Here is a 71,092-nt window from a genome sequence, read left to right as displayed (position 1 = left end):
CCAGGGCTGCTGGCAGGCATCAGAAGGAGGGAGGAAGAGGGAAAAGGAAGGCTTCCTCTCTAGATCCTGCAAGTTGAGTGTGGCCCTTCCAGCGCTTTGCCGTCAGACTTGCAGCTTCCAGAGCCTAAGCACCTGTTCAAGCCACCCAGCGTGTGTGACAGTTAGTTCCGGCAGCCTTAGGAATCCATCTCACCCTCCCCACTTCAAAGGAGGCCAGTCTTGCAGAGTAGGCCGAGGGCAGGCCTAACTCAGTCAGGTTACTACCTAAAACCAGGAAGGGTTAAGGAGGGCGCACGGCCTCTGCAGGAGGCAGGTGAGCTGATGAAGCAGGCTCCTGAGAACAGCACGCTGACAGTGATCGTGGACGGCCTTGACAGGAAGAGGGAGGAGTCTGAGGAGCTATGGCAGATGAGCTCAGACAGGAAGGACATGTTCAAAGCTGATGGAAGGGCACAGAAGCAAGGGCAAGAATAAAGGAGCAAGGGAGAAAGCCAGAATAGAGCTGGTGTGGTGTGCAGCGTACCGCAGGAAGCCGAGCAGGGGCTGAGAGCAAAGCAGGATTTGGAAGGTGGGGGAGGTGGAGCTCCGAGGAGTTTTTTTTAAGTATCGCTAGAACCAGGCAGAACTGCTGAGGGTGTCATGGATTTATTTAGACCCCGCAGATGTCAGATATACACTTATTGATGTTCTATGTAGAGGCGACGGGGCAGACATTGCCTTTTTTTTTTTAATTGAAAATTTAAAAAATATTTTACGTGTATGAATGTTTTGCCTGCATGCATGTGTGTGTGCTGCATGCCTGTATGGTGCCTGCAGAAGCCAGAAGAAGGCATTGGATTGCGTGGAACTGCAGTTAGCAGATGGTTTGAGCTTTCATGCAAGTGCTTAGAATTGAACCCAGATCCTCTGCAAGATGAGCCAGTGCTCTTGATGACTGAGCCTTCTCTCCAGCCCCACCCGTTGTTTCTTCAATAAAAAGGATAGCACAGTTTTGGCAGGAAAGAATTGAGGCCCAAGATTTGGGGACAGAAGATAGATGGTGGTGAGCTTTCTGTCATAGGCAGTATTCAAACAGAGGCTGGAGTCGCCTCTCATCAGAGCTGATGTGGAAGACAGTAGCAGAGGCAGAGAGGCAGGTGGATCGTTGTGAGTGGGAGGCCAGCCTCGTCTACAGAGTGAGTTCCAGCACAGCCGGGGCTACACAGAGAAATCCTGTCTTGAAACAAACAAGCAAACAAAAAACGAACAAGGAGGAGGAGGAGGAGGAGGAGGAGGAGGAGGAGGAGGAGGAGGAGGAGGAGAAGGAGACCTGTTCTGTGACATCACAAGTGGACACAACACACTCCTTATTGCCAGAATGTCTAGCACTTAGTTCTACTCCACTGTAAGGGAGGCAAACTTGGTGCCTACTTGGAGGTATTCTTTTAGAAGACTTATTTATTTATTTTTGTTCGTTTGAGCCTGGGTGTGCATCGTTATGCTTGGCTAAGTTTTTGTTTTGTTTTCAAGACAGGGTTTCTCTGTTTTAGCTCTGGCTGTCCTAGAACTCACTTTGTAGAGCAGGCTGGCCTCCAACTCACAGAGATCCACCTGCCTCTGCCTCCCAAGTGCTGGCTTTAGAGACCTGCACCCCCCCCCCCCCAGTATTTGCGTTTAATGGATGTGTTCTCTCTTGAACACTCTCTCCCTTTGAGAGAGAGTTCATGTAGCCCAGGCTAGCCTCAAAGTTACGGTGTAGCCAATGGAAGATGATCTTGGACTCCGGATCTTCCAGGCTCTGCTTCCTAAGAGCTGGGATTACAAGTGTGCATGGCTTGTAACACTAAACTTAGGCTTCACGTGTGTGAAGCAAACACAACCAACCATGCTCTGTGTACATCCTCAGTCCATCAGCTACATATCGTTAACAGATACCAAACACACTTCTCCTAACACACATCTTCCCCTCCTCTCCTGGGTCTCCCTGACCCTAACCTTCAGCCCATCACTGTCTATTCTGGTGTCCTCAAGGCTGAAGAACCTAGAAAAAGCCAGGCAGCTCTTATGCCGCTGACAGAAGGGTTTTGTCCCAGGTTTTCCTCTCCCTCCTGGGCGTTTCTTTGTTCTCTGTGTTTGTCCCTCTACCAGCAGAGTTGACAGGATTCACCAGCTGGGATGAGCCTGGGCTGGCCCTTGCCTGTCTTGCAATCTGTCTGTTGGCATAAGAAAGACCCTTTGGCTCCAAGGCTCTAGGATAGCGATTGATTGGCTCCTCCCAGTAGCTGCCCCCCCCCACCCCCCATTTCCCCTGTGTCTGGGTCACGGCTCTGTGGTGTTGGCTGCAGGTGGGGAGGAGGGGGACAGGAAACCAAGAAGCTTACCCTTGGCTAAGGACAAGGATCTGCATGATGTCTGCTTTGACCTTGAGAATGCTCCGCCTGTCCTGCCTGGCGGGAGAGGAGTTGGAATGTTCCCCTCTGGCACTGTCTGTCCGGAGGCAGCTTCCAGACACTGCGTCTTCTTTGAATGAGTCAAATTCCCATCTGAGGCCTAGGAGACAGACAGGGTGAATGGGAGATGGAAATGAAGGTGCCTAACTTCAGGGGATGCTGAGGGAATAAGAGGAGGGTGGCTTGTTTGGGCTACATGCCTGAGTCCACGGACCCCTGACGCTGCTGTCAACCTTAATATAGGGCCTAACTTAGCCTCATCACTCCTGGCCCACCCTTACCTGGGGACAGCATTTCTCTCCTGCCTAGATTCAAGAGCGTAGGCTGCTCTGTCACTCCAATTGCTTTGTGACCATTGGGGATTTACTTTATCTCTCTGGACCTCAGCATGTGACAATGCAGGTTAATCAAATAGTTCTGCTGCTCGAGTAGCATTTAATGAAGAAAACTGAAGCTTGCTTGACTCCAGCCTCTTCCAAATCTTTCCTTTTCCTTGAAGATCAAAGGAGTGAGCTTGTGTCTTATGCTTTTTGTTGTTTGAGACAGAGTCTGGGCTGGCCTCACATTTGTTAAGCACCTGAGGATTATTTTGAACTTCTGATTCTCCAGTCTCTACCTCTGTAATCTACTAGGATTACAGGTATGGTCCTAGGGCTTGGTAGTTGAAAGGCAAGCATTCCCAACTGAACTACATTTTCTGACACACCAAGTATGTATGTATGTATGTATGTATTTATTTATGTATGTATGTATCTGGTCTACATAGGAGCTAATTCAAGGCCAGCCAGGGAGATATAGTGAGACCCTGTCTCAAACAAAACAACAATAACCAAAAAAACCCAAATCAATGACTGTGAGTGTTTCAGGGCTGGCCCCTGTCCCCTCTCTCCCTGTTCGCTCTCCTGCAGACAGTGCGGTTCGCTGATGAGCAGGCAGAGGTCTTCCTTTCAGCCGACAATGAGAGGCACAGGAGACATTCATGAGCAGTTGCTGCCCGTGCTCTGAGTGTGCCCGACCCTCTCTCCCGAGCTGCCGCCACCCATTTTCTCCCGAGAAGGAATGCTGCTTTTTCTTGCCTATGCCCCCGCATTGGCAAGAAAGGCACAGAGCATCATTGGCAAGGTTCCAGGGCCCACACCTGGTTTGGCTTTATTCTTGGAACTGGACGGCATGCCTAGCGGAGGAAGGATATTTATTACTGAGCTCTTTTTGTCTGGGGGACTCCAGGCTGTTTATGTCCACCTGCCTGTCCTTATGGAGTCTAGAAAGCTTATGGAGAAGCAGCCCCTGGTTACAGAGAAACAGTGAGGAGGCAGGGACTGGCTCTCTCCTGTGGTGCCTGGAGCTTCTTAGGGTCCTTTTTTTTTTTTTTTTTGCACCCCAAGTGCTGTGAAGAAGGAGGGGGTGGTGAGGCGGCGGCGAAGGAAGGAAGGAGAACGTGAGAAGAGAGAACCATCCTAGTTTCTATAGCAACCACACATGTGAGCCAGCTGCTGTCACCATGGAAACAAGGGGAGCCTGCTCAGAGCCTGCACTGACTGTCTCAGGGGAGACACAATTTTGAAAAAAAAAAAAAAAAAAAAGCTAACAACAACAGAAACCCAAACCTTTGATAAAAATAAAGAAAAAAGAAATAAATAATGAAAACCGCCACCCCTCTCCAGGCCTTGCTGGCACTGTTGCATGGGGTGACAAAGGAGAGGAGGGGGGAGGCTGTTTGAGGGGGAGGTGTGGGCAGGAGCAGTTGCTGCTGTAGAGGGAGATTTGTTGAGTCAGTATTTCAGAGCTGTTGGGGGGGAGCTTTGAGATCACCCCTGTTGATGGATGGGGGAGGGTGGGTGTGGGAGGGAGGCTGGAAGGGAGTCAGTGGCTCATGCCAGGCCCCAGGACAGAAATGCATGCAGGGAAACTGGTATCCCTGCTTTGGGTCAGGGAAGATCCATCAAGACCAGGTTTTCTGCATCACAGGGCCCTTTACCCCATGGCGGGGACCCACCAGACAGGTGAGCTGAGCACCACGAGGGTCACTCTGGGCATCACCCTGCCCTGTCATCTTCATGTGGTTTTTTTTTTGTTTGTTTGTTTGTTTGTTCACAAAACACTTGCCCAAGCATCATGGCAGATGTGCTTATCCCTTCTGCAAAGATGAAGATTGGGGACTGAGAGGCTGCCCCCCCGGATACTCCCAGCCTCTGTGGAAGAGCCTGAAAGTACCAGGGTGGGAATGGGGAAGCCTGCCAGGGCTATAACAGTGGTGCAGTGGAAGATCAGGGACATGCTTGGGGACCCAGCTCTGGCTGCCTCTTTGTCCCTGCGGTCTTCCATTCGCACTTGGGGTTTTGTGTGTCTTCCCCAAGAGCCCCAGAGGTGAGGGACAGCAGGGGCAGACCGATGGTTTCACTGCCCTCAGCTTGCACGAGCATTGTGCCTCCTGTCACTGACCTTCACCTCCTCATCTATCCCTAGCTTCTAAGGTGCTACCACGTGGCTGAGTTGCCATGGAAACTGTGGAGTTCCATTTGAAAGCACTGCTCAGTGTAATCTGAGATGGCCGGACAGTGTGTGTGTGTGTGTGTGTGTGTGTGTGTGTGTGACTGGCTGACTGGAGGGGTGGGGTGTCTCAGGGAGCATCCACACCTGTTAAATTCTCCCTGTTCACCTCTTTCGGACAGGAGTAACTGTCTGGGATCTCTTTGCCCTTGGGTCTTTTAGGGTACCATCTCCTGTGGTCCTGCCGAAGGGACCTTTGATGGCCAGGTGGTGTCACCTGACAGGTCTGTCCTGGCCCTTTAGAGAAGGACCTGTTACTTCCATTGCATAGCTCAAGTAGCAAAAAAAAAAAAAAAAAAAAAAATCAGAATGAAGGAGGGGTAGGAGGGTAGGAGGGGATTTGGGGATTATTTGTGCAGAAAGGATATCACACCAGAGACTCAGAGCTCCAGAGATGGGAACTTGTAAGCTATCTTCTTTCCTCCTTATCACCCCAGCAAAAATTCTGGTCATGACCGTTCTTGGCCATGAGGCCCACAGAAGACTAGAAAACTGGGCATGGCTTAAGCTGAGGAATAAGCTTGCAATGGCCTCAACTAGAGCAGCCCTCCTACCCCCAGGCTCCTGGGTGACCCTGTGCAAGTCAGGTTAGGATCCATTTTTGGTCATGCCACAGGACAGAGTGAAATCATTGGCCACCTCCTGCCCTTCTCCCTCACCTCTGGGGCTTCTTCATAAACCCCTAAGTGGAGCCCCAGGACAAAGAAACAGCTAGAGTTGAGTCCCAAGACCTGCCCTTGGTTTTCCACAGTTTCTGCCATTGCCACAGCCACACAAGCAACAGCAGAGCCACTAAGAATTTTGTTTCTTCACTTTGCTGTGTGACTTGGTGCTAATTGCCTGACCTTTCCAAGCTTCAACTGCTTCTCCCCTGAGGTAATAATAAAGGGAAAGTGCCCCCTAGAGTGCCTGGGGAATTCAAAGACAGTGTATTCAAAGTGATAAGCACACCACCTGTGTCAACCAAAAAACACATGCTCGAAGTGATTTCCGTCTCCCAAGACTCCTAACAAGCTCCAAGTCTTCCTAAAAGCCTCCCACTTTCCCAGGGAGGGGGTGTGTATGCTAGGAGCTGCCTCCCACCAGGTAGTAAAAATGTCCCATACCTTTGTTTGCTCAACCTCACCACAGCCCTCTTTTATGTCCCCATTCTACAGATGTGGATGCTGAGGAACAAGGATTATTTACGTTCAGGATCAAGACTGATTCAGGCTTAGCTGGCTGAGTTCTGTTTCTGCATGACACGTGCTTCACCCATGGTGACAATCCCTTTCCTGGCCGGTTCCCTTCAGTTCAAGGTTGTTGAGGCTAAGAATTTTTTTTTTTTAAACAACCTGTTTATTTTTATTTTGTGTGTGTTGGTGTTTTTGCCTGTATGTGTCTGTGTGAGAGTATCAGATCCCCCGGAACTGGAGTTACAGAAAGCTATAAACTGCCACGTGGGTGCTGGGAATTGAACCCAGGGCCTCTGGAGACAGCCATCTCTCTCTAGTCCCAAGGCTAAGGATTTCCTTTTTGTCCTCTTCTTGCCTTGGTTCCCTGCGCTGGGAGGAGGAGGACAGGGAGGAGGTGGCAGTTAGTTCCTTCCCTAGTGGCAGGGAGGGCTAGGGACTCAGCTGTGACCTGGCTCCTCCGGGAATTCAGATAGCAGGTGCTAGGGGCCAGGCAGGTGTCTGTGGGAGGCAGGTGACCTGGCACCGGAATCTCGGGAGGTGAGGAGGTGGGGTTCCAGGTGGCGGTCAGGGTCGGCTGACTTTCCACTACCCATTGACCTCGGTCTCTACACGGAACAAACTAGGACCAACAAGGGCTGGGTGCATGGTCTCGACCTGGTTTTGTGCATCTGGGGACTTCAGGTATCTTGTGTAGGTGAGGGGAGAGAAGAGAGACAAAAGGAGAGAGTAAAAAGGTTGGGGAGGGAAGGAGGAGGCAGCTATAAGGAGAGGGGTGGGGGTGGAGGAGGACACAGAGGAAGGGGGGGAAGGAGAGAAGGAGGGAAGGCAGCCAAGTGTGATTGTGAGCTTTGAGAAGAAAGGATGAGAAAGCAAGAAATCTGCTTGAGGGGAAGTATGGGGCGGGGCAAGTTTGACTGGAGAGTGAGAGGGAGAAGGGTGAAAGAAAGAAAGGGAGTATGGTAGAGAGGGCTAGAGAGCTGGGGACAAGAATGAGAAAAGACGGGGAGAAAGGCTGGACAGAACAGCTACACTTTCTCTTTCACCACGTGAAGTCAAAGTGTCAAGAGCCAGCGAGGTGTCCTGGCCCACCAGCAGACAAGCCCCTTCTGGTTTAGCAGTTTCTATCGGGATGGGTGTGTGGGTGTGGGTCTGTGTGTGGCTGTACCACCTTCCTGAAGCCCCCCTCCTGATGACTATCTTCCCTGCCCCTCCTCTCTGTTTTTCTTGGCTGGTACCTGCCCTTAGAGTTCTCCCTGGCCTCTGTTGGAGGAGACAGCCTTTTAAAAACCTTCCAAACAGGGAGCAGCCATCACAGAGTGGAGGAGAGGAGTGGGGGTGTGGATGTCTGTCCCCTAAGGGGTCCCCCTCTTCCCATCTCTGAGGCCTGGAGCCTTTGGGAACCAGCTACCCCTGAGTGAAGAAGAACTCCTGATGTGAGAGCCTCAAGGCAGCTCTAACATGTCAGTGGATTCCATTGAGCAGAGGGGAAAAGAGCTAAAGAGGTTTGGCTATTTGCCCAAGCTCTCCCATCTAGGGGGAGAAACCCAAGGGCTTCTGAATCCTTCCCAGGGAGAAAGGTCATGGTCATTCTGGGGTTTGGACCCAGGGCAGGGATGAGGCAGGAGAATGCGGGATTGGCTAATGATCGGTCTGTCTGCTGTGTCTCAGTTTCCCCTTCCAACATCCCTATGTCTATAGGAAAGTTCAGGATGAAGAGAAGCTGACCAAGGAAGCCCAGACATAGCTTAAGGTCCAGAGTAGACAGTGGTTCCCTTGCAAAGACAGAGGGACATTGGTTTTCCCTCCGGCACTGCACCACTGCCTGAGAAGGCTAGGTGGATGGTAATAGGGGCGTTTGAGAACAAATCCTTTCAAAATGTACCCATGCAAGCACGGACCATTCTTATCTCTAGAACCATCTTCCACAACACACACAGTATACCCGTGTTCACTTTTCAGCCTGTGCTTTTCGGCTGGTGGGAGACCGAGATCACATAGCTGGCAGTCGGGAGGGCAGGTACCGCCTGGATGCGCAGGCAGAGAGATGTCACTCCTGCCCTCAGGGCACCTTGCGGGCTCTCGGGAGGGAGAATAGCACCCCTTGGCACCACCATGTTCAGGCCGCCAGGCTCCCAGCAATACCTGGAGGTGTCTCTGCAGACCCTGCAGGTGCCGTGGCTTGCTGCAGCCCTGCCTGGGAGCCAGCCTGTGCCCCTCTCTAGCCTGCCGGTCTCCTGCCCCGCTCCCACCCCTGACCCTCCAATCAAGGTTCTGATTAGAGTATGGGAAAGGGCTTTCCTCTCCAGATGGCAGTTCCCCTTCCCTAGGGACCAGTGATGCAGCAGCTTGGTAGCCATGGTGATGGTCCTCCCTTTGGGCTTCCTCTGGTCAGGAAGGTTGGGGGAAATGTGCTGCGTGCACCCACATGTCTGTGTCCACTTCCAGATTCAGGTAAAGCGGGCTCGTGGCTTGGCATAGCACCCTCCTCCAGCGGCAGCTGCCTCCTCCCCAGTCCAGCCCAGTGCTGTCCTAGAAGCAGAGAAGACCAAAAGACAGACAGAGGGACACCGAACAGAAGCTGTCCCAGAAGAAAAATTGGAGGAGGGGGGTGGAGATGAGGCCGGTCCACACGGTCCCGGAAAAACAGAGGCAGGGGGTGCAGTAAGGAACTGGGGGAAGAAGGGAGCCAGGATTCAGGACCAGCTCAGAAGCCAAGGCCAGCGAATCCGGGCAAGAGGAAGGGAGGGCTGGGCTCCTTATTCCTGCCATCCCCAGGGGGGTCTCCTGCTGCGCTTCCCCCGGCCGAGAGAAGGCCCCTCTGCTCTTCCAACATGATCAGTAATTTCCGGCAGACATTTGAGGTCTCTGACATCTGCATAATATAGGCCAGTCTCTTAGCAACGGGGAACAGCTGTCTGGCATTTCCAAGATTAAACTGTAACTTTACACGGTCCCTGCCAAGGGGAGGGGGTGGGGGATAAACACTGCCTCCTGGCATTTCCAAACTCATTTAGCTTTTATTCATTTCCTGCCTCCAGTAAAGAGGCCAGGGATTTGGGCTGGGCCAGGCTGTTACTGGCCTTGCTGACGACAGCCTTCAGCAGGGCTGCCGAGCAGCCTATGGCTCCTCCCTTAGATCTGTTTGAGGACAGGGGGATAAGGGATATCACTAGTCCTTTGTTTTGTTTGTGTAGGTCTCGTGGACCAGCCACACCAAGGGTAGGTGGAGCCGGGGGAGAAAGGCAAGGGCTGCCGGTCCAAGTCTGCTGGATCCTGGTTTCATTTCAACTAGCACCTGGGCTTGTAGCTTTGCACTGACCTTGGGCCCCGTGCCTCCCCTGTCTGCATTTTCATCTCTCCATCTGTAAAAGAGGGCTCTGCCACTCCTGAGCATGCTGTCAAGGTGAACTTGATGCTCTCAGGCAATGATGTCATGGTGAATCTTCTGATCTGTTCCTTTGGTCACCCTCCCCTCCCATGTTAGCAACCTCAGGCTCGGCTGTGGGAGCCTGGTGACACTGGCTACCCCCATCCCCCAAGCCATCACCTTGAACGCCGGTTCCCAGTAGCCCTGGGCAATGACCCTTTGCCCTGATAGATGGAAGCAGAGCAACACCCCCCTCCCTGGGCCCTGGGCTGCTGGCAGGAGCTGTCCTCATTCCCTGGCCTGCTTGGGCCTGGCAGCTCCTGTGTCCAACCTCTCTACGCTTGCCATTTGGCTCCTGCTCCAGAGCTCGTGTTTTGGTTCTGCAGCAAGAAGGAAAAATAAAAGGGCGGGTGTGGGGTGGGACTGGAGGAGGAAGGAGAAAGAGGAGGAGGGGAAGCCCTCTGGCCGCCTGTGCTGGCCAGTTCCAGGAATGTGTTCTCGGCCACCAGTGCCAAAGCAGTGACCCAGGCTCGGCAGCCAGGCCAGGCTAGGCCTGGAGACCTTCCCGGGAGAAGGGAGAGGCCAGACCAGGGGGCTGAGTCGCTCCTCCCCCACGGGCCCTCTGCTGACTCATCCCTGCTCCAGCTGGCAGAGCCTTTTCTGGGGATGGCTGTTGCTAAGATTCCTGGGAGATGAATGATTGCTTCTCCCCGGAGCTTTGTGAAAACATGTTTGTAGACTGCACGCAAACACACACACACATGCACTCCGTGGGCTTGCGCGCCAGGCCCCAGGCCCGGCCTTCTGCACACGTGTGTCTGTACAGGGAGTGCCCAAACGCTGTTTACCGACCCCGCTGCCTTCCCGGGATTTGTTTGCTGATCTGTGAGTGTGCCCGGTGGTGTGCGGACTAGATTATCTTTACTCCGCCCCGAAAGGGCTGAAGGAGGCCAGGCCTTCCTGGCAGTGGCCTCAGCGGCTGGTGCCTGAGCCTGCTTTAATCTGAAGGCGATTGGGATTGTCTTGAGACATTCTTGGCCTCTGTCCCTTCTCCCCTCCCTCCGTTCCTCATTTCCTTCATCCTGCTGCAATGATCTAATCCCTTCTCTTGACTCCTGCCAGTTTTTTTTTTTTTAAAGTCTGGTCTGGTGTTTCAAGGCCTCCCTGGGAGTTGAGTTCTTGGGGAGCTTGCCTTGTCTGGACCTAATTTGCCAAGGGCGCTCCAGGGGAGCCCCAAAAGCTCTGTTTCCCCAGAAAAGAGGTCACTGCTTCAAGGACTCGGGTGTGGAAAGTTCTGGGCTCTGCTGCTGACACAAGTTGAGAAATGTTTGTTCCTCCTCTGTGCTGGGCTTCGGCCCTGGTTCTGGATCTGTCTGAAGCTCCTCTCTAGCGCTGTATACGCAGGCAAGCAGTGTGTGACCTTAGTCACGCTGGCCTCGATGCCTGGATTTCCTCACATATTGAACTTGGATTACCTGAGTCTTCCAAGGTTTGAATTGGACTTGGCATCTGTCTAAGCACCAAACACACATTTTTTTTTTGTTTGTTTTTTGTTTTTTTGTGCGTGTGTTGAAATCTTATTCATTTATATATTTTTTATTCATTTATTGTTTTGGGGTCACTATGTAGCTCTAGTTGTCCTGGAATTCACCATATAGACCAGGCTGGACTAGAACTGACAGCGATCAGTCTGCCTCTTCCTCTCTCTTCAGTGCTGGGATTAATAATGTATGACACTGGCCTTTAATCTCCCCGAACTCAGGAGGCAGAGGCAGGTGGGTCTCTGTTAGTAAGAGGCCTGCATGGTCTACAGAGTGAGTTCCAGGCCAGCTAAATCTACACAAAGAAACCCTGTCTCAAACAAAACCAAACGAACAAACAAAAAAAGGTGTGTGATACCATGCCTGGCTTCAGCTCTTTATAACTTTTTTTCTTTTATTAAAAGAATGGATCAGGGTGCTGGAGAAATGGCTCAGAGGATAAGAGCACTGATTGCTCTTCCCAAAAGTCCTGAGTTCAATTCCCAGCAACCACATGGTGGCTCACAACCATCTAAACATGAAATCTGGTTCCCTCTTCTGGCGTGCAGGTGTACATGCTAACACACATTGCATAAATAATAAATAAATAAATAAATCTTTTTTTTTTTTTTTTAAAAAAAAAGAATGGATCAGGAGAGAGGGCCCAGCAAGTAAAAGCACTTGCTGATGCTCTTGTGAAAAGAGCAGGTTTGGCTTTCAGCACCCCTTTGTCTCCTCATCACAATTTCTAATTCCAGTTCCAGGGAATCTGATGCCCTCTTCTGGCCTCTGGGGCACGAGGCATACATGTGGTACACACACACACACATACACACACAGGCACACACTCGAGCAAAGCAATAATACACGTAAAATAAAAATGTGTATTTTGTGGGTCCTGCCACAGGTCCCAAAAGGCGTCGAGGGATAACCTTTTGCCATTCTAGCAAGAGCATAGCCCACATTTATTCTGCCTCTTTTCTCCCACCCTCCTTTCCCCTCTCCAGATCCGCCAGGCTTGTTTGGCTTCTTTAAATGGACTCACTCCAGGGCCAGATCCCGAGGGCACCCTCTACCGTGGAGCCACAAATGTTGCTAGGGAAGGCTCCCTACCTGTCTGCCCTCGAGGGGGGAGCTGTGGCCAGCCTGGAATCAGCAGGCACCTTCAAGCCATCAGTCACAAGAGAGGATCTGTGTGGAGGGTTCTTATCCTAAGAGGAAAACAAGGCTGGCTCCACCATTTCTGCTTGTCTGAACGTGCGATGACATGGGCAGCTGGGGTGGGGGTGGGGACTTTGGAAAGTAAGAGTGAAGCAGATGAGAAAAACAGTTAAGTGTAACAAACGGGGTGCTGTTTTTGCTTGTCAACAGTCAGCACCTAATGGCTGGAGCTGTGTTATGATAGAACTACCAGTTAGGCAAGTGGCAGAGGAATATACAGTCCGGTGTCCTGAGGACACCACTGTCCCCAGTCAGGGTCATCAGCCTGCTGCCCAAAGTGCCCATTCAGCCTCTTGCCTTAGCCCTAGGACAAAGCAGGGCATGGAGCAACCTGCCTGCAGCTCTTGCTTCAGCCTGCAGGGGGCGAGAGCTGCATGTTAGCATTCTGCTGAGCTTGGGAATCTGTCAAAGTCACAGCCTAGAGCTGGAAGGCTTCAAGGAGCCAAGTGTGACTAGAGACCCAAGCACTAAGGGACCCTAGCAGGGGATGAAGTGGGTGTACTGGGGTCTGCTGGTGAGGATGCAAACAGAGAACAATCAAAACAATACATATTATAGAGAGCTTTGTGATATCCCTCTGCTCATCCTTTGGACAGGTGAGGGAGGTAGATCTGGAGAGAGTTTTCCAGATGGGGAAACTGAGGCATAGAGGCATTGGGAAGCATACAGCAAATACTAGGTCCTGGATTCCAATTGGAGAAGGTGTTTGGGAGGCAGTGGCAGTGGCGGTGGAGGCTGCCCACGCCTTTAATCCCAGCACTCAGGAGGCAGAGGCAGGGGTATCTCTGTGAGTTCAGGGCCAGCCTGCTCTCCAGCTCTAGTGAGTTCCATCACAGCCAGCGCTACACAGAAAACAGAGAAACCTTTCTGTCTAAAGAAAACAAAACAAACACAAAAAAACAATTGGCAAAGGTAGGAGCCAGCTCCTGGACCTCAAGCATGTCCCCCATGACCTCTGCTGGTCACCCACAGGAGAAGTCACCCCTTACCCACAGCTACCACAGGAGAGGAAAAATCCCTGATCTCTGTCTGCTTCTTTCCTTTTCCTTCCTCTCCTTCTGTGGGTAACCTCTCTGTCTGTCTAGACAGGATCAATGTAGTCTGGGTTGGCCTTGAACCTCCCGAGAGCTGGGATTGCAGGCATGAGTCACCTTGGCTGGCTGATAGATATTGCAGTGCCTTCAGTGTTCTGCCCCTGACGTTTGGACGCCTCACCTACCAGCTGAGGCAAGCCTCGTAACCAATTTCACTAAGTTGTTTGCTCACCAGATGCTTACAGGGTCAATTCCTTGAACCCTATCTCCTCCCCTTCTGCAGAACAGGCCTCACAAGCCCTCAGTCCCTCCCTTGGCTGTTCTGACATGCAGCAATTCTGAAATATTGCTTCCTTCCCAGTCTTTCAAGCACAACGTTACAGATGTTATGGATGAGCCTGGTCATGCACACGCATGCATACACGCATACACACACGCACACATACACGCACGCACGGCCCAAAATCTTGAAGAGTCACGAAGCTATATACCGGTAACTTGGGCAGGACTTTTGGAAGTCTTGGTTTTTAGTTGTGTGCGGGTATGTGTGTGCTTCCTGTGGGCTAGAGCAAAACCTTAGGCGTCATTGTCAGTGGCTGTCTACACTGCCTTTTTTTGAGATAGGACCTCTCACTGGTGTAGCGTTCTCCAAGTAGGCTACGTTGGCCGGCCAGCAAGCCCCAGGGATGCACAGGTCTCCCTCTGCCTCCCCGCCTCTGGATTACAAGTGTCAGCTGCCACGCAAGGCCTTTTTGCTCCTCATGGGTTCGAGAGACCGAGAGACCGAACTGAGGTCCTTCAGCGTTCAGCAAGTCTGCTGTTTCCCCAGCCTGACTCCGATACGTCTGTTGCCATCTTTCACGGTAGAGAGTATTTACAATCTGGACCCGTGCCCTTGGCCTTCTCGCCCTCCCTCCCTGTAACTACGAGGGGCACACCCGGTATTCCTTTTCTCATGTCGCTGTCTCACCGCACAGGAGGGAAGGGAGAGAGACTTGGGGCCTACTGCCTTCTGGGTGACAGGCCCTCACAAGCCAGCAATGGCGTGTGACTGAGCCTCAGCCTTGCCTGGCGTTGAGCCTGCCTTGCTTGGGGGTTAGGGCCGGGCTTTCCTGACTGTGGCTGATGATTAGGCCACACAGCCCTCTCACAGATTTGTGGGGTAGGTTGCGGGGGAACGCCTAGACAGGGCCCCAGAACCTTTCCTGAGCTACCAGAGAGAGAGGGAAGGAGCCTCCAGTCCCACCAGGGTGCTTTCTGAGCTGAGAAGGTGTACTTCCATTGTCTTCAGGCCGGTAGACGATAGTATGCCTTTTCTCAGTGTGCATCTGCTGGCCTTGAAGCCAGGGGACAGGACCACTGCTCTGCACAACCAAGTCTCCTGCCTCATGGTCCTGTCCTGAGAATGGATGTGGGGGGGGGGAGAATACACACACACACACACACACACACACACACACACACACACACACACAAATCACCTTCCTCTTGCCATCCCATACCGCCACCCAGTGGAAAGTATATGTTATAACAAGAAGGCTTCCAAAGCCGGTATCTAGGGGAGCCATTGGCTGGGTCTCTCCCAGAGCCCTGGTGGCTGTAGCTCAGTCTGCTCCCCTGGGGCCTAAAATCTATCATTTCCCTCTGAGCCAAGAGTCCCCGTCTCTGAAAATACTGAAGCAAGATGAGTCTGGCAAAGATTCAAGGCTTTGTTAGACAAGGATTTCTTCAGTGGGGGGTGATGGGAGATGGCTGTTCAGGCCCTGAAGGCACAGTCCTTGGCCACTGGGGTTGGTTGAGGTCGCTAGAATGTCTGACAGGGCCTGGGCTTGGTAGTGAGCCTCACTTTCAGCACTCGGAGATGTGTGAAAACAAAGCAGTTTCTGCTGCCCTCCTCAGTCAGGGTCACACGAGAATCCCTGCACCCCTAGCCTTGATTCACACCCTTCCCTAGGGATGAGTCAGTTGACTTCTGGGGAGCGGTGCCAGCAAGTTTTCAGAGCACAAAGCCAACTGGAAGCATTCGAGCAGCCTGTCACCCACCTTCTGTTTTTCACGACACGGATGAGACAAGTCCTCACAGTTACCAAATATATGCATCACCTCTCCAGAGAGGACATGGAGACATGGTGACAGTCTGGGCTAATCTAGGAGCACTGGCATGCTAAGTCTAAGCTGGGCCCATCCCTTCTGGTGTTCAGGTGAGGGTAGGCAGTCTCTCTGATGTCTTTGTCTGCTTTCTTACTCCTGCAGGGACTGTGTGACTTTGCTTCCTTAGCAGGTCTGTGCCTCGTTTTCCCACCTGTAGAAAGGTTATGTCAAAGGGTTGTATGGAACGATTCAATGTGCCGAGACAAGGAAAGCGCTCAAACAATGCCTTTTCCCGGTCACAGCTGATCTGTATTGGCTGAAAATTGCTCCCCCACCCTCACAGAGAGGAGCGCCTGGAGGGGATCCTTTCATCAGCGCATATGTGTCAACTTGGGCGGCCATGACAGAAATATTTTAAACTGGGTTGTTGAAAGGAGGCACTTAATTTTTGGAGGCTGGGAGTCTGAGATCCAGGACGGCATCCTTCCTGACTCACAGAAGGCCATTTCCTTCCTTCCTTTATTTTTTTTTTTTGGTTTCTCTGTGTAGCCCTGGCTGTCCCGTAGACCAGGGTGACCTTGAATTCACAGAGATCCACCTGCCTCTGCCTCCCTTAGTGCTGGGACTTATGGGTGTGCGCCTCTGTGCCCAGTTTAGATGGCCTTTTTCTACTGTGTGCCTGTATGGCTTTTCTTCCTGCGTGCATGTGCAGGGGCTGGAGAGGGGCTGATGCCATCTCTTCTTTCTTTGGATGCCATTGCTTTTCTTGTGTTAGGGAGGTCCCTGTCTTAGGACTTCATCCAACCTTAATTCCCTCTCAGAGGCCTTGCCTTCAAGTACAACCACATTGTGGGTTGGTTTAGGGCTTCAACACAGGAATCCTGGGCTGGGGGGGCCTCTAGGTCAGACGGTAGGATGTTTGCTGAGCGTGCAGGAAGCCTTGGGTTTGATGTGCACCATCACAAAATCTATCACCACCTAAAGCAGGCACGGTGGTGCACACCTGCAACCCCAGTGCTGGAGGTAAAAGGATCAGAAACTCAAGGTCGTCCTCAGTTAGATAAGGAGCTGGAGGCCAGCCTGAGATACAGGAGACTATCTTAAAAACAAAACAAGGGCCAGCAAGATAGTGCCAGGGGCAAGAGCATTGGCAGTCGAGCCAGACAACCTGAATTCTGCATCCTTGGAGCCCACGTGGTGGAGGAGAACCAACTTCTGCAGGTTGTCATCACACATATGCGTGCGCGCGCGCGTGCGCGTGTGCGCACAGACACTCACACACAGAGTCCCTGGCTGTCCTGGACACTCTTTGTAGAGCAGGCTGGCCTTGAACTCACAGAGATCCGCCTGCCTCTGCCTTCCCGAGTGCTGGGATTACAGGCGTGTGCCACCTCGACCGGCTTGGTGTGGAGAATTTTAAGTGTCTACCAAAGGTATATGATCCTTCTATTCACTGGAGATGTGACTTTGAAAAGGATACTGGGATCCAGGATCCTTCCTCTCCGTTTTTTTTTTTTTTTTGTCTTGGCCACGAGGACCTCCATGATGGGATGCCATAGGCCCAAAAGCAACCAGTCATGAGCTAAAATCATTTTTTAAAAAGATTACATTTGTTTTTATGTTCTGTGGATGTGTGTTTGCCTGCATGTATGTTAGTGTACCATGTATGTATGTGCTCAAAAGAACCCAGCAGGGATCCTCAGCAACAGGGGTTACAGACAGTTGTGAACCCCTGCGTGGTTCTCTGCAAGAGTTAAGTGCTCTTAACTGCTGAGCCATCTCTCCAGCCCAGACTGAATCTTTTATCTAAAGTTGATTCCCTGAGGCCTTTTGGTACAACAACGGGAAGCTGACTAAGAGGCCAAGGGAAGACTTTACTGTTAATTGTCTCCATTCAAAACTATGTCCCTTAATGAATCACTTAACAGAAGGAGGTCCTCTGGGAGGGTGGGGGGTGGGAAGGGTGGGTAGCCTGGGCCACCTTCACTTTTGGGAAGGGGGAGGGATACCGTGACTGACTGGAGAAAGGGCACGGGCAGGCTGCTGGGCAGCCACACTCTTCTCCTAGAAGCTTGCCTGGAAGATCCCGTCTGGAAGTCAGAACTTGAAGCAGGAACCCAGTCCATCCCACTGGATTGACAAAAACAAGAGGACTGAGGCCAAGGCCACACTAGGAGTCATCCTCCATCCTCCTGCAGAGGCATGACATCATTCCTGGCTCCGTCTCTAATTATTCTAATCAAGAGCCAAGTGCAGTGAGTGGTCAAAGGGTTGTCTGAGAACTCCCTTCCCCAGAGCAGCTCAGCAGCCAGCCGCGGAGGCCGGGAGGGGATTGCAGCGCGCTCCCTCTTGTCTGCGTTAGGAGCCACCCCCACCCGATCCTCCTCGGCCCACTGAGGCCAAGGAGACTGCAAAATGGCTGGCAGGCTCTGGAGATCAGCAAGCAGATGGTGGGTCTCTAGGTGAGGTCTGTGTGAGCCTGCAAGGGTCTGAGAGGCTTACTCATGTCCTGGGGCTTGCAGAGGGTTTTCAGAGCCTGCTGGGTTTGACGCGCACGGACGCCTCAACCCAGACCTTCCTAGGAAGGGCGTAGCATCCTGCCTGCCTGCTCAGCACCCCCGCCCCCCGTCTCATCCTACTCCTCCCCAAAATGTGCTCCATCTTAGCACGCTTCCGGGGAACTTAACCTGACTGGGAATGGTGAGGTAATGAAGAAAAGACAGGCAAACAGAGACACGGACACACACAAAAGCGCGGATTGGGTGAACTGGGATCTCTAATGGCGAAACTGTAGCATCGCGGAAGCTCAGCATGTTTATCGTTCAGAGTTGGATGAGGAGGCGGGGTTATGCAAAGAGCTGAACAGGGAGGCGGGGTTGTGACAATAATGTGGGGGCGGGGCGTACGGTATACAGCGAAATCAGGAGATGGGTTTAGCTGTTCTAGGTAGGAGCGTTTTCTGTGGAGAGCAATCTTCAGGCTGCAAATAGCTCAGGGGAGAGGGCTACAGTGGACATTTTCTGCATACAGTTAACACTTGTACTCAGTTCCCCAGGGAGGTTTTTCCATTTCCCTCTGACCTCATCCTGGGCGGGGTTGGGGTTGGATGGTTTTGCCACTTTCCCAGGGTCTGCGATCATGGAGTCCTTGACTTGGCCACGCCCATGTCAACAACACACATTCATCCTGGACTTCACTCAAGGCCTGCTCTGCTCCTACAATACCAAGCTTGTTCTTGGGGCAAAAACACAGACTGAAAAAAAGATCTGCTTACTCCTGCTCTCGCAGAACACCCTGCGTGCTGAGACCTTCATTTACCTTTAGGAATCAGACCTGTTTTGTAGTATTCATTTTTAAGTACATAGAAAGCTCCATCTTTGTTCAACTGCTTTAGAAGGTTGTCTGTTGTCTGGCAGTGTTGTCACGCGCCTTTAATCCCAGCCCTTGGGAAGCAGAGGCACGTGGATCTCTGAGTTTGAGGTCAGCCTGGTCTACAGAGTGAGTTCCAGGACAGCCAGGGCTGCCCTAGGCGTCTACCTCGCATAAGCAGTGACCTTCAGGTCAGAGAGGCAGGAAGTACTGTCCCGCCACGGTCCCCGGGACAGGCTTGGACACTGGGGCTGGCAAGGGTTCGGCTGCCGCCTGCCTGGACACAGAGACACAGCCAGGACTCTCCAATAGTGTTTTTAACGGAGTCAAATCCACGTGGTTTGTATATTTTCCTTTAATCTTGGGCCTTTTGTTTCTCTTTCTGAGAACATAACTTGAAACACTACAGAACCAATAATCCTACAGAGTGTATCCCCAAACCTGTACAGTTTTACATACATTCATATACATTTTATACACATTCACAATGTACTTTTGCTGCCTTTGCAACACATTGCTGCACAATTGTAAATAACTTATGTATTGTAACATCACTTTCAGTTATGTGTAAATAAATAAATAAATTAATTAATTAAAATGCAAAATAAAAACCCAAAAATGTTTTTCTATAAAGAAATGTCAGCAGGGCCTGTAAATAAACTGCAGTTTATCTAGCCTGTCCACTGACATTTTTTTTTTTACCCCCCTCTTGACCTTGTTTTATCCTGTTGATAAACAGCTGTGTGATAGCACACTTTCTGAGCCCCTCTTGGCAGGGCAGTCTGGTGCCCCTACACCCTTGGTCACTGCTTTGAAGATCCTTGCACTGGTGAATGATGTAGCTCATGGCACAGTGCCTAGGCTATGTCTTCTCAGCGCGCCTCTTCAATACCTTCCCAGCATTCTTTTGCTGGCTTGGGAGTTCATCTTGGCTGCTCTGGTGGCCCCAAGCTCTCTGCGTGACCGTCATCTTTAGTACACAAGTTTTGTTTTGCTCAGTTCCCAGCAGCAGATCAGCCTTGAGAGCTGGTCTCAGATCCTGGCCAGCATCTGATGGGGACTGGACTGATGTGCAAGACAGCTTCCGTGGCTGGGTTCGGGATTTGGCTTAGTTCTCTGAGAGCAGATCCCACAGGGCAGGCTGTTGTGAATTCACTGGTAGGAGTGCCACACTACCCGCCTCTAACAAGGTCGTCTGCTCGGGTCCCCAGCACATGCTGAGCCCCGGCTTCCCCCTTGATCATCAAAGAGGTGGCTCTTCAGGATAGCAGCCGTGATCCAGGGGCCTCTTACACTGCCACACAACTTCCCAGAGGTCGGCCTGTGTGGAGATCTGAGCCTGGCTGCTGAGACCAATGAAGGGGCGCTCAGGTCACAGCCAGGCCTCCTACTCCGTCCAGCCGTTGGTGTGGCCACACAGCCCCCGCTGCCACTAGTCCCAGGCCTGTGCCCTGAGTGACTAAAGGCTGCTCTCAGCTGGGCGGCACACCCCGGGTGACTGCAAACCAAATACAGGTAGGGTCTCCAAACACCTGTGTCCATGGCCTCATGCAGCCTCCCACAATCATTTGCTCTCAAGAACCTCCATTCTCTTGAGGGAAGAAGGTGACAGAGGTCCCATCTCATGTATTTGATTGTCTACTCCATGCATAGGGTTCTGAGATGGAAAGGAATCGTCACTTCTTATCCTATAGAGACATGGCAACAGGTGAAAGGGAGACTCGGGGTTGGAGATGGGCCTCGAAGTACCGAGTATCTAGTGGGAGAAATATCCATCATCTCTTGATGCGGTTTCAGTGTGTCCCCCAAATTATATTAAATTAAATTTTAAAAAATTAGATAATGTGGTAGCTTGAAGAGGAATGGCCCCCATTGATTCATGTGTTTGAATGCTTGGCTATACAAAGGTATGGCCTTGTTGGAGGAAGTGTGTCACTGTGGGGGCGGGCTTTGAGATCTTATATGCTCAAGCTATGCCCAGTATAGCTCACAGTGTCCCCTTCTGCTTCCTTTGGGTCAAGATGTCGAAATCTCAGCTTCTTATCCAGCACCGTGTCTGCCTGGACACTGCCATATTTCCCACCATGATGATCATGGACTAAACCTCTGAAACGGTAAGTCAGCCCTATTAAATGTTTTCCTTTATAAAGAGTTGTCTTGGTCATGGCATCTCTCCACAGCAATAAAACCTTAAGTAAGACAGAGAGTCTCAAGTATGAAGCTCAGGCTAGCCTGTAAGTCACTGTCTGTCTGTCTGTCTGTCTACACACAGGGTGGCCTTGAACTTGAGATCTTTCTGCCTCAGCCTCTGGAGTACTGAGATTGCTGGTGTGAACTACCACACCTAACCTGCCTTGGGAACAGTGTGGAGAAGTGGGGCCTAAGAAGAGGTGATGATGATGAGGAGGAGGAGGAGGAGGGATCAAGGCTATGACACTTGGGACAGGTTAGTTATCAAAGCAAACTCTACCCCCTCTTGTCCCCTCCCATGTTATGCCCCTATAATCAGGCTTACTGTTTTAGACTTCCTGGCCTCCAGAACTGTTCTTTATAAACAACGTAGTTTCAGGTATTTTGTTATAGCAGTGAAGAATGTGCTGAAACTCCCTGCAAATCCAAATCCAGTGAAGACTCAAAAGCTGGAGAACTGGCCTAGTGGCTAAGAACAGTCGCTGTTCTCCGAGAGGACCAAGTTTGGTTCCTAGCACCCACGTCAGGTGGCTCATAACCCTCAAAACACTCTGGCTCCAGGGGATCTGATGCCTCTGCTGTGCGTGAGCACCTGTTCTTGTGCACATACCACACTGACATGCACACACCTACACTGATTAAAAAGTAAATCATTAAATTTAATTGATTCTGCTTACTTCTATTTTATTAGATTATGTAAATCTAATTCACTTAAAATTATTTAGGACCAAGTGCTAGACACTGTTAAAGGAAAAATTGTCTTCTGTTTTCCTGTCTTGTCCAGGGAAGTGCTATACTCCTTTGGGTGTATATTTTCCTCAAACCCTCCTTCCTTCCTTCCTTCCTTCCTTCCTCTCTTCCTTCCTTCCTCTCTTCCTTCCTTCCTCTCTTCCTTCCTTCCTTCCTTCCTTCCTTCCTTCCTTCCTTCCTTCCTTCCTTCCTTTCCTCCCTCCCTCCCTCCCTCCTTTCTTCCTTTCTTCCTTTCTTCCTTTTTTCCTTCCTCCCTTCTTTTCCATCTTAGTCTGTTAAAATTAACTGTATTAGAAGCAAACATGTGTATGGAGAGCTGGGTGTGGTCACACAACCTTTAGTCCCAGCACTCCGGAGGCAAAGGCAACTGAGTCTCTAAGTTCGAGGCCAGCCTGGTCTACACAGTGAGTGCCAGGACAGCCAGGGATACACAGTGAGAAACATTGCTTTTCTGTCTCAAAACAAAACAAAACAAAACAAAACAAAACCCCCCCAAATCGATAGAAAGCAATGGTGTTTGGAGTGCGGCAACCAGGGCTCTCATGGAAACCAGCCATGCACACAGTGACTCTGTTTCTCAGAGCTCATCTCTACCAGGTTCCACAAACATCTGTAAGAGCCTTTGTTGTGCATTCGTAGTGCTCCCAGGATCACTGTTTTAACCCTACCATTCCCTTTTCACTCTAACATCCATTTACCGTTAAATCTGTGGCTTTCCCCCAAGGATCCCCCTTTTTTCCCTGGACTCTGAGCTAGCTCCTGTCTCATTTATCTTCCCCTTTTCCCCTTTTCAGGCTCTCATATAGCCCCGGCTAGCCTCCAACTTCCTGGATAGTCTGTAGCTTGGCTATAGACTCCTAATCCTTCTGTCTTCCTTTCTGAGCACTCGGATTAGAGGAGGGTACCACCATGCCTGCCTTCCTCAGTTTCCCTCTAAGCCAGAAGGTAGGTTTGTCAGCACTGCCACTGCCTGGCCTTTCACTGAGAGAGAGGGCAGGAGAGCTGGCTGGGATGGAGGACTGTGCTGTCACATCTGGCTTAGCCACAGACTGCCTGGGTGACCTTGACTGACTCACTCACGGAACACTGAGTCATGTCACTCGTCAGTTTGCTCATTCATTGAGAAACAAAGAAGAAGGAGTCAAGGCTTCGAGTGTGCCTCGCCATCCATCTTTCATTGCCAAGGGCATACGGTGCTGAGTCCCCCTGGGAACTCCTTTCTGCCATACTCAACTCTCCCTTCAGGGCCACCCATAGTGTTGGGGTCTGCTGCTCTGTCCTTTTGGAAACAGGGTCTCACGGATTCCAGGCTGTCCTTGAACTAGTCCTGGAGCTGATGCCTCCGCCTCCTGTTCTTTCTGCTTTCACCTCCCTCCCGGGGGTGCAGGGTTGTATCACCACACCTGGCCTTCGACATGCATCTTTGACGAGCTCTCTTTCACTGTCCCCTCTTAGTCATCATGACTACGTCGTGCTTTGTTGTGCAACTGCCGTGGCGACAGTCTTTACCTGGGAAAGTGGACTCAGGACCAAGGCCATCCAGCCCTGGCAGCCGCTCCTGTGAATGGGAAGTGTGGGTGCATACTCTGCTGCCGTTGTTCCTGCTCCATGCTTTGGACCCCAAATCCCTGCATACCCCAGGGAGCCGGGCAGATGGGGAGGGACAGGAGGAAGCAGTAAGGACAAAGGAGAAGGACCTTGTTTAGCCTGTCCCTAAGTCCAGCAGCTGATATGTGAAAATTCTGGGGTCTTTCCAACAGATTTCCTGTTTTGCTCAGTCGGGCCCCGAGTTGATTTCTATCACTCACCACCGATGAAGCCCTGAAGAATTTGGAATGAGCAGGTTGGAGCCAAGAACAAAGTGTTGGCGCTTGGCATATAGTGTAAGGTGCATTCCAGAGCCAAATATGGTAAACTCTGATTGCCCAGAGGTCACCGGCGTAACCCACGCGTCCATACAGAGCACCATGGAAACCCCCAGGAGGAGAAAGGGGGCTTATCTTTGTTCCCCTCTGAAGGGAGGAGAACAGGAGGTGTAGAGATAAGTTGGAATATCAAAGACAAATGCAGAGTGAAGTATGGGGTATGGCCAGGAACCAGAACACCAGGAAGCAGAAACCAAAGAAGCTTCTGTCTCTTGTGGGGCCTGGTGGGGCACCAAAGTGCTGGGCAGAGTAAGTGGGCGAGTAGGACAAACCAGGTAGTTAATCAGATTAGTGAGTGAAAGCAAACTGCACCCTCCAGGTTCGGGAAACTGCTGCCTCTGACATCTGCACTTAGGAAGTCTTGTTCTACCTGGGCTGGCCTACCCTGGTCTTCTCTCTGGAACATGGGGGAGGTCCCTTTAAAAGCTCTCCTTCCTCACAAGTCAGTCTGTTACAGTTAGATGCATAGACGCAATACTATGTATAAAAGGGCTGGTTCAATGGCTCATCTGGTCAAGGTGCTTTAGATATGTGGGACCCGTCTAGTGGAAAGTGAGACCCGACTCCTCAAAATTGTTCTCTGGCCTCCACAGACTCAAATGCACACCCACACCCACACACAGACCCACAGACAGAGAGACAGAGACTAAATAAATAAATACATTAATTTAAAACATTTGTATACAGCTGTGACTATTTGCCCAGCGGTCTTCAGGAAAGAAGGTTGGCCTTCATGGGGAGCTGGCCAGAGCCTGCCAAGAGCAGCTTATCTGTGTTTCCCAGAGCCTTGGCATTCCTCTTCCGTGGTCAGCTTGGCTAGCTCACCCTCAGTCAAGAGCCTCTTTGCACCTTAGTGATCTGGTCTCGCCATTTTAACTCTGGCATTCAGGCTAACCACGCCATTTGTTTTAACCATTATGCTTACTACTGTCCCGGCGAAGGGTCCGGTCTGTGTGGACATCCTTCTGTAGGCCTACCACCACCGTCACTGATACCCCCAGGGCCCAGTTAAGGACACTGAGCCGTAATTAGACCAAGTCAGGATCGCCAAGTGTGTAGATTGGTACTTGTAAGTAACCTCCAGTGCCAACTTCTAAACTCTTTACTGTTGTTGTAGAACCAGTCTGTATTAGTTACTTTTCTATTGCCGTTAATAAAAACACCACGGCCAAGGCAACCTACAGGAGGAGGAGTTTATTTGGGTCTATGGTTCCCAAGGGATATGAATCCATCCTGATGGGGAAGCATGGTGGCAAGTGTCAGGAGTGGTGGCTGAGAGCTCACACCTCCAAAAAGAGGCCTGAAGCAGAGAGAGCAAACTCGAAGTCAGGAAAAGAGTCCAAAGACTCAAATCCTGCCCTCTCTGAGCTGCTTTCTCCAGAAGCCTCCCCAGACAAAGCCGCCAACTGGGGGGGACCAAGCGTCCATAAACCCGAACCTGTGGAGACACTTCTTATTTAAACTACCCCACAGTCCTAGCAAAGTTCAACTAAGCAGCCTCAAGGCCTGCAACAGAGGAGGTGGGCGTGGATGCGGATGGTTCCAGAAGAATGGCTTGAACAACATCTAGAACTGACGTGCCTCAGGAGGCTTCTCGGCCATGATGGCACTCAAGGCCACCAAGCGCTCTGTTCTAGGAACTGTCCTTGGCTCTGCAGGGCATTTGACAGCATCCCTGGCTTCCACACACTGAATGCCGGTAGCACGGCTCCCTTATGTCACTAAAACAAAAACAAAAACAAAAAAACTGTCTTCAGACATTGCCACATGTCCCACGGGGTAGTGCGTGTGTGTGTTGGGGGGTGGGGAACAGAATCACCCCAGAGAACCAGGCATAGTAGCCCAGCACTTGAGAGTGCAAGGCAGGAGAACCAGGGCTACATAATGAGGCCTTGACTCAAAACAAAACAAGACAAAAACAACAAAGGCAACAACAGTGGTCCGAAAGTGGGCTGAGGGGCAGCTGGGTTGGTGGAGTCGCTTGCCTAGCATGCATGAAGACCCACACAGCATAAACGGCATGAGATGCACACCTGTATTTCCAGGGCTTGGGAGGTAGAGGCAGGCGGATCAGAAATTCAAGGTGGGTCTCAGCTATTATTGGACGTTTGAGGCTAAGCCTGGATTGTAAGAGATTAGCTTAAAAAAATAAATAAACAAAAGAAACAAATAAAAATGAAAAGAACCAGAAATCAAGCCAGCTACGACCTCTGCACTTGCAAGTCCACAACTGTGAGTTTGAGGCTACTCTGTGAGGAAACTCCCCCTCTTCAAAAAAAAAAAAAAAATGTATAACCAGAGAGCTGCCATCTTGGAAGCTGGGAATGTCGTGGCTGGGTTGAAATGAAATCAGAAACACTGTTGAGTTTAAGTTGCAGCGGGCAGGGAGGGTCTTCAATCTTTTCCATCTGACACAGTTTTAAAGGCGGGGTCTCCCTCTGTAACCTTGAGAAGATCCTTTTGCCCTCAGCCCCCTGGGTGCTGGCTTTCCATCTGGCACAGATCTATTTTTGTTTTCTCTTGTGTTTTTGAGAGAGTCTCGTACATCTCAGGCTGACCTCATACTCACTATGAAGTCAAGGACTCCTGATCTTCCTGCTTCTACCCCCTGAGTGCTGAAACGATACAACAGGATTACCAGACTGGGCTCTGCGTCTGTGGAGATGGCACCCAGGACTCTAGAAAAGGCCAGGCTAGAACTGTAACTCAAATCGTGGGAACTTGTTCAAAGACAAGGCTTCCAGGTCCCTTTGGGCCTACATACAAGTCCAGCCTGAGACATAGGCTTGGGGGCACCCCTGGGTTACAGGAATGTAGGAGCAAGGCTGGGGTTGGAGTGGGCAAAGATGGCTGTGATGGAAGGAGGTAGGGTTCGGTGAGCCAGTCTTGGTGACCCTCCTTCGAGCCCTTGCCCTTCACCGTGAGAAAGCTGCAGCTTGTCCAAGGTCCTGTGACTGGTTAAGCACCAAAGCTGGAATCTGCCTTTTCCTGGAGACCTCATATAGATGGCTGAGGAAGTCTTGCCTGGGGGTAGGTTCCTGTTTAGCTGTTGACACCATGTAACATTTCTGGGCCTGTTTCCCCTAAATCTAGCCGGGGTGTGTCATGTCCTCCCTGACCCCTTCTAATGTCAGGCAGGCCCCAGACCTATTCCCAAGTGTGAGGACTAAGAGCTCAAGCATACCCATTTCTTCTGAGCTCTGGGAAAATTTGCGTTTGAATGGGGTGGGGAATAACAGGCCATCTTGGAGATGCCAAGGGAGGAGTCTAAGGCCAGGTTCCCAGCTTTCTGGACAGAGAAAGAGTGGGTGCTGTCTGAGGCCCTGGCTGCTGTCTGGCGGGCCCTTGCCAGGGAGGGCGGGCTTTGCTGTCCAGTTTCCCAGACCCTGCCAGGATCCAGGCTGGACTGGAGACAGGTCTGGGGGTTGTCTCCACTGTCTTCACCCCAGCACACACAGGGTGGGGTCTCCCTCCTAGGGTCCCCCTCCCCCTCTTTGGTGGAGAGAGCCTGGATCCTTCCCAGGCCTGTTCTCCTCCCACCGTCTCATCTTCCCCAGTACTGACTGACCCTGGACCAGCTGTGAATGCAGGGGACACATCTGGAAGGTAGATCCGAGGTGGCTGCCTGCCTTGGCAGCCGGCTTGAGCTAGGAGGAACAAGGCAAGCAGGCCCCAGCAGCAAGTTGGAGGAGTTTCTGAATTACCCACTGGCTGGAGACCAGAGGCCAGAGCACTCCTGGGCCGGCGCTGCTGGCTGGGACTCTAAAGAGCCTCCTGGCTCCAGGCCTCACCACCATTTCCTCTCTCCTCCCTGTGGTGTCCCCACCAGGCTCCCTGCTCTGCAGGCTCCTTCCAGAGCCACAGCCAGCTCATGGGGCTTGTTGGCTGTATACGCACTCTACCCACACAGTAGATAGAGGAGGCCTCCCAGGACCCCAGGGCAAGCTGCTGGTCCTCTGCTTTCTGCCACCTGTGAGGCCAGTCCTAGACTCCACCTCTTTTCCCTGGGAGACATGCATTCCATCCGTCAAGCTCAGGAGAGACCTGGCCACACAGCCTACCATTCCCAGAAATGCTGGATGACAGTGCATGGTTGGGACAGTGGTAAAGGAGGTTGGCTGTTACCATATTCTCCCATCAGGGCTGGGGATTTGGCTCAGTTGATAGAGTGCCTAGCATGCAAAGAAGCCCTGGGTTAGCTCTTCATCACAAAAAGTGGATGTTTCAATCCCCTTACTCTGCACTTAGGTGGTGGAGAATCACATCCGCCTGAGCTACATGAGATCGTATCTTATTTATTATGTACACAGGTCTGCCTGCTTGTATGCCTGGGGGCCAGAAGAGGGCACCAGATCTCATTTTAGATGGTCATGAACCACCATGCGGTTGCTGGGAGTTGAACTTGGGACCTCTGGAAGAACAACCAGTACTCTTAACCTTTGGGCCTTTAATCCAAGCACTCTGGGAGGCAGACGCAGGAGAATCACTGTGAGTTCGAGGCCAGCCTGTTCTACAAAGCAAGGTCAGGGCAACCAAGGCTACACAGAGAAACCCTATCTCGAAACAACAAACAAACAAACAAACAAACAAACAGGTACTACCCCAGACATGATGGATTGTATAATTTTTAAGGCCATTTGTTTTAAAATTAAAATGTTTCACAGCTGGGCATTGTTGTACAGACCTTTAATCCTAGCTCATGGGAGAGAGAGGCAGGATCTCTGAGTCTGAGTCCAGCCTGGTCTACAGAGCTAGTTCCAGGACAGCCAGGACTACACAGGGATGTTTCAAATAAAGAAAAAAAAAAGTGTTTAAGATAGTAACAACAGAGCATGAAACTCATTGTGGGGCCTTGTGGGGCCTTGTGGGGCTTGTGAACCCTTTAAAAAAGTCCCCAGACAACCCTGGCCCTCCCCTGTGCCCTCCACCTTTCCTAGATGGGCCCCAAGAGCTTGGTATAGAGCCTGGACATCCCACTGTTCTCCCTCACTTCCAGCACATCTTCAGTGGAAGGTTTTACATTCCCGTGAACACCAGGGAAACTGAGGCAAGGAAACAGGAAGCCCCCATAGGCTTTCTGATCCCTTATATTCCCCCTCATTCCAGTTGGCCAGAGGAGAAACTGACTCTGCTGGGCATGGTCTCTGGGCTCATGGGCCCTCGGCTGCTGACAGGTGCCAGTCAGGGCTCTTGGCTGGGGTCTGGTGAAGGTAAAGTCCAGGCCGGTCTACTGTTACCCAAAGAGCCATTTCCCCTGAGTGAAGCCAGGGACCCCGTTGACAATGTCAGACCGGACATCTGTACACGGCCCGGCTGGTACTTCCTTCTTGCTGCCAACTGCACAATAGCTGGCTGCTACGACCAGGTACAGTGGCTGTTTTTGGAGCTGTGTGGTCTCCTGAGCCATGGAGAAGGCAGGGACCTTCCCTGGGCTTGTGCCCTGTAGGTAGGTGGGCCAACACTTGCCTCTGACAGGCCGCTCTGGCCACAGCCAGCTCCAAGACCCGCTCTCAGGGCCCGTTCCAGTCTTGCCAGCCTGTCATTTGCACCTCTACTTTCCCATTAGGGGGTGCTTAGTCAGGGGCCCAGGAATCACCACAGTGAGATTCTGATTAACCAGCGAATGGCTTGTCCACACAGCTGCTACCTGGCTCCTGGACTGTGTCTTCTATGTAGGCCCTCATGAGGGGAATGCTTGGTGATCACTCATGTAACACACGCCTCTTTAGGTCTTTACATTTCATGTTACTGAGGAGAGTGGCCGTGTGAATTCACTCGTTATCTGTGTGCGCTACTCAAGGCTGGACCCGGTTGGCGGTACACAGGGCGCCTGGCACTCCACAAGACTTCCATATATAAGAGAAGAATCCAACATAAGCCAACTGGTGCCAAGCTCACGAACCAACCGCTATGTGGTGTTTTTCTCACCAGCACCTCAGTGTCTCCCCCATCCCCATCCTGAGAATGTTCCTTGGGTTAGATTGATTCATTGCCTCCTAAACCCTGTAACACAGGGGGTCTTGGGCAGCTGGGGAAGGATGCTGTCAGGGAAGGTGTCAAAGGTTCTACCTTTTCTGGAAGAGATTCTTGAATTCTTAGCAACCAGCCCCGCCCATGGAAGTCAAGTCCTCAGGGTGCGGGGTTGGGGATGGGCTGGGGTGTCTGCTTTTACAGTTTAATTTAAAAAAATCTTTTGTGTGTATGGGTGTGCCTAAATGAAGGCGTGTCCGCAGAGGTTAGAAAAGGAGGTTGGCTGGATCACCTGGAACCGGAGCTACAGACGGCTGTGAGCCACCGTGTGGAACAGAACCTGGCTCTTCTGGAAGAGCAGCCAGTGCCTGTAACCAGGAAGCCAGCTTTCCAGCCCTTGTTCTGACAGTTTCGTTGGAGCTTCAGCTGCTGGGTTATCCCACCTGTCATCCTGAGCAGCTGAGGGCATTCCCCTGAGGCGCGCCGGTCTGCAGCCACTCTCCGGAAAACCCACAGCGAGGTGGCAGAGAGCATAAGCGACTGGGAAGAAGGGCCAGTCCTTTGAATGTATGCATCACATTCCCCGAGTCCTGTGAGTCCTCTCGAGTGGTCCCGGGCACGGAGCTCGCTCGGGAAGCATGGCCCTAACTCAAGGTCTCCAAGTCCACTGGTGAGGATGATGTCACTAGACTGTGAACACACAGGGTGTTCATACCCAAAGAGAGCATGGTGTATGTGCGTTCTGTATTTCCTGGCATGTTTTTGGCTACAGGTAACAGAGAAGGGAACTCAAAGTAGCCCAGATATATTTATTGGCTCACTTCATAAGAAGGGCTTGGGATAGGGTTGCCTAGCAACCCAGTGGCGCCATCAAAGGCTCTGCAGAGATGGCTGTCTTTCTGCCCCACCGTCCTTAGTATGGTTGGTTGACACCACGTGAAATGGATGCTATGGCTCCATTCTCACACAACCATGGCAAGTTAGAGAGGAACGCAGGCAATCCTCCAGCACCTCTTCCTTTTATCAGAGGTCCCTGGCACACTTCCCTTTGCATCCCATCCGGTTAACTGGGTTGCGTAAGGATGGCCAGCTTCGAGTGAAATCGGGCGTTCTGGCTAATTTTTGTCAGTCGGGCAGAAGCTAGAGTCACCTGGGAAGAGAGGACCTCAGGTGAGGAATTGGGCCTTATCACACGGGCCCATGGGCATGTCTGTGTGGGGCATTTTCTCCGTCAGCGATTGATATGGGAGGGCCCAGCTCACTGTGGGTGGTGCCACCCTGGGCAGGTGGTCCTGGGTGGTGTAAGAGAGCAGCTGAACAAGCCATGGGCGGGAGAGGGAGGAGGAGGGGGCATTTTTGCACACCAACAGAGAGATAAACTAGGACCCCTGGGGACCGGGTGCCATTCTGTCTCAGTAGAGGACAGGAGGAGGGCCACTGCATGGGAAGTTACCTGCCCTGTGTCCCTTTTAGTGGTGGGTCTCAACCGTGGCACAACCAACATCGCCCCTAATTATTGTGAACATTTATTTTTAATTTTCTATGTGTGTGTGTGTTTACGGTGAGATATATTTGTTGGTTGCCACAAATAGATGGCTTTTGCTTTGACTGACTCCATTAGGCTGTGTGTTTTGGTCAGAGAACCGAGGCCATTCAATATTCAGAGTTATTTTGGAAAGCTGGGTATCGGTTCCTGCCATTTTGTTTGCAGTTGCTCACTCCTGGGCAGGACCGTTCCCTCACCTCTCTTACTTAGCAGCGGTCTAGAATGGTTTATTCTTTTGTTTGTTTGTTTTGAGAGAGGGTTTCTCTGTGTAGCCCTAGGTGTCCTGGTCTATAGACCAGGCTGGCCTTGAACTTGCAGAGATCCACCTGCCTCCCGAGTGCTGGGATTGAAGGCGTTGCGCCACCACTGTTCAGCTGGTTTATATTTTTCCGTGGGTGAGGAGTCTTCTCTGAATTTCAGACTGCATCCTGGGCCATCCTTTCCTTTAGACCCTGCCAGGTATCTTATGGTGAAGAGTAGGGAGTAAAGATCATCGCCCCCATGGATCACTTACACTGATTAAATACTATCTGAGTCATTTGGAGGAGCAAGGGAAATGATCTGTTTATTTTCTATTGCCGTAACCACATATTTGATGACAGGAATGCATCAAGAGAAGAGGGTAGCCAGGCACGGTGGTGCACACCTCTAACCCCAACACATGGAGGCTGGTCTTAGGTGCTCGGATGCTTGCACCTGGGCAGGACCCTTGCAGTTCTCCCAGCCCAAACAGAAGAGCTTCTCCCCAAGGTGGCCACAGGACTCCCTCATTGCCTCAATCCTTTGGTCAAATGCCACCTTTCACCTGCTTAATTGTAGCCCTTAGCAATCCCCACTCCCATCCCCAGCTCTGTTTTCATTCTTCTTTTCTGGTCCTATTTTTCCCTAGATCACATCTGACTTACTGTATGGTTTATTACATGATCTGTTGTCAGTTTACTCTTGTAAGAGTGCAAACTCCGTTTAAGAGAGTTTTTTTTTGTTTTGTTTTGTTTTGTTTTGTTTTTTCCTTAAGATTTATGTTAAACAAGGCATGGTGGTGCCCACCTTTAATCCCAGCACTCAGGAGGCAGGGGCAGGTGGATCTCTCTGGGTATTTGAGGGAAGCCTGGTCCACAGGAAGTTCCGGGAAAGCTATATTGCATAGTGAGTCTCTCAAGCAAACACACACAAGCAAAAATAAATAAATAAATAAATAAATAAATAAATAAATATCTTTGTGTGTGTGTGTGTGTGTGTGTGTGTGTGTGTATGCATGTTTGTGAGTGCTGGCAGAGGCCAGAAGAGGTTGTTGGACCAGGCACTTTGGGCTGTCCAGTGTCGGGACCTGTGCCCTTGGCCTCTTGGCCTCTGACCCAATGACCTTTATCCCCAGTCTTCCTATTAGCACCTCCTAGGTGCTGGGATTGCTACTGTGTATCCCCATGCACAGTGTGTGTGGTGCTCAGGATCAAACCCAGTACCCTGGGCAAGCAAGCCAGGCATCTTCCAGCTGAGTTCTACCCCAGCCTCCTCCTCTGCTTAAAAAAAAAAAAAAAAAAAAAAAAAAAAATATATATATATATATATATATATGTATATGTATGAAAGTTTTACCTGCATATATGTGCATGCACCATATGTCTGCCTGCTGCCTGCAGAGGCTTTTCAGTCCCCTGGAACTGGAGTTATAGACAGTGTAAGCCAGTAGGTGGGCACTGGAAGCCAAAGCTGGGCCCTCTTCAAGAGCAGCCAGTGCTCTTAACTGCTGAGCCGTCTCTTCTGCTCCTTCTTCCTCTTTTGAAGAATTTACGTTCTAAAATTTCCCCCAATAATCTGAAAAAGGGGTTACTGCTGTCTCACAGCGTATTTGGGGAAGACATTTTGAGGCTATTATCCTAAGCCTGAAATGACAGGTAAGTGTGGGGCAGGAAGTGGGGATGGAGAAGCCCTTGGACCCATTCAAAAGACGGGTCAGTCTGGCAACCTCCCTGTGTGTCAGAGGAAGGGACAACGTGTCACGCTTGCTTGTGGAGTGCCTCCAACGGGCTGCTCCACAGACAATGAAAGAGATGGCTGTTGCCAATATGTTCCGTCTCTAGAGAGAAACCCTGGAGCCCTTCCGGCTCCTGACTGGGCACTCACTGCGTGCTCTTAAGGCAGACTGGCTTTGCCCCATACTCCCTTTCCTGCAGCTGGACACTCGTTGCTGGGATTGGGGACCCTCACCATAGCAGGGTGTGTGTGTGTGTCTCCCAAAGAAGCCCCTACCAAGGCTCCAGGAACTGTCAGCTTTCGCAATTTCTCAGTGGTTACAATCTCCCCTCCCCAACTCTCAGTAAACATTTAGTCTATCCCCTGACGTTGTCTGTATTTTCAAAATGCAGTGGTGCACGCCTGTAATCCCAGCACTTGGGAAGGCAGAGGCAGCAGGATCTCTGTGAGTTCAAGGCCAGCCTGGTCTACAAGTCCAGGACAGCCAGGGTACACAGAGAAACCCTGTCTTAAAAAAATAAAAAAAAAGGGGGGGCTGGAGAGATGGCCCAGTGGTTAAGAGCACTGTCCTACTCTTCCAGAGGTCCTGAGTTCAATTCCCAGAAACCATATGGTGGCTCACAACCATGGATAATGTGATCTGATACCCTCTTCTAGCATGCAAGTGTACATGCTGATAGACCACTCACATATAAATAAAATAAAATAATAAAATAAAATAAAATAAAATGGGCTGGAGAGATGGCTCAGAGGTTAAGAGCATTGGTTGCTCTTCCAAAGGTCCTGAGTTCAATTCCCAGCAACCACATGATGGCTCACAACCATCTAGAATGAGATCTGGTGCCCTCTTCTGGCGTGCAGGCATACATGCAGATAGAGCACTCATACATAAAATAAATAAATCCTAAAAAAATAAAAATGCTGTTGCCCTCAAGTTGCCCAGGCTCAGGCCCCACCGAACCTGAACTATCCCGGAGAAGCGGTCTCCAGGTAGGTTGAGGATCTGGCCTTGGCTGTTAGTATGCTGTGTGCAGTTGTTGCTGGCAAAGACATGGCTACTTTCTGTTCCTTTTCTTTTCTTCTCTCTCTCCTTTCCCCCCTCCCTTCTTCCTTCCTTCCTTCTCTCCCTCTTTTTCTTCCTCTCTCCCTTACCTCCCTCCCTTCCTCCCTCTCCGGGGTGTCCCCCACCCTCCCACCTCTCTCACTTTCTCTCTCGGATAGCTAAAAGGAAATCCGATTTTCCTGAGTCAGCGGTGTTAGTGTGTGTGTGTGTGTGTGTGTGTGTGTGTGTGTGTGTGTGTGGCGCGCGTGTGTTGTGTTTTCTTTTCCCTGCCTCAGATTACCAGGTCTCAGAGAACTGGGAAAAATTTAGCCCAGATAAAGGACTCTTAAGGTCGGAGCGCCACCTGCTGGGCAAAGTGTAACCCGGAGAGGCGGCATCTCAGCAGGACTCTCACTCTCACGGACGCCCCCTGATGGTGGGTTCCCCTGGGCTTCAGGCTCTGACCGCTTCTGCTTGAGTATGGACCGCAGGACAAATTCAGACGCGAGCAAGCATTTGTTTGCATTCGCGTTTCTCGCTTAACTTGAGCTAACTCCGACGGATCCACTTTGGTTCTCATTGACCCTGCTCACCCTGGACCCTCCCTGAACCAAGACTCCTTTGGTTTAAGGGCTCAACCCTCCTCAGGACTGCTACTTAAGATGCCAGCTGCGGGTTGGATACCTAGGATGCCTGCATCTCTGGCAGGCCACATAGGATCTTGAGGGTCCTGTTTCCCCTCATTGTGTGTGCTACACCGACAATTACAGTTTCCTCATAAAGGCTGCAGGCTTGGGGCGAGGGATGGCTTGTTAGGTAAATGTACTTGCCACACAAGGCTGGAAACCTGAATTTGGATCCTGATAGCCCATGTGAAAGCCAGACAGGGTAGCCTGTGTCTGTCATTGTACCCCTCCCATGGTAAGGGAGGACACAGGAAGCTCATCTACCAGCTATCCAGAAGTACTCAGGCTATGGGTGGGCCTGGTGGTGCATGCCTTTAATCCCAGCTCTCAGGGAGGCAGAGGCAGGCAACTCTCTGTGAGTTCAAGGCCAGCCTGCTCTACAGAGTGAGTTCTAGGACAGCCAAGGCTACTCAGAGAAACCCTGTCTCAAAAAAAAAAAAAAAAAAACCAACCGACCAACCAACCAACTAACCAGAAAATAGAAGTGCTCAGCCAACCAGCAAACAGGAAAGATTCTACACCAAACATGGTGTAGTTGAGGACCCACACTTGAGGTTATCTACAGGCCCATTGTGACAGACCCCCCCAAACATGAACACACGCAAACATACGCACACATACACAAACTAAGCTAAAAAAAAAATCAAGCAGGCTCATAAAGAAGACACTCCAGAAAAGGCAAAGGAAGGTGAAATTAGAGGAGGATCCAAGGGCTGATGCTTCGCTCCTTCCCAGTGGAGTCTGGACACCTCCCTCTTCCCCAGTGACTTGTTCAAGCACCAAGAACTTCAAGAACCAGGGTTTTATAGAGCTTCATGAGGTGGCATGTCAGACAGAAGGAGGCCAGAGGACTAAACTCCACCTCCATGCCACCCCTCAGGGAGGGAGACCCCTGTGGCTGAACAGGAAGGCCCAGTTCTAGCTGCTTTCTGGTGATGGCTCCCATCCCAAAGCCCTCTGAGGGTCTGATGAATCACCATTAGCATAACAAAGGCATTTCTTCTCAGGAAATTCCAAGGGTTTTGACACTCTTGCCCAAGAACTGGGGGAAAGACACTTATTATTTTAAAGCTGGGGAACGAGGGAGGGCTTTCTCCTGTCTCCTGGCCTGGCCCCAATATGTCTTTTTTTTCTTCCTACTGTCTTTGCACATATTTGTGTAAGTAGGAATGAGTGTCCCGGGCATCTTGAAAACATAGCAGCCAGCCAGTTCAAAAGCCATGGCAAGACAAATCCTCCTACCGGTCTTTTTATGGTGGCTCAAGTCCATGAGCCTAATCCTCAGGCGGCTAAGATAGGGGGATTGCAGAGAGAGAGAGAGAGAGAGAGAGAGAGAGAGAGAGAGAGAGCCTCTGAATAGCATACTGCTATTCTCGCCTATGGGGCAGGCTGGGCTGGGAGCCAGCTCCCACAGCTGCTGGCCTTCCTCTCCCCCTGGAATGTGACGCTGGTTTCCTGAGAGCCTTTCCTTCATTTTGGTTCAAGGCTGCTGGTCAGAAGCCAGGGTCTTAGGACACGGGCTAGCTTTGCCAGCCATTGTTTGCTTCTGTCTAAAACAAAAACAAATACCAAGCCCCTACTTGGCAGGGCAGGCTTGGTCTCCTGAGGACACCGTAGCTGCCACCGGGACACACTTCAGAGGCCATGGCCTGTACAAACACCTTCACCCAGTCCCAACCAGCATCATGACCACCCTGGCACTGAGAAACAGCCTGGCTTTGTGTTGGCTCGCTAGGACGGAAGCTCAGGGAGCTGGGGTCTGTGCCTTTCCCGGGATTTAGGGTGGGGCTTCCCTCGGTCCATTTGTGCTGATGTCCTGCTCTGTTGGTCTATACCCCCGGCACTGGCCCACCACGGGAACCAGCACTGCAGCTCCGACCTCCAGTCCTCCCCCTCCCCCCACGCTTTGTTTTCGTTTTTCAAAACAGGGTTTCTTTGTGTAACAGTTCTGGCTGGCGAGATGGCCTGTAACTCATAGAGATCAGCCTGCCTCTGCCTCCTGAGTGCTGGGATTAAAGGCATGCTGGGATGAAGGCCCTGCCATTCATTAAACCATGGGCTGTTTGCATACCAGCCTTAAGCCCAGGGCCTGAGGTGGAAACTCCTCCACAGCATTTTTAAGACTCAGTATTTTCCTTTGTGTAGAGATAGCCTTGCCTGTGCCCTTTGGGTCCTATAGCTACCAGTACACTCTCTCAGGAGTGGAATAACACTGTGTTGAGGTTGAGGGAGGTGTTAGCTCTCTACAGGTAAGAGGGTGAAGGTTCTTGGTAAATTATAAGCTACTTATAAGGCCTGAAAATAAGAAAGGGTTTTATATGCATTATTTCATTAACTCTTCCCAGGTCTCTACAGAAGGAAGGGTACTATTGTCATCCCCATTTATAGATAAGGAAACTGAGGCCAGAAACATGAACCCACTGCTCAAGGTCACAGAGAGGATAAACTGATAAAACGAGGTAGATTCAAACTGAGAATTGTGTAATGCCAGATTTTACATGCGTCGACCAAGGTACGGCTCTAACACAGAGGTGTTCATCCAGCTTCCTGCCACTTTAGTTGCTTGTGTGTGTGTGGGGGGGGGGGCGGGGGGAAGGGCAGGATAGGGCTCAGCCATTAAGAGCACTGACTCTTCTTTCGGAGGACCTGGGTTAAATCCCCAACACTCACAAGGCAGCTCACAACTGTCTGTAATTCCTGTTCCGGTGGATGCGATGTAAAATAAAGAAATAGTTTCCCCAGTTGGGTAGCTGAACCACATGGGGATTCTTAGAAGCCTGGGAGCCTGGGGTGGGGATAGGCAGGACTCATCAACCTTCTCAGTAAGAAGTGGAGTACGGAGCGTGGAGCCGCCTTTGTCTGCCTCGCACAAGCCATTGAGCCTTAACAATTTTCCACTTTGATGTCTGTAGAGCGTTTACATTGCCCCCTGGTGGCAGGAAGGTGCAAGGCGGCCTCGGAGGGACAGGGAAGGGTCAGGGTTGAAACAACATTGCTGGGACCTCGAATCTCAGTATTCTTCTTTGATCGCGGACAGGAAGCCGAACTTCTGACTGGGAGCTGAATTTAACGGCGCTCATTCTACAGTCGCGAGAGGATGCAGAGCTGGTTCTCAAAGCCCAGCTGGAGTATGGAAGGAGGGGTAAACCCAGACTGCAGCTTCCTAGGATGCCTCTAGGCTGTCTCTCACCTTGGTCGCCTCTGCCACTCCAGCAGGGCTTTCCTGCTTACGAGTAGAGGTGGGGTTGCCGCTGTCCCCTCCTCCCCCTCCAGGCTCCTGCCGGCTTGCTGGGTGCCTGCCGTCCCAGTGATGTTTCCTGCCGCCTAGCGGGCTGGCTGGATAGGGGCCTGGCTGTGTAACTGCCCAGGTGCCAGCTTTTCTTCCTGACTACGGAAGTGCATGGTAGCCCTTAGTAACCCCGACCGACACAGAGAACGCAGGGCCTCGGAGGAAGGTCTACGCAGGGTTGGACTGCTGGATCCCTAGGGCTTTTAAGGCTGGGTTCCAGGGGCTGGCTGGAGGAAGTGCACGTAAGATTCCAAGTTCAGGGATCTCTAAAGAGCTCAGTGAAGGTTCTCCTGAGTACTTTTGGAGCTGACCTGACACCTAGTGGCTAAAAATGGGAATGACGCCACCTTTGGGAGTTGATAAGTCCTTTTATGGGGTGGGGGTGGGGGGGAGACTCTTGGGACACTGAGGGGAAGGTTTGGGTTTGGCGGTGTGTCCCTCTCTTGCGTAAGGTGGGGTGTCAGGGTCAAAGGGTAACTCAGAGGACCGGAGGTGGTGATAGGGTAATAACCATTGCTTTCTTTTCAATTTCATACAGAGATGAAGAGAAAGAAACTGAAAGTTTCAACTGATTCATAGCCGCTCTGATCTTCAATTATTATCATCTTTACACATTTGGATGCCCCTTTAGCCATGCAATCCTTATGGCTCCCCTAGACCCCATCAGTTAATGGATGCTCCGTCAGAGGCAGATCCGACAGCCACAGAACACCCCATTAACGTTCACTGCTCTGCTGCTTCTCCACCATCCTTGCTCTGACCCGAGCTCCTAGGCTACCATCCAGCTAACGGAAACTCAGCTCAGCTCAGACTGTGGCACTGGCCACGGGGAAGCGGTCACCAGGGTTGGCCTGTCAGCCATCTGCCTGTCTGGTTATCATGTGCAGAGCCCTCGACTGTCTGCCCTGACAGCTCCACAGTGGTCACCCCTCAGCACGCCGAGGCCTCTGACAATCTGCCATTCTTTTTCCTTTTTTCTCCCCCACCCCCCGACTCTTTTGGTTTGGGTTCATGTATGTTGGTGCAGGTCTGTGTGTGCCACGAAACTCTCAAATCCTGAGCCATCTTTCTGGCCCTTTTCTTTTTTTCTTTTCTTTTTTCTTTTTGAGACTGGCTTGGGATTCACTATGTAGCCTAAGCCAACCTCAAACTTAGAGCGATAAACTTTTCTGTCTTGGCCTCCAGAGAGCTGGGATTGCTGGGATGAGCAGTCACACCTAGCTCTGTCAGCCTCCTTTCTTAAGAGGTAAAAAAAAAATTATATTATGTGTGTTTGCTCGTGTGTGTGTGTGTGTGTGTGTGTATGTGTGTGTATGTGCATGTATGCATGCCATGGCATGCATATACAGGTTAGAGGCCAACATACACGACTTTTTTCCTTTTATCACAGATTCCAGGATTGAGTTCAGGTGAACAGGCTTGGGCTTGTGCAGCACGTACCTTTCTTTGCTGCCTGGGCTGCCTCGATGGCCCTCTCAAGGAATTTAAAAATGCAACACAATTTGATGAGCTCAGGAAAAGGCTGGGTTTTATTTTTGCTGTGTTCCATTAGCCAGGTGAGACCACTGAGGCTCCAAGGTCACATGACCAGGTTGTGCTGGGCCTGACTGTATGCCAAGTCTCTTGGTTCTTACCCTAGGTGCCTTCCATGTGGCCCCACAAGACTTCTTTCTCAAGGACCCTTGTTTCCTCAGTGTATCTTCTTACCATTGCCTCCCGTCCCCTTGACTCAATTTATGATGCCCCATGACTACTGCTTTTGTGCCTTAAGTGGGTCCTTGTAGGCTCTTTTCCTTCTGTCTAGCGATCCTACATTCCCTGCTAGTCCTTGTGGTTATAAATTAGAACTCCTAGGCTGTATCCCCTGATGGTCACTAAACCCCAAGTGTTTCCCCGACCTAAGGGAACACCCATCAGCAGCACAGGGATGCTCTTGATCAAGTCGGGTTTTATCTGGTCACACTTCACTCTGGCCGCACCGTCACTGATCCATCCGACCTTCGGTTTGATCTCCCCATCATCACCACAACTCGTCGGGACTTGTCTTGTTGGAGCTTCTCTTCAGACCTGCCTGGCTGTTGTGACTTCCAGGCTTTTAAGGAACTGGTTCGAAAGGCAAAGGGACCAGGATGAGTGACAGTCTGCGGAGATGCTGAGGGGCCTGCTGTGCGAGCGCGTGAGGACACCAGTTTAGATCCCCGAGACATGCATTAAAAACCAGTGTGGTGGTTCCCCGGGGCCGGAGCCGGGGTGGGAAGCCACTGGCCGGCCCATCCAGCCAATCAGTGAGCTCTAGTTTCAATGAGACAGTGTTTCAAAAAATAAGGTGGAGTGCAGGAGATGAAAATGCCAACCCTCTGTATTCAGCATGCAGACACATAAACACACAAAGGCATTGAGATGGCTCAGCACCTAGAATGACCCTTGCCAGAAGCCAGACAACCTGATTTTGATCCCCAGAACGCATGTCATGGGCGTGGTGAACTTACTTCCACAAGTTGTCCTTCATAACAGAAACATGGCGCTGCTCAACTGAGGCCTCCCTTGGGCCCCTGCATACCGCTCCCCTCCCCCACGTCCTCCTCCTCTCACCTTGGAGGCATGGACATTGTCTCTTTGTCGTGTGGGCAGGAGTTCTTCAGACGTAGGTCCCAGTGTCTTGCTCAGGTCTTGCTATCTAAGCGAACTGAGGGTGAGAAGGAGGGTGAACCTTGGGGCCTGGCCATGGGATCTGGGATGAGGCATCTGTGCACTGTGGGTCATATACTCTTTCTCACCAACATAGATGGGGTGGTCCCTCGGTTGTGCTCTGTGGCAGGAGGGGGAAGGGCTGAGAGCCGTGCTCACCTGAAGTTTACCATACCCTTCTTCTCATCCAGCTTCTTTATCAGCTCTCTGACCTGGTACCGGTTGATTGCGGACCTTGTTTTGCTGAGGTGGTGGATGTGATGAATTATGCAGCCATTTTTTCCTTCATCCCCAGTGACCCCATGATGTCTCACTCCTCTTGCGATCAATGGATGCTGGAAGCTGAGGGCTAAGAGGTGGCTACATCTACCACAGGGAAAGTACTGGAGGAGGCCTCATCCTGCCTCCAGACAACCGTTTTTTTTTTTTTTGTTTTGGTTTTGGTTTTTAGAGACCCGGTTTCTCTGCGTTGTGAAGGATGTTCTTGCTCTTAGCTGCTTAGTCTTGGCCAGGCCTCTCGCCCTGTGGGCCTGGGAACTAAGCATTCATCCATGCTCAGGCCCGAGAAACCTGGACCCAAATGATCCCTTCATGCATACATGTCAGGGGACCTCTAGGACCCCCACTCCATTCACTTCATTGCTAAGAGGGAAGGTGGGAAGGTAGGTCTCAAGGCAGGACGTGGGAGGGCTGAGGACATGGCCTTTTCTCTCACTCTCGTCTTCCTAGGAGCCAAATGCAATGGGAGAAAGGCCTCTGAGATGAACGGGTGCATCTGGGCTAAGGAATGGCGTTGGGCCGAGGAGTGGCAGCGGGCCGAGGAGTGACAGTGGGCCATGTGACAAAGATTTGAGCAGGGAGTTAAGAGAGGTGTTGAGCTTCCCTCTGCGTCTAGATAAATGAGGGCAGTGCCCTCAAGCAATCCTTAGAGAACAGTAGGAAATGCTTTCATATATCTGCCTGTCCACCTACCACCCTACACTATCCAGAGTGTTTGGGTATCACACCTTTGTGATGACTTTCCTGAGGTCGTTCACAGACATTGCCGATGCTCCTGTTGTATTCAAGCTCTTTAGGAACTCTGCAGTTGTCATGTTCTGTTGTTGTGCATAGCTCTGAGAGAAGCAGGAGATGCAAAGAGCAAACAGTTGGCTTTATTATGGCTATCATATCTCTCTGCTTGTCTCCCAAAGAAGGCCAAACTCCTGGACCCAGAAATGCCTGGGGAACAGAAGGCAACTCCTGATTGAGTTATCTATGCTTTTTAGAGCAAGTACCAAGTGCAGCCAGAGGAGTTATGGTTTCTGTCTCTGTCCACTTCCCGGCAACCTCACCCCAACCCAACAGAGGGTCCACTCATTTCCTCCATTCCCTGACTTCGCAGGGTACTAAGGCTGCTAGGCTGCCCCGTTCTCACATGCGTGCGGACTAATGGTGGCCGGGATCTAAGTCTGTCATTTGGGTTGGAAATGGCCTCTGTTAACAGTTGGGCAGGCGGTGCTCTGTGGGTGGGGGTGGGGCTTCTCTCAGCTGAGAGGTCACGCAGCTAAACCACACTTCTGCTGTAGGGTTGGTTGGACAGGCTCTCGGCACTCCCAGGGTTCTCACAGTTCCCCACAATTGTACACATTGAGAAGGTCTTTGCCAGGGAATCTAAAAAGTGGCATTTCTATTTCTATCCTCTCATGTCACTCCCAATAGTCCTGGGTGGATTCTCATCACTTCCGAGGCTCAGCAGTTCTCATGGCTTCCTAGGCCAGATGAAATCAAACCCCAATGCAACGTCTGAAATTTGACCCAGTGTTTCCGGCCAGCTTTGCCTTTCAAGCTTCTTTATGAGTCTGCAGTCCCAGGGTTCCTCAGCTGGACTCGCATGGTTCTGCTCCCAGGTCCCCTGTAGCTGCCTGCACTTGCTCTGTGTGTCTAGGAATTTCTCTGAGCACCTCACACCTGTTAAGTAATTTGTAGTCTGTACCCATTTTACAGGTGAAAATACTGAGGCACAAAAGGCCTTAGTGATTGCTTTTGTGGGCACATGAGTAAAAGGCAAGTCTCAGGTAGCGGGCTCCATCCTGTGCCTTCACCTTCTACTTTTATCACATCTCAGCTCTTCCCTCCTTTGGGGTAAGAAGCAGCATTCAGGAACCCAATATGTGAGGTAATATTCCAATATTCCAAGAGATCTCTATTGCAAGGAACCTTATTAGAAAGGATCACATGGAACCAGGTAGTGGTGGTGCACACTTTTAATGCCAGCACTCGGGAGGCAGAGGCAGGCCTGGTCTACAGAGTAGTCCAGGACAGCCAAGGCTACACAGAGAAACCTTATCTCAAAAACAAAACAAAACAAAACAAAACAAACAACAACAACCCCCTCCCAGAACAAAACAGAAGGAGAAGGAGAGGGAGGAGGAGATGATGATGAAGAAGAAGAAGAAGAAGAAGAAGAAGAAGAAGAAGAAGAAGAAGAAGAAGAAGAAGAAGAAGAAGAAGAAAGAGGGCATCACATAGACACTGAGAGAGAGCCAGTGCTGGGTGGTTTATTTTTGAGCCACGAAGCAGCTTCCTCCAGGACTCTCTGAGACTCTAAGAGGGAGGCAGGGCTCACCTGGATCAGCTTCAAGGGGTTGGTCCACAGCGAGACGCTTTTTTGGGTGGCTAAGCCGTACACTCCTTTGTATAGGACCTCCAGCTGGGGGTGAATGGCACAGACCCCATCCAGCATCTTCACAAACTGCTCTGATACCATGATGTTCTGCAGCAGGGGGAGAGAGAACACAGTGGAGGCGCCGCCATTGGGCTGCTGACTGCAGTACCCATCCCTCTCTGCCACCCCAGGTTGGGGCGCTTCAGTCCTGTCTGGTTTGCTCTGCTCCTGAACCGGCATGGTTGGTGTTTTCTAGCTTGTGACTGACTTGTAAGTTTCCCAGGTTTAAAAAATAAACATATTTGTTACATGTATTCTATTCTTTATAAATATGCATATGATCATTACATATTCTATATTTACATATAAAATATATACAAGATAGGTTCTTACTCTGTACCTTGGACCGGCCTTGAACTCACTATGGAGCATGGGCATATGAACTCATGGTTATCCTTCTGCTTTAGCCTCCTGAGTGCTGGGATTGTAGGTGTGTGTCAATATGCCCAGGTCTCCTAGAGGTTTCTCATTAGATGTTTTCATAACGTTCAAATGGCTTGTTTGTCACATGCTATCAACTCAGCTTTGTCTGAGGTGGTAACTGTAAGCACCCACATTTGCCGGACGGGGCACAGTGATAGAGATCAGAGACTGGTCTATAAACAGACATCCTGACATGTCCACACCTACGTGGATGCTGTTCCTGGTACCCAGGATCCCCGGTGCTGACCATCCTGCTATGGCTCACAGCAAACTTGAAACGTTGCTTTCGGAAGAAGTCAGAGCTGGCTTCTAGGCCATGGAGAATATGTGTCCTTTGGAAGAGTGATCTAGCCCTGCTCTCTGTTGGATAGGCAACCCTTGCCTTCTTAGGATGTGGCAGTGAATACCCTTTGCCTTTTCAAAGGACTGAACTCATGCTTCAGGGCTGAAGATTTTGCAGAGACTCTGGTCCTAGGAGTGTCTAAAAAACAGGGATTCCAGGTCCATTCAGAGTTACGGCACCATCGTTGCCAGGAGGGTAGGACATCTGGTACAGGGTGGTAGTATGAGGAGTGAGGGGACCATTCATGGGTGGAGCCTGGTGGAAGGAGATTGGGTTATTGGAGGTCACTGCCCTCACAGGAACAGGTGTCGTGTTCAGGTGACCTGTTAGTTCAAGGAGTTGTCAGGCCAGGCGGTGGTGGTACACCCCTTTAATCCCAGCACTCAGGAGGCAGAGGCAGGCAGAGCTCTCAGTTTGAGGTCAGCCTGGCTCTACGGAGCAAATTTGAAGATAGCCAGTTCTACACAGAAAAACCCTGTTTCAAAAAAGGAGGAGGAGAGAGAGAAAGAGGAGAAGGACTTGTCAGCACATAAGACTGAGTCTCTGGGTTCCTGTCTCTCCCTGCACTGTGCTTTCCTTCCCATATGCAAGGTCGCTATGATGCCAGCTGCTGGAGAGTAAGGTGATCAAGAGGGTCCTCACCAGAACTGGTGCCATGCTACTGGGTCATTCGGCCTCTGGAAGTGTGAACTAAATAGCAACCCTTTCTTTGTAACATACTGGCTCCAGTAGCTTCATCACAGTGTCAGAAAAGGGACTGACTGGCTGACTCTGTCCATTGGCTCTGGTAGGCTTGTTAATGGCGGTTACATGGCTCACGGACCCCTGTGCCATCTAAGCCCTAAGTGGTGCATGTCTAAGGTTCCCTCAAGTGTACCAGGCTTCACAGCTGCCAGGTTCAGGTGTGCAAATGGCTGTGAAACCTAAATGTGGCTAAAACTCTGGAGCAGTGTGGGTGGAGGCCGAGGGGGGTGGTGCTTTGTATCCCAGTGCAGTAGAGAGCTGAGGAGAAAGATTTCGGAGCAGAAAGAGTAGGGAGGGGTAGGTGAAGGAACATTGGGAATGAAGAGCAGCAAGCAGTGTCATCAAGGAGAGAGGCATTTAGTTTCGGATATTCAAAATATCACGACTCAGCTCGTTGCAAGCATTAGGGTAATCTCACAAAAGATCAGTGTGAAGCGTTAGGGAAAGAAAGGGGTTCTCACTGCCTTCACAGAACGAGAGAAGGAGACAGGGCCCTGGCTTACTCCTAAGTATTTCTCATTTGCTATGGGTCCTGGGCAAATGACCTAATGGCTGTGCTTCAGATTCCTTGTAGGTAAAGTGGGAAATGAGGAAGTTTGTGACTCCACCCACAGGATGGTTAATTTTAAATGGGCCACAGCCTGAGACTCACGGGGGAGGAGGGTTTGAAGGGATCACCCATAGGGGCAACTCTGAGCACAACGGGCCACAGGTCACGAAACAAAAGCGCATTTATGAGGTGGCTCCTCAAAATCCTGGAGTGCAGGCTGGGTATGTGGCCCACGCCTTTCATCCCAGCGTTCTGGGAGGCAGAGGCAGGCAGATCTCTGTGAGCTTGATGTCATCCTGGTCTACATAGCAAGTTTCAGCCCAGACAGAGTTGAGCACTTTTTTTGGGGGGTGGGGATGGGGGTGGAATTCTGGAACATTCTGAGACCCAGTCTGTTTATTACTGAATTTGGTAGTATGCAAATTCTGTCTTCCACCTCTTTCCTTATTGACACCCTTCGGTGCTCATTTCCTGGACTCCCAGGATCAAGTAAACCATTTTGAACTGTGGTGATATTGGCTGAAGGGCTATTCCCATCGCTTAGCCTCTGGTGTCTTGTGTGTGAGGGTCTGTACGGGACACAGCTGGTGGCACAGTAACTGGCTTTCGCTGGGTGCAAGTGACTGGCATGTGATCACTTACAGAAATGTCAAGCTCTTCCATCCTTGATTTGGGGTTCTTCTTGATGGCCGTGATAAGAAAAACTGCGCCTTCCATATTTATAGGGTTCAGGAAAAGCTGTGGGAGAAGGGCAGAGCAGGAGGAGGCTGAGATGGGGGCGGGAGAGGCTGTGCTAGAGCGCAACTTCACTTTCTCCATCAAACTGCAGCCTCTGTCACCCACCTAGACTTCTGTATCCATTCCTGCCCATCTGTCTGCCCACACATGCTTCCATCTTTCCGCACACTACTCAGCACTCACCTATCTGCTCATTTATCCACCCACCCATAATCCATAAACCCATCCCTTTCTCCTTCTCTCACCAACCCATTCATGTACTCACTAATCTACCTCACCTTCCATTCCTCAACTCATACATCCACTAATTACTCTTTCTCCCTATCCGTCCATTTAGCCACCCACCCAACTCATCAGGCTCATCATCCATCCAGTCACCCATCCATCCGTCCAGTCATCCATCCATCCACTCATCCTTCAATCCATCAATCCATCCACCCATCCACTCATCCAGTCATGTTTGATGACAGTAGTGACAGAGAGACACACTGTAGAAACGAAGAAAGGAGGGCCCAGCACAGGTAGGGGGCCCTTGAGGGAAACCATGCTGGGATGAGGGGGGATTAATTATATCTCAAGGGGGAGCAGGAGCAGAGAGGGGGAAAAGATTCACCAAAGAAGAAAAGAGCAGGCAAGGGTGAAGGCGTGCTGGAGGGAGGACCACGGTTGTTGGGCATTCCATTCCATTAACTGGAGCAGAGCCAGGAAAGGTGACAGGGTGGACCTTGTGGGCTTAGGTTATTATTGCAAGGGTGATGAGAGCCACTTAAGCATGGATGGAAACTTAGGAAGAGGGAGCATGTGATCAGCCAGTCTTGGGTTTGACTCGCTGGCTTCTTTGTACCTGTCACCGTGGAGAAGCTGCCCCAAGGGTCCAACCTAATAATTGAGCCACAGCATTCAGAAAGGTGCCCAGTGCAATATGGAGAAGTCTAGGAGTGGCGGCTGCTGCCATTGAAGGCCTTTCCTGGTGGTTGTACCGGAAGGGAGGCCACGGGTTTTATTGAGCGTTTACTATGTGCCAGTGTCCCAGGTTCTGACATCCTTCAGTGAGGAAAATCCTGAGCTTGGCATCCAGCCAAGACTCGTGAGACTCGTGTCCTAGGGAAATTTCTTAGTTTCCCAAGACTGGGGGCAGAAAGGGAATGGGTGTGGAGAGCAGCAGATACTTCTTGTGCGACTCTCCTTTTCTATTTTTTCTTTCATTTAAGACATTAAAAATGATCTCTGTGTGTGTATATGTGTGTGTGTGTGTGTGTGTGTGTGTGTGCGTGTGTGTATGCATGCGTGTGTGTATGCATGCGTGTGTACATGCTTGGTGTGCATGGGGAGGTCAGAGGACAATTTGTAGGAGTCTTTTTTTTTTTTTTTTTTTCTTTCCAGCATATGGTTCTGGGGATTGAACTCAGCGTTAGGCCTGGCAGGGAGTGCCTTTACCTCCTGAGCCATCTCTCCAGCCTGACTTCTTAGTCAAAGAACCTTTAGAGGGGTCTGAAGAGATGGCTCAGAGGTTAAGAGCACTGCTTGCTCTTCCAGAGGTCCTGAGTTAACCACATGGTGGCTAACGACCATCTATAATGAGATCTGGTGCCCTCTTCTGGTGTTCAGGTGTACATGAAGACAGAACATTGTATACATAATAAGTAACTCTTATAAAAAAAAAAAAACTTTTAGAAAGGTTCAAGTTCTTACAATAATCCTTGGTTCCACTGGACCTGGAGGCTGAGTTACTCACAGGCTGGGCAGCCTCTCTGAGTTTAGTGGTCCAATTCCGTTCTGGCTGGAACTTCTAGTTTTTCTTGGTCCTACATGGTTGGTCTGGTTCTATTGGCCATAACCCTCTGCAAGAATCTGTCTTCTTCTTGTCCCCTTAACAGCACCTCAGACAGCAGACTCATCTTTGGTTTTCTCATGTCCAGTCCTCCATCATCAAGAAGGATCTCAATACCTGTCATGCCTCCATCATTCCATTGGTCACAGGGGCAAGTTAGACAGTCAGATACAAGTGGCCACTCTGTTCATAGGTATGTGGTCGAAATGAGTTACTTAGCCTCAGCTTTCCCATCTGGATAGTGGAGTTGGCAGAGATAACTGGCCACATTAGCTAATGGCTGATGAATTATTGCATCATCTGATACAGAGTGTGTCTTGAAAAGAGCCCAGGGAGAGGACTCAGGAACATAAGTCTTGCATCTGTTTTCAAACCACCCAACAGGCCTGCGTCATAAATAGTTTCTACAAGTAAACTAATTTACAATGAAATGTTAATTCATCCATCCATCTACTTAGTACAAATTCACTGTACATCCGGCACCATGCTAGACATGAGACATATGATCATGGCTAGTGACCACTGAACATCCTTATTCTTAGGAAGCGTTCACATTCAAATGAGAGCATAGTTAGGAATCTCAGCAGGTTCTGCAGGGAGGGGAGGGAGTGTTCTGGAAGCAGCCCCTGAGTTTAGGAGGTCAAAGGCCATTATGGACCTTTGTGTACCAGCCTCTTCAATGGAGCAGGCATGAAGGCAGGTGCTAAGAAGGGGATGAGGTGACCAGAGGCCAGGGAGAGTCATGGAGAGAAGGGGTGAGCTGAGGCTGCAGAGGACTGGGCTGGAAGGCAAGAAACCACCAGGATCTAGGATTAGTATCCCCATAGCATAATAAAGCCTGTGTGAAGAAAATGCCAAGGGAGACCCAGAGGACATTTTTAGAAGCACACATGTCACCAGCCCTGGGTCTATAGCACAGGCACAAACATGTACACGCTAAAATACTAGATGTGTGTGTGTGTGTGTGTGCACTGTAGTATCCAGTCCAGTTTTATCATATAGTTCTATCTACAGATGGATTTACATACGCACAAATATATGTACACGCACACACACAGGCGAACACACATGGCACACAGACAGACAGACAGACACACGAAGGCAGCACCAGTTCAGTGTGTCTACCTTTAGCACTTGGAGGGTCTCATTGTTCTCCAGTCCCTTGCTGATTCGGGAGGCCCCTTCATTGCTGATACTGTTGCCATTGAGATCTATGTGGACCAGACAGCTGTTGAGTCTGAGGACATCCCCCAGGGCCAGAGCACCTTCATTCCCAAAGCCATTCATGGAGACGTTCAGTTTCTTCAGGGTCACGTTAGTCTCCATGGGAGGGGAACAGCACCAGCATCAAGGCCTACCCAGAAAAATGCCCAGAGCCTCCACCCTCACCCCCACCCTCATCCTAACTGATCTAAACCCCAACCCTTATCATCACTCCCACCCCAACCCCACCCTTATTATCACTCTCCACAACTCTTACTTTAACCCATCCCAGCCTAGCCTAGCCCCCCTTACTCTCACCCTCACCCTCCTTCTCCCCGCTAACCCACAGATCAGATATTATATGTATCTGATATATATATATATATATATATATATATATATATAGTAGAGACATATCTATGTAATCATTCCTGTCCCCTCCAGGTGGGCTCATGCTCAACTCCTCTTGAGCATGAGCATTCATTCCTTTGGGAATCTCTCTGCCCTTCAGCTGAACTATCCTTTGAAAGAATCCCTAAAGATGGTACAGAGGCTTCAGCAGGGAGGATTTCTAAAGTAATAGTGCATATCCAGAAATCACTGAAGAAACCCAACAAGTCCAAAGACACTGTGAGCTCTGTACACTCAAATCCCCGGTGACCACAAGGAAACAGTTCTGTGACTTACCCGGAGACCATTGCACAGGGCCACAGATCCCCGAGTGTGGAATTGATTCCAGCTCAGGTCCAGTGACTGGAGCCCTACATTGAGGGCTGGGAGGGACAGAGAGTCAGTGAGCATTCCCCACGTCGCCGAAACCCAGACTTAGACCTGCAGCATTGGAGATGGGCAAGCTAGAACATTTTAAGAAAAACTGATCCTAAAGACAAGGTCTCACTATGTAGCCTTGGCTGTCCTGGAACTCGCAGAGATCCATCTGTGCCATCCAAGTGCTGGAATGAAAGTTGTGTGCCACCGCGCCTGGCCAGGTGACAATTTTCAGTTAGTTACAGGATTGAAAGGTGATCCCTAATTCTAGGGAAGACACAATAAAACAGCCCTACTCTTCTACTACCAAGGGCAAGTGGCACAGTCTGCCTGGTAAAACACAGATGTTCTCCCCTGAAGAGGTATATACTCTGAGACACCACCTAAGAAAACAGCATAGGATGTGGAAGGCTCCGTTCTTAAAGACACGTACCCTGATGTCACAAATACAGTGAAGTTTGTCTTAAGTGGCCGTCTGGGACCCTGGGACTCAGTTGGTAAGAATGTTTGCCTAGTATGCACGAGGCCTTGGGTTTGGCCCTTGGCATCACATAAACTGGGCATGGCATCGTATTGTAATCTTAGCACTTAGAAGATAAGAGTCAGGAGAATCAGAAAGTCAAGGTCATCCTCAGATACATAGCAACTTCTAGAGCAAGTTTGGGTTATGTAAGACTGTTTCAGAGAGGGAGACAGAGACAGAAACACACAGAGAGAGAGCCTGTGGATACAATTAGCTAAAGATGGATAGGACTCAGGACACAAGTATCTGAAGTCAGGTGGTAGGTTTGCACAGCAAACACACTTTTAACGTTCACATGTGTTTTAGACAGGGTCTCAGTATACAGCCATTGCTGGCTATGCAATCGTGGCAGTCTTCCTGTCTCTGCCTCCTGAGTGCTGGGATTATAGATGTGTACCACCGTGCCCGGCTCACACACACGAATGGTTGTGAGCCACTATGTGGGTTCTGGGAGTTGAGCTTGGATCCTCAGCAAGAGCAAATGTTCCTAACCGCCGAGCTTGCTCTCTAGCCCTGATTCATGGTTTCCTAGTCTCGGTCTCCCAAGCAGGTGGGACTACAGGCCCACACCACTGTGCCTGTGGATCTACAAAAGTCAGACCTTTTTTTTTTTTTGGACAGAGTCTGTAACCTTGAGGTTGGCTTGGGACTCACTGGGTAAATCAAGCTTTAATCTTTTGAGGCTCCACTGGGGCATTTTCACTCCCTTCTTGCTTGCTTATCTTTTAAAGTTGTCCCTGGTTGCTAGTAGTGGTAGCATATGCCTTTAATCCCTGAATTTGAGAGGTGGAGGCAGGAAGATGGGGAGTTTGAGGGGGGAATCTTGTCTCAACAGACAAACAACAACTACACTTGGAATTAACGCTATAGAGTGGGGTGACGGTAGCTCACCAGCCTGAGCTACAGAGCAAGTTTCAGGACATCCAGGGCTACATAGAAAGACCCTGTCTCAAAAAAGCAAAATCAAAACATTTCCCAAAAGATCATCTTTGTCATCTTTTATCATGTATATGTTTTTAATACATTTCTATAAAATATGTGAATTATTTTAGGTACAGTTTATGCCACTAGTATGACATGTGGCAATTCCCGTCTACCCAATGCCAGCTGGCTGCTTTTTCAAAGAGATTCTTTTTATTTATTCATTTTTTTGAAGATTTATTTATTTATGTATATGAGCGCTCTATTTGCATGTATGCCTGCATGACAGAAGAGGGCATCAGATCCCACTGTAGATGGTTGTGAGCCACCATGTGGTTGCTGGGAATTGAACTCAGGACCTCTGGAAGAACAGCCAGTGCTCTTAACCACTGAGCCCTCTTTCCAGCCCCTTTACTTATTTGCTTTTTATGAATGCAATATTTAATTTTTAATTAGATTTATTCATTTCTGTTTTATGTGTACATGTTTTGCATGCATGCATGTATGTGTACCACATGCCTGCTCGGTGCCCGGGGAGGTCAGAAGAGGGCATCAGATGCCCCTAGAAGTGGAATTACAGACAGTTGTTAACCACCATGTGGGTGCTGGGAATCCAACCTGGGTCCTCGGTAAGAGCAACAAGTGTTCTTAACTGCTGAGCCATCTCTCCAGCCCTGGGATGTTCTGACTTTTCTCTTATTCATGTGTTTGTGTGTGTTTCTGTGTGAGTATATGCCATATGTGCTGCTTCCCAAGGAGGCCTGCAAGATGGGATGGATGGTCCAGGCTTATGAGCTGCCTGGTTCAGGTGCCGGGAATGGAGCCCTGGTCCTCTCCAGGAGCAGCAAGCATTCTTAACTGCTGAGCCATCTCTCCAGCCCTCGTGCACACTGCTTCTCACACCCAGGTGTTTGCTTTGCTCTAATATTTTGACCATGATTTGCACCACTTTTATAACTGGAGCATTCAGGACACATACTCCTTTGATCCAAACATGTGGAAGGTTGAAGCAGAAGGACCTCAAGTTCAAGGCCAGCCTGGGATACAGAAATAGTGAGACACTATTTAAAACAAACAAACAAACAAACAATCAAACCAACAAACTGAAAAGTGAAAAACGCAACCTCAGCAGCAACAACTAAAAGAAAAACATCAAAAGAAAAACCATCAAAGCAAACTCTACAAAGAAAACATTCAAGGGTAAGTTGAAAAGGAAGGGACAAGGGCTGGGGAGATGGCTCAGTGGTTAAGAGCACTGAATGATCTTGCAGAGGACTCGGGTTCAGGTCCTGGCACCCATGTGGTGGTTCACAACTGTCTGTAACTCCAGTTCCAGGAAATCTAACATTCCCCCTGGCCTCCATAGGCATCCGACACACTTTTTCTACATGTACATACATGTAGGCAAAAACATGCTTATATAAAATATAAGCTTTATAAAAATAAGTTTGTGAATACATTCTTTAAAAGGGAGAGCCAGCTCTAAGTGGTCCCCTCCCCAGGCCCTCCTCCAAGCTCCTCCCTCTCTCCTTGACTATACCCCTTCCCTCCATGAAGACATACCCAGCATCTGTCCTAGGTACTCCCCTCCAGTATCAGAGAACTTGTTGTGACTGAGGTTCAGTGACCTAATCCGGTAATTGGACTAGAGGAAGAAATTGTAGAGAGAGAGGTTATTTTCATCCACTTATTCAACTTGAGATGGGATATCACTGTGTGGTACAGACTGGCTTTGAACTCTCCGTCCTTCTTCTTCAGCCTCCTTAGTTCTGGGATCACAAACATGGACCACCATTCCCATGCAAGAGGCTGTTTTCGTCTTTGAGCACAAATCTTTCTGTTAACCTTGGGGCAGAATGATAGAGGCCCCCTAGGTACCTGAAACTGGGGTGGGCTAGGGTTCTTCGCAAATGATTTCCTATCCCTTTCTTTTCTTTCTTTTTTTTTTTTTTTGTTTTCTTTTTACATTTCACTATTAATGGTTACTGGGCGAATTATTGCTCCTCTGAAATCTCATGACTTGCTGAAGCTTTTGTAGGGACCAAACATCCATTAGTTGTCCAAACTGTGTAGCGGCTTTGCCCAGAGAATCCCCCAGGCCACCTAGACTACCCAAGGGACATTTCAACGCACTCCTTACCGACAGGGCTTGGCATAAGAGAGCAGCAGACTCATCCTTGAAGTTGTTTCCTGTCGGGAGGGTGCTTCATTAGCAACTCACTCCAGACCATGCCCTCTTGCCCTCCAATAACTGCCATGTCCTTTGACGGAACACACACACACACACACACACACACACGCGATGAAGTGCTTAAAGCGAATAGGAGAAGGGTATCGCTCATCTCCTTCCTATCTGACATCAAATATGAGTTTCTGTAGTGTGTTAAGGGCGCCTAACATTCAGACTGGAGAGATGGCTCAGCAGTTTAACTCTAGGTCCAGGGGATCCACTGACCTCTTCTGTCCTCCATGGGCATTAGGCACACAAGTGGTGCACAGACACACATGCAGGCAGAACACCCACAGACAAATAAAAATTAAAAAAAAATAAAGGAAGTGAAAACAAATGACTAACAATCATGTAGAAACCCCATCTAACAACCGACATCTCATAGAAGAGGAAATAAACGAAGAACAGACATTGAAAAGATGTTCTATCTAAACAATAACATGAACTACTAGCCCATTCAAACATGCCCCCAAGTTCTAGGCTCTTTACGTAATTTACTTAGTCTGCAGAATCACTGTGTAAGCTGAATTGTGTACTCGTTCATAGTTTACACATGAGAAGAATGAGGTTGGATGGGATTCAGACCTATGCACTGGGACTTGGACACCTACACATTTAACCATTTAACAAACCTCTTGGTTAGTCCCCTTCCGTAGAAGAATAGGGAGAGAGCCACTGGTGGGAGCGTCCTCTCCTCCCCTTTCCATGGGCTCACCTGAAAGTTTCAGTTTCCAGAGTGCAGAGTTATTTTCCTGGAGGAAGTCTGAGATGATCTTAGCTCCCTCCAAACCAAGGTCATTGTTAGACACATTCTGAGAGGTAAGAACACACAGACACAGGAAAGAATCACACAGAACGGCTCTCGAAAACCAAGGCTGGGGGTGCTGGTCAGAAGATGACTTAAGGCTGAGGGGAGAGGCTTAGGAGTAAGGTAATGCAAAGGACAGAGAGAAGAAAGACAAGAGAGCTTGCTCCCAGTCTGGCTTCTCTAATGTCTCTCACAAGATCTTGTGTTTGTTTTTGTTTTTGTTTATTGTTTTTGTTTTCTCCAATACTGTCTTTAATGGCAACCCATTCCTTCAGTTCAGCCCTGGTACTTCACATAAGCATGTCAGTTGTTTGTTTTGAAACTTAAGGCAGATTCATTTGGAGGATTTGAAAATGAGATACCTCACCAGATCCCTGTTTTCCAAAAGGGTGGAGGGGGTGGGGGGTGGGGAGCTCACTTCTGTTAGCAAGGGTAACTAAATCATTCCATTCGGGGACTTGAAAAGTACAGCCAGAAAAGACTCTTCAGGTTTTCCTACAGCCACAAAGTACCATGCCTGATGCATGGTCCTCCCCTGAGAAGTCATGTCGAGAGAGGAGGACCCCACAGACTGGTCAGAGATAGCCCAAAGATGAAGGCCTGGGGTGGGAGTGGGGAGCTCTGGTTTGGCTTGAGCCAGGTGTGCCAGGAGGAGCTGGGGGAGGAGGGCGTCCTACCAGCTCTTGCAGGTAGTAATTCTCATGCAGCATCTCCATCAGACTCAAGATGCCCTCGTTCATGATGCAGTTGTCCTCCAGTTCCAGTTTGAGGATTGTCGTGTTGGACTGTGGCCATCATAACCGGAGGGGAAGACAGATAGGGAAGTGGTTAGTGACTAGGTTGGTCCTCCGCCCACTCTGGTCCACCGTTTGGCTTCTCTCTAGAACATCCCAGCCGTGTGAGAAGATGCTGTGTTGGGGGCCTGGTCCCCAGTGTGGCAATGCTTAAGAGTTGGAGAGAGCGCGCCACCTCTAAGAGGTGGCTCTGTCGGTAATGTGCTTGCCAGGCAAGCCTGAGGACCTGAGTCAGATCCTCCGCACCAACATCCTGTACTGGCTCACGCCTGTGGTCCTAGCCTGGTGGATCTAGACTGGAGGATCCCTGAGGCCAGCCAGTTTAGCTGAATCAGTGAACTTCCTCCTGAATAAGATGGAGAGCAATGTAGGAAGACATCTGATATCAATGTACACACACACAGTTATGCCTTGAGGTCATACCAGAGCAGAGATGACTCCAGCCCTTGAACTCAGTAAGCTAAATAAACTTTCTTTTTTCTTTTTGGGTTTTTGAGACAGAGTTTCTTGGTACAGCCCTGGCTGTCCTGGAACTGGCTCTGTAAACCAGGCTGGCCTGGGACTCTAACAGATCACCTGCCTCTGGCTCCTGAGTGCTGGGATTCAAAGTGTACGCCACCAACACCCAGCTAAATGTCTTTGTGACATCACCAAGCCTCGGGTATTGTCGTACTGGGTAAGGACTACTAGAAAGGACATAGGAATGTAGACTAGGATCTGAAGGAGTGCAGAGGGCGAGGATAGCAGTGCAGGGGACGTGCCAACCCTTTAAGCTTTGCAGATCCATGTTTTCTCCCAGTGGCTTTTGACAGGTGGGGCTGTTTCTCCCATGAACAAGAACGGTGCATCGCAGAGCTTTGAACATTGCCATGTGTTTTATAGCACGGTAGACACCAAAGCCCAGAGTTACCTTCTCTACCTGTCATCCTCTTAGACTTGATGTCTATCGTGCTACAAAACACGTGGCAAACCCCACCTTCTTGCCACCTGTCTCATGGGTCAAACTAGCTGTTCCCACTGCCCCATGCCCACAGCTTGTTCCTTAGGTGCTTGTGATGTATCTCTCCTTTAAAATAAAGGACATTTTAAGGATTTCTTCTCAGTCCTCCCCCCCATTTGTTTTGTTCTTTCTATGGACAACTGAAATATTACTGGTTTTTATTTTGAGGTTAGGTCTCATATAGCCTCACTAGTAGGACAAATAGACCTTTAAGTCCTGCAGCCTCTGCCTCAGCCTCCTAAGTGCTAGGATTACTGGTCTGTGCCATCATATCCAGTGTTACTATTAATTAAAAAAAAGTGTGTGTGTTTGGGGGGGTTTCTCTGTGTAGCCTTGACTGTCCTGGGACTCGCTCTATAGACCAGGCTGGCCTCGAACTCAGAGATTCACTTGCCTCTGAGTGCTGGGATTAAAGGTGTGTGCCACCATGGCCTGGTGTGTATTTGTGTGTGTGCTCTTGTGTGTACAGCATGAGGAAGCTAGAGGTTGACATCAAAGAATCTCTATTGTTTCCCCTCCCCTCTTCTTTGAGACATGATCTCATTGGCTGGCTTGGCACTTACTATAGAGACAAGGCTGGCCTTAAATTCATAGAGCTCTGCCTACCTCTTGCCTTCCAAACACTGGGATTAAAGGAGTTCACTAGCACGCAAAGCCACCACCTTATTCTTGACATAGGCTCCCACAGAATCCAGAGCTCACTGGCTGGCTAGACTTGGGGGGCCCATCTAGTGAGATCCAGGGATCAGCAGGTCTCCGCTCCACCTGGATCAGGGTTACAAAGGTACACCACCAAGCCTGGCTTTTATGTGAGTGTTGGGGATCTGAGCTGCGTTCCCCAGGCTTGTGCAGCAGGCACTTCAGCAACTGAGCCACCTCGCCATTACTTGTTTTTAAATGCCTCCTCCTAAGAACACCTGCCCATTTACTTTGCTGAGCTTCTTTCAAATCAAACTTTCTCTTCACCCTCCTAAGTGAACAAGTCAGGGAGGAACTTACAGACAGTTGTCAAAGTCTCCATGATGTTGCCAGTTTTATGTGTGATCAATGATACAAATCTGTGAGGAAATCAAGGTCAGGTCCTTGTGTTTGATCATGGCAAGCCAAGAGATGATGCTATTCATGTGGGAAAATGTGATTTCCTCTGCAATGGGATGTCTAAAAATGATTATGTGAAACATGCACATTGAATGGAGTGGCTCTGCGCATGGCTGAGGTTGGCTTTGGAAAGGAGACCCTGGCCTACGTTTGGTAATTGCAGTAACTCTTGGACCTGGTTTTAGCCCATACATTTTCTAGGAAGCAGGATGATACCTCACTTCCCAACTAGGAAAGGCCGCAGTCTTCAAAGCAAGCCTCTTCCATGAGCTAACAGGGAAAACATTAGCCAATGAGAGAGAAAGGCCTGGGGTCAGTTGCTCTTTAGACCTTGAAGAGGGTGCCCTCTGAACCTCAAACCAGCCTCCCTGTTAATCCTCTTCCGTCAGGTTTGCTGTGTTCTGCTGGCCAGCATGCTCACCACCAGAGTAATAGCAATGGCCTTGGTACCCCTGGGGCCCAGCCCGTGGTGGTTTAGGTTCATGCAGGATTCTTCCATGTTCCGGATGAAGTAGGAGGCAGGCACTACGCCCACCAGTTTGCAGGCCTCCAGGTACAGTTCCTTCTGTCCGATGGCGAAGAATTTCTCTGTGTCTGTACAGAAGGCCAGAACGAAGTAAAGTTTTCTTCTGGTCTGCCTTGGCTCCCCTCTAGACCCAGGGGGACATGCTCTTCTGCCTGGATCTTTCTCTGCCTGGGATTTGCCCTTGTGGGTATGTGCCCTAGAACCCAGCTCTTCTAGTTGTGGGAGGTGATGTGTATACAGGAGAGTGTCACCGAATGTCGGGGTCACAAGAAACTGGCCACAGTAAAAGGTTTCTGAAGGTGTGATGATCACAAAATTAATTTACCATCACTCATGTGCTGAATCCAGTGTGTTTCTGTCTATGCTTGAGACAACAGAGAAGGGCAGAGTAGTATAGGCCAGAGCTGTTGACTTTTGATGGTTGAAGGAATCTCTATTTCAATTTCAGTTTCACTAGCACAGTTTTTTGTTTTGTTTTGTTTTGTTTTTCAAGATCAGGTTTCTCTGTGTAACCCTGGCTGTCCTGGAACTCACTCTGTAGACCAGGCTGGCCTTGAACTCACAGAGATCCACCTGCTTCCCAAATGCTGGACTAAAGGTATGTGCCACCACAACCTGGCTTAGTGATGTCTTTTTTATTACTATTATTATTTAACTTATATGTATAGGTGTTTTGCCTACGTGTATGTCTGTGTACTATGTGTGTGCTGGCGTTCATAGAGGCTAGAAGAGAGGGTGTTGGATCCTTTTCTATTAGAGTTACAGATGGTTGTAAGCCACCATGTGGATGCTAGGAACTGAACCTGGGTACCCTGGAAGAGCGATCCACACTCTTAACCACAGAGCCATCTCTCCAGCCCCAGCTAGGATTGTTAGAGCATAAGGCGTGGTTGGTGGTACAGCTCAGCAGTAGAGTTAGGTCATGGTTATGTGCATCCTTGGCTTGATTCCCCAGCACCACAAATAAAGCTTGAGGCATGAATAAAGCTTTGCCAAAGATTTAGAGAAGCACCTGCTTAAACAGAAGCTGATATATAGAGATATATATCCATATATCTATATATATAATTTTAAAGAGACACTTGTTTCCCTCCCTTTGGCAAGCAGATTAATTAAACAATAAACCCCAAGAAATTAGAATTCCCCAGGAGTCTCATACAGGGAGCAGGAAAAGGTTGAAGCTTGGTACCAGCTGGAGTAGGAGCTTTCTCCTGGAAAGAGAGTTCACATTGTTCTGATAGTCAGACCACCTTAAGGGAGAGAGGAGCAGAGACATTGATGATGAGCTGGACCACGCCTGGCCTTGGGTTGCCTAAGCTATGCATATCTCTTGCACTCTATTTAACTCCATATCTTATGCCAAGATCCTGAAAATGGACTTGGCAGGAGTGGGCCATTGGATTTCAGTATTTATTCCTCTTCATTATGTGGCCACATTGAGTAAATCTCATTTTTCTGCTTTTCACTGCTAATTGTGTCTTTAATTGACCTGTTGTGGGTGGGTGACTGAGCCCAGATGTTAAGGTTGTCAGGGTTGGGGCAATCAACAACCAGCGAACTGATCCAAAAAACTCCAATGACAAATGTAGGCACAATTCCACATGGTTGATCAGCATTAACAGAACAAAGAACCCATCTCTCTATTGCAAACCCTTGGACTCCTTGTTCCTTAGACTTCAGACCAGCCTGGCCTACAAGCAATGGGCATTAAGCCTACCTGGGTGAGGGGGAATAAGATGGAACTAGGGGCCTCAGGCAAAACATCCAGTGTTGCTCTTGTCATTTCCTCCAATTATGTGAAAAAGAGGCATTGAAAGCAAAATTATCAGCAGCCTTGAAAAACAAGAAAGAGAGCCACAGTATGTCTTGGGAATAGTGATATGTTAGGGTTTCTATTGCTGTGAAGAGATGCTATGACCATGGCAACTCTTTTGAAGAAAAACATTTAGTTGGGGCTGCTTTACACTTCAGAGGTTTAGTTCAATATTGTAATGATGGGAAGCATGGCAGCATGTAGGCAGAAATGGTGCTGGAGAAGAAGCTGCGAGTTCTACATCCGGATCAGCAGGCAGCAGGAAGAGAAGACACAATGGGCCTGGCTTGAGCATCTGAGATGTCAAAGCCTGCCCCCAGTGACACACTTCCTCTAACAAGGCCACACCTACTCCAACAAGGCCACACCTCCTAATAGTGCCACTCCTGATGGGCCAAGGGAGGCCATTTTTATTCAAGCCACCGCAAGTGGGGAAGAGGTCTGAGTAGGAGAGGGAATTTGCATGTTGACTGGTGGGAAGGTCTTATAAGCTGATATTGTGGATAAGGTTCACATTGCCCTTCTACCCCCTTTCTGTGGCCTGGGATCGCTGCCTGCCACCCATATTCAAGAATACACAAGAGGGTAGGGAAAATGATGCATTGGCATTATCTCAGCACTTGGGGATGGGAGGAATCAAGATTGCAAGGTCATCCTTGGCAATGTAGTGAGTTCAAGGCCACTCTGGACTACATGAAACCCTTTCTCAATAAAACAGAACCAACAAGAAAAGAAGGATGACTTAGGCTAGCCTACGCTTGCAAAGCTGGAGGCTGCTCCCATCCAGTAGGACCAGCATCATTCTCCCCTTGCTTTACGAAGGAATGTTTTTTGTTTTGTTTTTTTTTTTTTTGGCACCTCTTGCCTCAGGGATAACAAGAAGAAAGGGAAGCTGAAAGTGCTGAAAGTGGTGTTTGCAAGGGTAACTGGGCGTGTGCTTGATTTGTTGAGACAAAACATGTGACTCTGAAGCAGGAGAAACAAATTGACCAGAGTCAGTTAGATGCTCTAGGGCACGACATGGACTACTGACTGCCAAAGACAGGTCAAATGTGGTATCAGCTAACACAGCTGTGGCCAGCTGTTGGTGGCTCTGGGTGATTTTCACTATCTTTAAGCTTCTGTTTTCTTTCTAGAAAGGATGCAAAATAATAATAATAATAATAATCTGCCTTCTGGGACGCTGGAGAAATCATGTAAGGGTCAAGTGTGGGGCAGGGTGACGGTGGGCTGGTGAGGTAGCTCAGAGGTTAAAAGCACATACTGCCCTTCCAGGGAACCTCAGCTGAATTGCCAGAAACCATGTCAAGAGGCTTGCAACTTGCTTGTAACTCCAGCTCCAAGGGGGAAATCTCATGCCTCTGGCCCCTGAAAGCACCTGGATTCTCTCTCTCACACTTTAAAAGAAAAACCACATAGGAGAGATTTAAAGACCAGAAACTTTTGTGTGTTGGTTTGGATCTTAACCACAGCCTAATGTGGGGCCTTCTCGAAAGAGCCTGGGTCTGCTGTCCCCAGCCAGCCAGGAAGACAAGGTCACTAGCACTGAGCATAGCCTTCCTGCTCCCTTGCAGTAGGACAGAGGGGAACATTCTGGTGGAACCCAATCTCTCCAGTTTCTGAGAAAGCCGCTTGGCCACCCCCCCCCAGATGTCACCTCACCTTCAATTTCCAGGTCAGTTTCTGAGTCCTCTCTGGTGGGTTTCTCTTTCTCAACATTTGAAGTGGCTTCAGCCTCGCAGTAGAGGGTGTCATCGCTGTTCTGAAGGGCCAGTGCGGGGTCTCTCTCATCTGGAAGAAAACCCCCGTCCCATTCTGGGAACTAAACCTGTAGCCCATTGGGCGACACCTACCACTGACTCCCCTTCTTCTCTGCCTCCCAGGTCCTGCCTGCAGCCTCTGTCCCATAGTCTCACACTGCAGTCCTGCCAGGGAAATCCCCTTCTAGGAGACCTGGTGAAGTCCTGAGTCCCTTGTCAGCTGGCTGCTCCAGCTGCCTTCCCTGATCTGCCTACTTTTGGTGGGGTCCTGGCTCACACTTTCCCCTCATCCTTCGCACGGAAGGGTTTAGGGGTCTGCTGTCGATTCCGTTACTCCTCTGGTTTAAAGGATGTGTCCCAAGGCTTGGACTTCTTTCAGGTGGTGAAGGGCAGAACAGGTGGGGGGGACTGGGAAGGGAACCAAAGGAAAACAGACAGGGATCTGTTCCAGGGAGTAAAGAAGACAGTCCGATCTCGACGAAGTTGGCGTAGCTCCTCTTCCCAGGGCTCTGCACTGATCCTGGGTGGTGAAGGAGAGGCTTGAAGACGTCTCCTGAGCTGAATGAAGTTCATTGCCACGATTGCGCATGCTTGTCTTCACTGGGTGGGGCTCGGCTGAGAGCAGCGGTTCCCCGTTCACACTGGTCCCTGCACTTGCTTGATATTGTTTGTTCAACAGGCCACTGAGTGGTGGCCTCCTGAAAGCCACACACACGATTCAGAGGCGAATCCTCCAGCTTCAGCCGGCCTCAGTGGTTTAGAAAGCCATGTTTATGCTTCCCAACGGCGTAGCAGGAAGCAGATAGGCCCAGCCTACCCCCTTTCTCTCTTCCTTCCTTCCATCCTTCCTTCCTTCCTCCCCCCACCCCCGGTGGTTTTATTTATTTTTATTGTTTGAGGATTTCACACATGTATGTATAACCAGCCTATTTTTTGAATAGGCTAACATTATGTGCCCCCTCCCTCACAATTCAGATCGTAGGATGGTGGGCTTCCTAATGATCCCAACCAAGTAGGTGTATGCTTTAGTTTTTGCTCACAGAGTCAGGTCCCAATATTTACTCCCAAGTGTCTGTGACAAGTTTCCATGTGACATGGAATCTGAAGAGCAGTGGCTCAGTGGTCAGGAAGCAAGAAGCTGCTGTGCCCAGCACAGCTCTGGGCTCTGACTAAAGGGGTGAATTTCTGAGTTTCAGTTTCTTTACCCACCAAACACTGAAAGAAATAAAGAGTCTGGGCATGGTGGTGCACGTGTTTAATCCCAGCACTCAGGAGGCAGAAGCAGGTGGATCTCTATGAGAGTTTGAGGCCAGCCTGGTCCTCAGAGTGAGTCCAGGACAGCCAGGGATACACAGAGAAACCTGGTCTCAAAAAACCAAAAGAGGAGGAGGAAGAGGAGGAAAGGAAAGAAAACAAAAAAAAAAAAAAAAAAAAAAAAGAAAAGAAAAAAAAGAGAGAAAAGGAAGGAAAAAAGAGAGAAAGTAAGAATGAAATGTGCACCTGTCTGTTCTCTCTCTCTCTCTCTCTCTCTCTCTCTCTCTGTGTGTGTGTGTGTCTGTGTGTGTGTTTGCAGTGCCTGTCGAGGCCAGAAGAGGGTGTCCTGTGGAATTGAAGATACAGGTTATTGTGAGTGTCTGGGAGCTGCACTAAAGTCCGCTGGAAGAGCAAAAAGCTCTAAGTGCTGATCTATCTCTCCAGCCCCTGGAATAGTTTCAGAATTCAACTCAACTTGGGGCGGGGGGAGGCTAGCAATTTAACAACTGCCAGCCAGTTCATGTGGTGTCAACATTCCCAAACATAGCTGATTTCTAACTCTCAATGTGATGTCAACCAGCCTACAGAATGAAAATTCAGATTGGCTAGAGCTTATAAGAGCCAAGTCTAGCATCGCTTCTCACTGACTGGTTTCTAAACCCTATGTCTAATGTAACATACCATATCCATTGCAGAGACTCAGGTAGAGATAGAGAGAGCTTGGAGTCTACCTTGTCACTGGACACTACTCTGGGAAGGGTGAGAGATGGGAGGCCTTTTCACCTTTGGTCTCGAAATCAAGAGGCTCATCATCATCATCATCATCATCCATGCTGCCAAGACTCTCTTGGGGGCTGGTGACAGCTTCTTGTCCCCTGGTGGTTGCTTTTCTAAGATGCACACTTGTCCATTCAGCTCTGTTTCATACTATTTGCAAGGGAACCTGTAGCTGTTTTCTTTTTCCCTAGCAAGCTTGGAAGAGAGCCAGCTTTGGTGGGAATCTGGCATGCATAGATTTGGTACCAATTTTGTCTGGATGAGGCAGCTAGGCCTGGGGCTCATTGGGGGCAAAGGTAGAGCTCTATTCCCCAGACCTTGATGAAAAAGGATGGCCACCCACTTATGACTTTGTGACCTAGGAGCCACTCTCCTTTTATCTTCAACATTCCATGATCTCACGCAGTCATTGTGATCCATGAGGGTGGACTTGGCAACGGCAGGCCTCCCACCCTTTTGGGGGCTCTGGTTGGTCATCTTTTCTCATATGTTCACTGGGTCTAAGCCCAGACTTGGCTGTGAGTGCTTGGGTGCTGTAGGGAGGCCTCTTAGTGACAGCCTATTTCCTTCTGAGTTAGCATCAGACCCAAGGCGCTCAGTCAGGTGACCGTGAAGTGCTGCCACCATGTTTTTCTCTCAAGGTGGCTGCGCTTCAGGTACAAAGTATTTCAGTGATGGGTGAAGTGGGTTTCTTCTACCCAGTTCTTCCCTTTTCTTGAACCCTTGGGAGAGCATCCTCGACCTTGGAGCAGGAGAACAAAAAGCAAAGCACCACAAACATATGCTTCATCGCCACAATTCGTTGCTGCCACAGCATTGTTCAAGCCAGACTCCTAGGCTGTTTAACTTGAGGCCAGCATCCCCACGCTCAGCCGTGTTCACATGTGGAGCTGAAGCTCACTTGCAGTGTGGTGTCGAGAGAACCTGAGGGCCTGTCCGTTGCTCCTTAATTAAGGCTTCAGGGCATCAGCGGTCAGGTCAGTGGCTGGAAGACTTGGGGGAGGGGGAGGGAAAAGGGAAAAGTCCCCTTTCGGTCATTCACAAGATGAAGATCTAGAAATCTGGCTTGGGAAATTATAGTCGCGCGCGCGCGCGCGCGTGTGTGTGTGTGTGTGTGTGTGTATAGGCACGAAGATGCCTCAGGAGTCAGATTTCTCCTCCCGTCTTGTTTGTGAGGTAAAGTATCCCGTTTCTGTGCTGTACACTATGTTGTACTCCAGGATGGCTGGTCTAGGAGTCCTCTCTCCACGTCTCAGCTCCACACAGGAGTGCTGGGCTTACAGGTGCACGCCACCACACCCGCATTTTTTACATAGGTTCTGCAGGTTGAACTCAGCTTATCCAGCTTAACGGTGCACGAGCTGGAGAGTCGTTTGCGCATGTGCATGTTTGATTGTTTCAGCACAGTCACGGAAAGGACTCCTCTCTGTCTAAGTCTTCTCATCATTTTCACTCATTGTGGAGATTGTGTCCTATTTGTTTTGTGTCATAGCCAAACCAGGCCTGGTGGCACTTGCCTGTAATCCCAACACCCAGGGGGCAGAGCTGGGAGGGTCACAAGTTCAAAGCCAGCTTGGACTAGAGGGTTTCAAACAAAACCAAACATCATAAAGAGAATGCGGTACTGTACCATTTGATTAAAGCACCATGCTTTAAAATGACTAGTTTGTGAGACAGACCCCTGCAATGCTGGTTGGGGGGGCTGTCTGAGGACACCTGGGAGATGAACTGATGCTGCAGCTAATTCAAATAGTGGGGTGCTATGATTTGGGCTTGGGATAAATCAAAGAGGATTGTCTTCTGGGGGCACAGTTTGGATGTCAAATACTAAGAGAATGATAATTGGACCATCAAGGTGACTCAGTGGTAAGAGGCTCTTGCCACTGAGTCTGACACACCTAAATTGGGTCCCTGGGACCCAACATGGTAGGAGGAGAGAATGGAACCCTGGAAGCTATCCTGATCCCCAGGTGTGTGATGTGGCACTATCCTCACCACAAAAAAATAGCATCAGGTTTTAAAAAGAAGAAAAGGGGCGGGGAGTTGGAGAGAGGACTCATTGGCCAAGAGCACTGATTACTTTTCCAGAGGACCCAAGTTTTACCCCAGCACCCACACGGAGGCTCACAGGGATTTGACACTCTCTTTTGACTACTGTCGGCACCAGGCACACACATGGTGCACAGACATACGTGCAGGCAGAACACTCATATCCATCTTTAAAAGGAAGAAGAATGCATCTTTAAAAGGAAGAGGAAAAGAGGATAACTCTCTCTTTTCTTTCTCTGTTTCTTTGTGGGGTGTGTACGCATGAGTGCGTGTGCCCTTATATCTGCGAGCAGAGGACAGAGTGGAGGATTTCAGGAGTCTTCCTCTATTGCTCTCTATTTTATTTAATCTCATGTTCTTACGTGTTATGAGTGTTTTTGACCGCATGTATGTCTGTTCACTGCTTGCATGCCTGGCTATGGCAGGCGTGAAAAAACTAGAAGAGGGCAATGGATTTCCTGGAATTGGAGTTACAGATTGCTGCCTTACGGAGGCTGGGAAGGGAACCTGGGTCTTTTGAAAAAGCACTCACTGCTCTTTACTACTGAGCAATCTTTCTAGACCCCACTTTTTCATTCATTTTTTTTTCTTTTTGAGACGGGGTCTTTCAATGAGTCTAAAGCTTGATGGTTTGCTTGCTTGCTTTGGGGATAGATTGGCTGGCCAGCAAGCTCCCAGGGTTGGCCTCCCAACCCTGGGGTTACAGGCATGCATGACCACGCCCGGTTTTCATATCGGTGTTAGGGATTAGAACTCAGTTCCTCTTGCTTTTACAGTAAGTACTTGTGATGGCGATTCATGGCTGTCAACCTGACTACGTCTGGAATAGCCACAACAGGTACTAAAACCACGAGTCACTGGGGATACCTATGAGGGATCTGTAATTCTAGATGTGGCCAAGCTGACAACCAAGAATAGCTGTCACAGTACTATTATCCACTGAGACATCCCCCAAAACCCAGCTTCCTTCCTTATTACCAGTATTTCTGCTCACCAGAGAGGTTAAAAGCAGAGAGAGTCCTTTGTGTCATTTATACTGAACTTGGAACTCACGGACTACTTCTTGTCTTTAGTGAACAATGTTGGAGTTACAGGGGTGCATTGCTACGTTGGGCTTTTTATGTGGGGTGCTGGGGATCCAACCTCAAGCCATCATGCTTGCCCACTAAATGACCCCCCTAGGCCTAGGATTTTTTGATAGTTGTAAATGATAAGATTTCAAATATGGGGTGTGTGTGTGTGTCGAATTACTTGTCTCATTGCTGTGACAAAATGCCTGGTAAAAAGCAACTAAGGCTGGAAGGGGTTTATTTTAACTCACAGTCCATTGCAGCAGGGAAGGCATTTGGCAAGAGTGGGAGGAGGCTGGTCATGTTGTACCTGCAGCCAGGAAGCAGAGAGAGGTCAGGATGTGTAGGCTGCCCGTAAAACCTCAAGGCCAGCCTCCAGTGACCCACTTCCTGCAGTTAGGACCCATCTCTTGTAGGCACCATATCCTTCTAGGTTGGTGACACCAGCTGGGAACAAAGTGCAAACAAAGAGGCAGAATGGAGACGTTTCCAACTCAAACCACATTCATTTACGGAGCACCCTGGGCCTGGGCAGGATAAGAGGGCGAAGCTCACGGAGTATGCAGTGAACTGAAGGGTACAGGTGACTAACGGACAGTGACCATATTTCGTCCAGTGTGGAAGAGTGACACAGGGGCGAATAGGAGGGACTTCAGGTCTGTACTAGGAGCAGTGTTGTATGTGTGTGGGTGATGGATATCTGAGGGACTTGAAAAGATGTCTAGGTTTCCAGTCAAAGATCCTCTAGACAGTAAGACCGGTAAGTGGACTGAGGGTGGGAGGAATATTTGAGGAGGACAAAGATAAGCATTTGCAAAGTGATCATAGCATATTGAGGTTGGGGTATGATTCACATAGGGGTAGGAAGTGTTGAGAAAGGGCTGGGAAGGTGAGCAGGCCTATCAGGCTGTGCCAAGCAGTCAGACTTGCACCCTGACATCCATGCAGCTTTGCAGAAAGGTTTTAAGCATCAGAATAATCTAGTGGGTCTTGCACTGTGGAAAGCATGCTCTGGCTGCACTACGGAGCATGGATTAAAGCTAAGAGGGGGACCTGGGCAGTGGTGGAACACATCTTTAATCCCAGCACTCGGGAGGCAGAGGCAGGCGGATCTCTGTGAGTTCAAGGCCAGCCTGGTCTACAGAGTGAGTTCCAGGATAGCCAAGGCTACGCAGAGAAACCCTGTCTCAAAAGACAAACCAAACCAAACCAAAACAACCTCCCTAAAACTAGGAGGGGGATCAACACCAGTTAGGAGTAGATAAAAGATGAAAAGGAGATGCAAAGGAGATCAAACAAAAACAAGCAAAAGGGAAGAGATTATGTAGAAGAGCAGGGTAAATGGATGTGTTATTCAGAAAAAAGGCAAAGAAACTGATGCAGTGGGGTTTGTGGGACAGGATGCAATGAGTGTATTTTGGGTGTGTTGAGTCTGTGAGTTATCCCTGGGACATCCATTGAAGAAGACAGCAGGCACAAGGATTTGTCTGTGGTCCAGGAAAAGAACTTGAGTAAAGCAAAACAAACAAACAGACAAACAAAAATGGACATTCAGGGTGTGGATGTAGCTAAGTTGGTAGAGTTCTTGGCTATCATGCATAAGTCTCTGGGTTTGAGCCCCAGCAATGCACAGAGCTGGGTATGGTGGCTCATGCCAGTAATCTCAGCACTCAGGAGGTGGAGGCAGGAGATCCAGAAGTTCAAGGCCACCTTAGGCTACATAGTGAGTTCAAGACCAGCCTTGGATATACAAGACCTTGTAACAAAAATGAATGAATGAATAGATGGATGAATAAATGAATGAATAACTGAATACCTCTTCCCAGCGAAAACCCTTCACAAGTATGAGAGCTGTCATTTATCAATGGTGTTTGAAGCCATTAAAGTGGTATAAATTTCTCTAAGGAAAGACTGTGAGGTGGGAACAGAGGAACACAAGTGAAGGCAGGAGGACAGAATGGCCACAGAGATAGAAGGAAAACAAACATGTCACACAAAAATAAGATGGGAAAGCAAGTGAAATTAGAGACTAGCCAGGAACCACTAAGGCCTGGAATTCATCTTTTCTACAGCTCTCCAGTGTCCTCACAAAGGCAGAGTGAACATTAGTGAGGATGGCTCAGTGGAGTAATGGAAGCTCTATTTTTGAGAAATGCGTGTGAATGCGAGGTAAAGAAGGTTAGACAGCGGATCTTTGAAGACGGTTGGCTATGAAGTTTAGATGAGTAGGCAGAGAGGGGTGTAAGTGTCATGATGTAGGAATTACTGACCATGCCTAAGGACTGATGTGAGGAGTCAGTGGGACAGGCGTAGGGCCACCATCCCTGGGAGGAGGATGGGGGGCTCTGAGCTGGGTTGAAGAGCCTGGATCCTGGATTGGGAGACAAGGGGAAAAGGTGGTCCCGGATCTTGTGGTAATAGCATGGAGCAGAGGGTTCATTCTTGGCAGCTCTTGCACTTTCCTGGGGATCTGGGGAGCTGGGGAACTGGTCTCCCAAGAGCTAAGGAAAGGGACAGGGTAAGAAGTCAGAGGACAGATGTGAGATGCTGAAGAACATTGAATGTGAGAAATGTCTAATGAAAACACGGTTTCATGACTCAGTGACTCAGAGTGAATGAATGCACTGACTAACACTAATTTGGATCATTTGGGGAATAGCTAATCATTAATTCTGAGATGCTGGAGGATACACGAGGCTCGGAGAAGCAATGTTTTTAGGAGTTATCAGAAAAGTCGAAGAGACAATGCTTTTTGCCTCTCCTATCGGAGAGGCTGTGTGAGCTCTCTAGACCTGTGCAGGTTCAATATGGAAGCCACTCTTTGTAGCTCTTCAGCCCTTGGAATGTGGCTACTTCAAATTGAGATGTGATGCCTACATAACAGACACACTAGACTTCAGAGACTAAGTTCAAAAATCAATGTTAGGAGAAAGAAAACAACCCCCATTAAAAAATATAAGTGGTGGGTTAACACTTTTTATCTGTAGGGTTTAATTAAAGATTATTTAAACTAATTTCACTTGCCTTATTTACATATGTTTTCCTTTTTGTGTGTGTGCTGCTTAGGATTAAATACAAGGTCTTATGCATGCCAGAAAACTGACCTACCACTGAGCTATAACCAAGCCCCCATTTCTACTTTTGATATGTGATATATGACAGCAATATCCTATAATGCTTTGGGAGTATTTGGACAACTCCAACCAACAACACGAAGAAAGCGTCTTCTATCTGGTATTGGTGTTTTTCTTGACTCTATGGCTCTCTCGGAGGAGCATTGTCAGCCCCGATGGAAAATTTTTATTTAACTTATATATGGAATCTTGGCAACCCAGTGTTGTGGTGTGGAGAGCAGGGCCTGTATTTTATCCAGGGATTATGGAAGAAGACCCAACATTCACAACGACAGATTGCCTTTGTCCAAGTTTAAAAATCGTAGTAGATGCTTGGCATTCACAAAACCCCAAGTTTGATCTCTAACAGTGAATACTGGGAGTGATGGTGCAAATCTGTAATCCCATTACTGGGGAGATGGAGGCAGGAGAATCTGAAGTTCAAAGTCATCCTTGGATGAATTCTTGGAGCAAGTTTAAGGTCATTCTGGGATACATAAGACCCTATTTGAAAAGAAAGAAGAAAGAAGAAGAAAACATTGTGGGCCAACCCTGGCTCTGTGTGGTGAAGGAAACTGAGGCTCCCTGGTGAGGAAATGGTAGAGCGAGCTTCTGAATTCAGGTCATCAAACACTAAAGCTTGTGTGAGTCTTTGCTCATCCTTCACTTTCTAAATAAAGTAGCTAATTGTAAGTCAGGAAACAAAGAGAGGAGCCAGGCTTCACTGGCTCCAGGAGAAACGTCTGAAAGAATGTGGCATCAGTAAGCCCATCATGTGTCACCTCAATTCCTGTCCTGAGCAGTCCAGGTGAGGTGAGGCTAGCTCCTTCAGCAGAAGCTTCCTGTCTCAAAACAACTTGATGAAAGCTGGGCATGCTGACAACGCCTTTCAATCCCAGCACTTAGAGGCAGAGGCATGATGTTCCCTGAGTTCTAGGCCAGTCTTGCCTACAGAGTGCATTCTAGGACAGCCAGGGCTACACACACGCGCACACACACACACACAAAACCATACACACAACAAAATACCAACTTGATGAGTGTCTAAGGGCCTCAGACCTGTGAAGCAGAACTCTGGAGGAGAGCCTAGATGTCTGTATTTTAAAGACATTTTCAAGGAAATGGAATGACCATTGCTTTGCAAAATGTTATGCATGGTCCTTTATTTAAGATCTGATTTGGAACATGGACATCCAGACAGATCTTGGGAGAAAGTGGAGGGTAAAGGGATGA

At 49.6% G+C, this 71,092-nt stretch overlaps 1 protein-coding gene across 1 annotated transcript; it reads right to left on the bottom strand.

Annotated features, from left to right (window-relative positions):
* Positions 1-40,092: 40,092 nt before the first annotated feature.
* Positions 40,093-63,682, bottom strand: Lrrc74a (leucine rich repeat containing 74A). The gene is given in 15 exon segments (XM_060388352.1): positions 40,093-40,231; positions 40,689-40,814; positions 40,976-41,050; positions 41,822-41,931; positions 43,425-43,571; positions 46,226-46,321; positions 49,278-49,472; positions 50,043-50,128; positions 53,131-53,212; positions 53,708-53,757; positions 54,513-54,609; positions 55,283-55,390; positions 57,919-58,091; positions 61,499-61,627; positions 63,634-63,682. Coding segments are annotated over 15 exon segments (1,662 nt in total).
* Positions 63,683-71,092: the final 7,410 nt, after the last annotated feature.

The sequence above is a fragment of the Meriones unguiculatus genome, chromosome 7 (genome assembly GCF_030254825.1).
Source record: "Meriones unguiculatus strain TT.TT164.6M chromosome 7, Bangor_MerUng_6.1, whole genome shotgun sequence".
Lineage (NCBI taxonomy): Eukaryota > Metazoa > Chordata > Mammalia > Rodentia > Muridae > Meriones > Meriones unguiculatus.
The sequence above is the reverse complement of the archived record's forward strand: the minus strand, read 5'-3'. Positions and strand labels throughout refer to the sequence as shown.